This window comes from Dermacentor andersoni, chromosome 3 (assembly GCF_023375885.2).
Source record: "Dermacentor andersoni chromosome 3, qqDerAnde1_hic_scaffold, whole genome shotgun sequence".
Lineage (NCBI taxonomy): Eukaryota > Metazoa > Arthropoda > Arachnida > Ixodida > Ixodidae > Dermacentor > Dermacentor andersoni.
In genome coordinates this window covers 56,560,677-56,632,765 of record NC_092816.1, presented here as the reverse complement: position 1 = coordinate 56,632,765, position 72,089 = coordinate 56,560,677, and the positions used below count along the sequence as shown (strand labels likewise).

The 72,089-nt window shown below is 48.7% G+C and overlaps 1 protein-coding gene across 3 annotated transcripts; it reads left to right on the top strand.

Annotated features, from left to right (window-relative positions):
- Positions 1–18,965: 18,965 nt before the first annotated feature.
- Positions 18,966–71,296, top strand: LOC126547702 (uncharacterized). 3 transcript variants are annotated; one of them, XM_055063241.2, is made up of 5 exons: positions 18,966–19,051; positions 62,018–62,434; positions 65,149–65,319; positions 68,496–68,750; positions 69,820–71,296. In XM_055063241.2, the coding sequence occupies exons 2-5, from the start codon at positions 62,063–62,065 to the stop codon at positions 69,922–69,924; spliced, it is 903 nt and encodes a 300-aa protein (XP_054919216.1). In that variant the 5' UTR covers positions 18,966–19,051; positions 62,018–62,062; the 3' UTR covers positions 69,925–71,296. The 3 variants fall into 3 exon arrangements, with proteins under 3 accessions (XP_054919216.1, XP_054919225.1, XP_054919224.1); XM_055063250.2 differs by lacking the exon at positions 18,966–19,051 and adding an exon at positions 49,520–49,617; XM_055063249.2 differs by lacking the exon at positions 18,966–19,051 and adding an exon at positions 49,748–50,501.
- Positions 71,297–72,089: the final 793 nt, after the last annotated feature.

Here is a 72,089-nt window from a genome sequence, read left to right as displayed (position 1 = left end):
CAATTTGAAGTTTGGGTACAGGCTAGTTGGCATTCCATGGTATCAATTGTCACTTACAGTGCATACATAGACGAGGGACAAAAAAGGATGACGAAGACAAGCGCTTGTCTTCGTCGTCCTTTTTTGTCCCTCGTCTATGTATGCACTGTAAGTGACGACTGACAATTTGCACAGGAACCACTCATGATGCCAGTGAGAGGCTGAAACCGGTGTGGAGGTTCGCGCCTATCGGACTCCTGCGTTGCCCCCGCTGGCTTCGAGTTTTACGCTTGTCGGCGCAGATTATCTCCTGTTTGGCAGCTATGCTAGTAACGCTATGTTAAGTGCTTCCGTAACCCAGGCGTTCCAAGAATGCAAGGTGCCCAGCATCACGTTGTGGGCCCACTCACGGCGCGCCTCTCCCGCATTTCGGATCATGTTTAACCAGCAGCACCGCGTCGATCAAGAGACTGTGTGTTGCGAAAGCTCTGTAAAGTGAATCATCGGGGACATTATTGCTGCCCACCTGGTCGTCATCGCTACCTGTGGGCACCACGATTCGTCGACTCTCGTCTACAGAATGCGTTCTGGCCCGTTGCCCGGACTCCACCCGCAGTGAACAGGAAAGCTTTCCGATAATTACTCCGAAAATTTCGTCCTGTTGCAGCTCCCCGCAGCCCGCACCCGGCCACCACGACGGAATGTGTTGTCGCCAGGGGTGTGCGAATACTCGAACATCACCGAATCGGGAAGTGAACGTTCGAATAGTTCGTTTGGCGAATCTAATAAGTATTATTCGATTTTTCCAGTATTCGCGATGTGGAGACCCGCGCAGTGCCACGTCCACAGCTGACAACAGCTGCTTATAAACGCTCCATTGGTCCCTAGTTCCCTAGGTGAGAGAACCGTGCGACGTCATCGTCAACGCAGTCGACCCGCCGGTTGTCCATTATCTTGAGTCTTGAAAGGCGCGCCGGTTCCCCGAGCTGACCCCCGCAGCGCGGCGGCCGGTTGCCGATTGTCTTGCGCCTCTAAATTCCAGAGCTGCCTTTCTCCTGTAGTCGCCACGAGTGTCAGCAGGCTGTGACGAATCCTGGGGCCCACGTACCGCAAAGCACCCTTTTGTTAGGGAAACTCTTCTTGCCACTGAAGTAGCACCATGAAGACCCGGCAAATCAACCAACAATACACGGGGCGCCAAACGTGGCCAGCCCTGCTGCCGTAGTCTCCAGTTCTTCGAAGGAAGTTCATGGTCGGTTAGCGCTGTCGTCCTCGCTGGTTCTCTGAAGGTCGTTACCACCGCGGATCGATCGGAGCACCTGCAGCGGGCTGAGATAACTTGCATGTTGCCACCTCGGCAGGCCATTCCTAACAGGGTGCGCAGGGTTCTTCACTAGGGGGAGCCAAGTTTCACCGCAGCGCCCCCCTCTCCACTTGCGGGGTGGTCAGAATACGTAAAATGCCAGTTTTATTTTTTCTTAAACAGGTTTCTGTTCATGAGGATCACTAACTGCACATCACTAATTATGTCGCCGCCATTTTGGTTGCCCCAGGTCGTAATATATAGCGAGTTTGACGTTCCCCGTCTTTGAACAGCAGATATACTGTTGAAAAAGAGCCTTTGTAGGAAGCACTGGTCGAGTACGAGAGAAAACAAGCTTAGCAATGGATCCAAAAATGAAAATGAAGCGATGACTTGCTTCTTACAACGATCTGCCTTTGATCCCCGGCTTTCCGGGGGTGAAGGGGGGAAGTAAAGTTTTTGGAAAGCAATATGGGGGAGTCCTCAGCCGCCATTATCGTCACAAACGTGCATGGCCATAACCGTGCACTTTAAACAATGACGGGAAAGGTCCGACTGAGTAAAGTTATGGGGCAGACTTTAGATCATTAGGGGCGGGGCGAGTGTACTGGTTGGAGGACGATCCCACCGCTGGCAACCAGTTGTAGGATTTGCGGTCGGGCACGAAATAGGTGGTAGCTGGCCCATGCCGTCGTCCAACTCACCCACGCTTGGGACGTGGTTGTATGGAGGAACTTGCTCTCCCCGAGGACTAGGAGTACGGGATTTATTTGCAATATTTACATTACGACAGGAGGTACATTTCAACAGTCTAGCGTGACTCCCAAAATGGAGCACGAAAGACGAATCACCAAGCACACGAGCAGCCGAAAACTGCTGCTTAAAAACTCTGTCCTCCCTAGATACCCAGGTGAGGGAAAACTGCTGTGCAACCTTCGTCCAATCGGACCGCCCACAGTCGTTGGAGGCGTAGTCGACCCGCCTTTGAGGGGGAGGGTTCACACACATCTGCACTTTGGATTCCTAGAACACACCGAGTTGAGCGGGTCCTCGTAGACATCTTGTCACGCTCGCCCCAGCAGGCGCCTCTTGATTTCAGAGCTGACTTCTCAGGTAGCCGCCATGACTGTCAGCAGACTGTGACGAATTCTGGGGCCCGTAAAAACGCACCTCAAAACACCCTTTTCCAGGAGCTTCCTTACTGCAAGTAGACCGTGAAGGCGACAGCCAACCAACTAACAATACACCGTCCGTCAAACGTGGCTTTCCTTGTCGCCGTCGGTTCTCCGAAGGAGGTGCATGGTCGGTTAACGTTGCTGGCGTCGCCGGTTCTCCGAGGAGGCGCATTGTTGGCTTTACAAAAAGACTCGTCGCAGCGAGGCGGGAAGGGTTCGATTCTCCGAAGATCGCCACCCCCGCAGGTCTTCGAAACAGCTGCAGCGGGCTGGGAAAGGTTTGCAGATCAGTAACCCTGCAAGCCGATGGTAACAGGAGGCGGCCGCCCTCTCCGCACTCCCTGTGCGCACACCCATGTCCAGTACGACAGAACGTCACTACCCAGGGAGCACAAGTAGCCTACAAGCAAGCTTGATAAAGCTTGGGCAGGTTAGAAGCAGCTAGATCTATATGTCAAGCTACGTTTTAGACATATTCGAGATGGCTAGCACTTGATGTCTCTAAGCTATACTCACTAGCCATTGTGAAGACAATCACTTAGTCAATATCTCGAAGGCAGTGCGAGAGAGGATCCAGGCTAGCCTCAACGGTTTCAGAACTTCGCTTTGGCCTAGTTGGTGTTTACTGCATATCATGCGTTCCCGTCTTTATTTGCGGTCAATATGATGTGCAGTAGCCTCAATGAATTCGAGGGGGAAGTGGGGGCTCGCCAGTACATAGAGTGAAATGGGGAGAGGGCGACACGGTAAATTTTGTATGTGCGGATGTTGCCGGCGGGCTTTGGAAAAGGAAGTTGAGGGGATATCTGCGTTGATGGGGCATATGAACCCTCCTGTAGCATAATTAGCACCATAAATGGAACGCGTGGAAATCGATTCTTCATAGATTTCCTGCGCACGGCTTGAAGCGCGCACAGATCAGTTCAGTATACGTAGAGGACAAGATAGAACCGGACCTTCTCGAGGAGCGATAGCTAAGCGCTCTGACTAGCTCAGAACTACACGACCAATTATGGGCTATCCAGCGGGCCCGGGCAGCGGTGGAAAGGCTATGCCTCACCGCACACAATGCCCGGGTGGCCTGAGCCCGGGCTGGCAACCTCGCAGGTCCTTTTTCCATTAAAGTTTTTTTCCGTCCGTCCGTTGAAGCGCGCGCTTTCGCCGGTTCAAATCTGGCGCCACAGTGATAGCATGCTGCGACAAGCAGCCCTCAAAGGGGGTGCGCAATTTAAGAGGAAGCTTTAGCTCGGGCCCAACTCCGACGCGGCCCATTCAAATACATGTAAAAACGCAAAAACGTTTTTCTGAGATAACCCCTGAACCAATTTTAATGAAATTTGTTGCATTTGAGAGAGAAAGTTAAATTCTAGTGACTGTTGGAAGCGGAATTTTGATTTAGGGCTTGAAGTTTGTTAAAAGGATTTTCAGATATTTGACCGTTTGAAAAAAACAGAAGCACGAAGTTTACAAACTAATAGCTCTACATTGAGAACAGATATCGCGATTCTGTAAACGGCATCCATTCGACCATTCAAAGCGGACAAATTTGATATGTCAGTTTACATCTTACGTGAATTTGTTACGTTGTTTACGAGGGTTCTGCAAAAGTTGTAATTACGTATTACTCCATTTTTCGAGGTTCATGTGTAACATACCAATTTTGTCCGCTTTAGACGTGCTATCAGGTACAATTCACAGAATTGCGATATCATTTTTTCTTGCTGAGTTACGGAGTTGTAAACTTGATAGTTTCGTTTTCTGAAAATTTGCAATTTTTGCCAAATTTTTATAAAAATTTGACGACCTAAATCGAAAATTCGAAACCAACAGTCACTAGATTTTAAGCTTTTCTTTTAAACGCAGCAAACCCCGTCAAATTTGGTGCAGTCGTTGCCGAGAAAAACGAATTCTCATTTTACATGTATTTAGATAGGAGCACCCGAGCTAAAGCTTCCTCTTAAAGTGCACATGAAGAGCAATTACAAGATTTCAAATATGCTGTTCGAAAGAAACATAGCTGTGCATTAAATTGTTTTAAAATGAAAATATCTAAGCACGAGAAAGATTAAACAGCTTTATTCTAGCACAGCGCAGGTGGCGCCACATGCAACAGTGCCGCTTCGCGCTCTTTTTTGCCGATTTTGAAACTTTCGGCAGCGGTGATGGCTGTTCGTTCGTGCTGTTCGCCTGCTTACCGCACGGCAGCGACAAAACCGCTTTCTTGAGGTAAGTGATTTTATATATGATTGAAGGGTTCCTACTTTTCTCGAAATCATGTTACACGATTTGAACGACACCAACGTGAGTATAACGATTCGGATTGTGGTATTCGTGCAGTTATTGACAGAGCCTGTTTCAGATTGCAAGTTTTTTAAAGGTTTGTTGGCAGCATTTTCCCCCCTTTTGTCTCTTTGCAACTCGAATATGGTAAAGGCTTTCAGGCTACGACGGGACCTGTGTAATTCCGTTACCGACTCGATATGCGGTTGCGATACTATATTCATCACTATTCACTGTAATTGAGCATGATCGCGGAAATAACACTCGCAGGGTGCGACCATGTACACAGACGAAAAACAAGCAAAACCACAAAAATATCGCGTAAAGGTCGCCTCAACGCCGTTCGTTGACCTTCCAAATCGGGAAAAATGCTGCCAATCGCCCCACATTTAGCTCATGGAAGTGTGACCACACCGCCACTAGGCATGAGGGCAATGCAAATAATACGAACGGCAGGCAGCAAACAAGTGCGGTCACCAAAGGCAATGGCCGGCAGCAGATGAGGCCTCTTTTGCACAATGATGACAGTAAAGTGCAGAAGATTGTGATGCTGTTTCAAGGGAAGCCACAAGGGAGTAAAACAAAATAAATAGCTCATAAGCACACATATGCAACATTTAATTAAAATTGTGCATTGAAAGTGCTACGAAAAAATCTGACGGTCGCTGCGTGCTATTTTGAGTGCAAAAAAGTTATCAGTTTTACATATGAGCTAAATGAAAATTGCAATTTCTAGGTTAAGAAATTTAGTACTATTCCTGTGGGAAATGTAAAAAAGCCTATCCAGAAATCATGGTGAACCTTAAATTAATTTTGCGCGTATTGTTTTGGTCGAATGCTTATAAATTATTTGTAAAAAATGTGTTTAGGTAATATACCTTAACCGTCAATTGGCCTTCATTCTACTTTCACTGAATAATTTTGGTGCTGCACTAGCCCACGTGACTGTCAAGACAGTTGTGTCGCTTGCAGCGTTGTCGCAGAGTTGTGCGAAGTCTGCTTCCATTTTTTAACGCGACAGCGTTAAGGGCCCCATGTCGGAGAATATCCGGCGTCGGCGCGGTCGTCCGTGGGCGAAAATTTTCCGATATTACTAGGTATATGCATGTGCCATGCGTTGCTGTATGACATGCGGCATATGCGGGTTATATCGCCGCACCATTCTTTCGCTAAGGTTGCTCATACCTTGTCTTACATATTTGACAAAATTATTCCTCGTTACAGTGAGAATGACAGCCCACAAACAAATGTCACGAAACAAAGCACCGACAGCGCATGTCTTTTATGTTAAATCTTCTCAGACTGAATTATTAAAAGTGCGAGGCAATAACAGAAACCTGAAAATTACGTTGTTGTTTTTTGGCGCGGCCGTTCACCGTCTTTCTCATCGGCCTGCGCAAGAGGCCGCGTTTCTACCAGCAGGGCCGGTATGGAGGGGCGCTCTCTCTCTCTCTCTCTCCCTGCTACCAGAAAACTCGCCTTCGTGCATAGCGTTCGGCGCCAGCGTTTCCTAGTGAAGTAGTAGTAGAAACTTTATTTTACTTCGCCTCCCATCTTGCCTAACATACACTCTCCGCACGCTTGCACTCCGTCCTGCTACCATTAGCACTGCGTGTAACCGTTTAGAGTGCCGTTTACCTGAAGTGATAGTGGCATTTAAGAGGAAGCTTTAGGCTCAGCCCCAGATCCGAAGCGGCCGATTCAAATACATGTAAAACGCAGAAACGCTTTTCTTAGTTAGCCTCTGCACCGATTTTAATTAAATCTGTTGCACTTGAGAGAGACAAATCCTAGTGACTGTTGGAAGCGGAGTTTCGATTTAAGTCTTGGATTTTGTTAAAAGAATTTTCAAAAGTTCGCAAGTACGAAAAAAAAAATGGAAGCACGATGTTCACAAATTAATAGCTCTGCATCAAGAATAGATGTCGCTGTTCTGTAAACGGCATTTAATTATATCATTCAAAGCGGACAAATTCGATATGTCAACTTATATCTTACGTAAATTCGTTACGTTGTGTACAAGGGGTCTGCAAAAGCTGTGTTTTCATATTACTAACTTTTTAGTCATATCATTTTTTTTTAGATTCATGTGTAACATTGATTTTGTCCGCTTAAGATGCACTATTATATGCAACTTACAGAATTGTGATATCGTACTTCAATGCTGAATTAGAGTTGTAAACTTGATAGTTTCGTTTTCTGGAAACTTGCAATTCTTGTCAATATTTAATAACAAATTGACTATATCTAAATCAAAAATTTGAAAAACATAGTCATTAGATTTAAAAATGTTTTTTATATGCAACAAACCTCGCTAAATTTGGTGCAGTCGTTGCCGAGAAAAACGAATTATTCTTTTACATATATTAAGATAGGATCACCCGAGCTAAAGCATCCTCTTAATGGCTGTATTTCCTTGTGGGAATGGCACATGTGGCTTTTGCATATCCTCCTGAGACCCCGCTATGGGGATTTGTCCAATATATTGGACATTCAGAAGTGAGACAGTACTCCTGTGACAAGGCTTTCATTCTCCTAAAACCGCGCTGTCCAACTAATTGGACGCCTGCTTGCGCCATCTATGCAGCATTTATGAAAATACATCGTTCAAATTCCCACCGAAACAGTTCCACAATGGCGGCATTCAGCAGCGCGGCGTTTTACGGCAGCTGCCGGAGAAGTAAGCACTATTTCTCGTATTTCTACCCGCTTTCAGGGCATATCTTTGATTTTATAATAAAGTTAATACAACAGCGTACGCGCAGAATACGAAATTTAAACTGTTCGCGCGCTTACTTTTTTTTACGCTTCCTTTGATTTCGCATGTCCATTACGTTGGACGCTAGGACTCAACCTTGTTATTTTGTCCGCGTGTTTGCGATGGCCTTGTTATGAACAGCAGGCGAGTACTGTTGGCATTTAGCGGCTTGTCCATGAAATCGCGTCTCTTTCTTTCTTTGGGGGACCGGCCTCGCGTGTCTGATGAATTAAGCCGATAACTTTTCTTTTTTAAGTCTACGGCTAGGACCCGCAAGGCAGCTGTGGCAGGCGGTCTCGTAAGAGAAAAAAACATAACAATATCCCTCAATCAAATATTGTGCTCATGTACAACGTCAAGATGGGTGGTGTCGACAAGGCAGACCGAATGATAAGTTACTACACGATAAAGCACGCGTTAACAAGTGGACAATCAGAGCCATCTTTCACCTCTTCGACATTGCCCTCAGCAACTCCTGGGTGCAATACACGCGGGACATACGCTCCCTAAAGAAATAGCGGGAAGAAATACTCTGTTCTCAGTTCCGCCAATCTGTTACTGAGACTCTCGTGGCTCAAAGGAAGCAGGATGAAACGGAGAGTGAGAACGAAGCCGAGTGGCATCCGCCATCAAAGCAGGCTCGACTGTCTCCTCGAGAACCCCAAGAAAAGAGCACTACCCACTGCTCAATGCAGGCAGACACTGCAAACGCTGCCCGTTGCAGACTACAGGGCTGCGACATGAAAACAAAGTTCTTTTGCACCAAATGGCGCTTCTTAGTCGGCATCACCAAGGAAAAAAAGGTGTTTGAAATTACCCACAGGAAGTGAACACAAGAGAAAAATTTTTCTTGAGCAGAGGAATGCTCTTTTTAATGTAGTTCATTCACTACTTTCTCTTTCCAGTTATTAAAATATTTTTGCACGCGACTTTGAGCGCACTATCTGCGGTACGTCATTACGTGCGCGCTGGGTGAAAAAAGACCGGGTAGCATTCCGGTGTCCAATATATTGGACATCGCGCTATGCTGAAACTATCAGGGCTATTGAAGAAACATTTAATACTTTTCACCTTCAAAACCCTGCTGACTTATTCTGAAAGTTTGGGAAAAATCTGTGCACCTAAATACATCCTGGGTCTCAGGAGGATATGGATCCATGCATTTTCACACATAAGGTGCACATGCTGTGCAATGTACTCATGCCCTGTGGAACAAAGGAAATATAATTGTACATTTATTACAACATCTGAGATAGACATGCTCATTAAGTGCACTACTACAGCCTTCATGCATAATATAGTATGCTAATACCGAACCGCTATTTTCACAAAACAATGGTTCTTAAAAATTCTTAAAAATAAAGAGGCATAATGAAAAGTTGCTTTTTCTGCCATACATGGGTAGTCGCAGACGGACTTTCTGTGAAAACCTTCAGTAATGTTTCATTAGCAATTTTGGTACACATTAAAGTTGTTGAGTGTTGATGCAATTTGATCATTAGAAAGGCTTGTACGTGCTTAGGGAAAAACTGTTGTTTTGCAGTTTAAAAGGAAGTTGTGGGAGAACAATATATAGGGCACAAATACACTTCTTTGTTAATGTTGAAGTAACTATTTCGCTGCTGGTGCTATGTATTCACAAGAAAATATATTTTGTTGCACTGTATTTATTACTTCCTGAAATTATTATCAGTTTAGTATTTAGTACACAGTGGCTGAAATGAAGTGCTTGACAACAGCTCATCTGGTTGGGAATTATCTTGGCACAAGAAATACACTGACCAAAGTCTAAGTGAAAATTTTACTGTCGTTGTTGCCTTGCTTGTGCGTTTGTAGTGTCACGTAAACTAAGAATTCCGCCTTTCAGGATCGTAAACGAGGTAGAGGTAACTATAACAGCTGCGAAGCTGAAACAAGCCTGAAGATTGACTGTCTACACCGCACCTACGGGAGTGCTTCCCGAGATGGCTACTAGCCGTAAGTGGAGGGAGCATTAGCTGAGCTACCAGCTGGCTTGTAGAGGTCTAGGTCTAGAGTACAGCTTACAAAAGAAGGCACTCGCAGAGTGTAAAGGGGTGCGGGTTAGTAAATGCCATGATTGGTTGATTGATTGGTGACAATGATTTCTTCTTCTACTAGTTACTAGTTCTACTAATAGTTTTCTCCTATATTGGCAGAACACACACACACACACAGACACACACACACAGACACACAGACACACACGCACGCACGCACGCACGCACGCACGCACGCACGCACGCACACACACACACACACACACACACACACACACACACACACACACACACACACACGCACACGCACACGCACACACACACACACACACACACACACACACACACACACACACACACACACACACACACACACACACACACACACACACACACACACACACACACACACACACACACACACACACACACACACACACACACACACACACACACACACACACACACACACACAGAGGTTGTTTCAGCTAGCTTTAGCTAGAAATTAAAAAAATATGCGGATGCACTCTAAGACGACGCGACCAAATGCATGTTGCTCACTTTTGTATGCAGTGTGCCACGCTATTTATCGTGTTTTGCATAATTAGATAATTAGCCAAGATTAATTAACCAACTTCTGAAGCAACGAAGCTAGGAAAAAAATTCCAGTTAGAAAGTTGCAGAGCGGTTTGCAAAACGTCCGAATAAGCAGTTTCTGTCTTTCTATCCATTAAGTGTTCGTGTATTTCAGCTTACTGCGTATGCCCGCGAAATAAAAAAGAAAGCGCCACGTGACATGCCCGCTTGCGCGCCGTGATTGCACTGCTCCCAAGCGTTCCGCGCACAAACGAAGTATATAGCCGGGTGTGCTGCCGTTGCGCCTGCTTCCGATTTACGCTCGAGCCGCCCATCGCCGCAAGCCGCACCGCACGCTTGCGGTCGCGCGAAAGACTGTACGTATCGAGCACTTGTGCACAAATTACCATTTACACTGTGTGCGCAGTGTATACCTTACACATTGTAAATCGAAATGTGTGCACAAGTGTTTGATACGTGCAATCTTTCGCGCGACCGCAAGCGTGCGGTGCGGCTTGCGGCGATGGGCGGCTCGAGCGTAAATCGGCCCTTATCGCTATCATGACCCGCCGCGAGGGAAGCTCATCGGTGGCGTAAATCGCACAGCCAACGCCTTCGTCACTGCCCTGTCGCCTTTCAAGCGGTAGCACGCTCCACTAGATGCTATGTTCGATTTGTACGCGGACAGTTTGGGAGCGCTACAATCACGATGCGCAAGCGGGTATGTCACGTGGTATTTTTTTTTTTTTTTTGTATTTCCCGGGCGCCCGCAGTAAGCCGAAAAACACTAATACTTAATAGATAGAAAGTTAGAAACGGTCTAATCGGACGTTTTGCAAAGCGCTCTGCAACTTTCTAACTGGAATGTTTTGCCTAAGTTCGTTGCTTCAGAAGTTGGCTAATTAACCTTGACCAATTATGTAATTAAGCAAAAAAAAAAAAAAAAAAAGACAGCGTGACACACTAGCTACAAAAGTGAGCAACATGCATTTGGTCGCGTCGACTTAGAGCACATCGGCATATTTTTAAACTCTCGCTAAAGATAGCTATATATATATATATATATATATATATATATATATATATATATATATATATATATATATATTATATATATATATATATAAACGAGAAGAAAGGGAGTTAACAAACATTCAAACCAAGGACAACATAGGGGAAATTACTTGCACTTACTAATCGAATTAAAAAAAGAAGATAAATTAATGGAAATGAAAGTGGATGAAAAACAACTTGCCGCAGGTGGGGAACGATCACACGTCTTCCCATTACGCGTGCGATGCTCTACCGATTGAGCCACCGCGGCGCCGTTTTCCGATCCACTTCCTTGAGTATTTATGTCTTCTAGTAGAACCCTGGGAGCGTTAGCCAGCGCCACCACTCACAAGTCTTGGCGACAGATGTCGAACATCCTTTCTGCCGCAGGCGTCACGAGTAGGCGATCTTTTTGGGTGCAGGCAAACAAAATTAGATATAAACAAAACAAAAGATATACGAGAGCGGTATATGCAAGCTATACAAGTCTGCTAGAGCCACCCTTCAAAGCATGTGGCGGGGACGTAAAACATATCAAGTTAAAATGGCAGTCTCCCCGGAAAACCTACGGGCGCGATTGTCAGCCGCGCTGCTCGGCTCAGAACTCCAAGACCAGCTTTGGGCAGTCCAGCGAGCCATGGAGGCCGTACGGGAGCCACAGCTCCCAGTGGCCATCTAGGCGGCCCCAGGCCGGGGCTTCCCAGTCGCCGGATTCCAACTAAAGTTATGTCGCTCACTCGCGATGCCGCCACCAGCGCATCTCGTGATTTCGTGAAACCTAAGCTTACAGCTTTGCCCTTTTCCTGCGAGCGCGCAGGACTAATTTCGCCCATGGACGCGTCTGGGAGGAACGCGGAAGGGATGGCGAGAGCCGTGCGGGCGCTGAGCCGTGGAGCTCGCGAACATCGTCGCCGCCGTCCCGAATGTCTGGGCACGACGCGACGGAACAGAGAGCGCCTGGCCAACGTCGAAACTACAAAGCTGGCACGTATAATGCACATGCGGTGCAGAGCACCTATAGCCCAGACGGTGCGGTGCCTGCCGGGCCGCCAGCGGCAGAGAACGATTCCGCTCAACGAAGTGCACCTAATTCGCCTTGCACGAGGCGACTGGATGAATATGCCGTTGAGCTCCTTTAGTGCCCGCGGGACAGGCCTACAGGTGTTGAGAGAACTGTGAATAATCACTTGTATGTGGCAGCTGCTAATTTGCCTCCGCGTGGCTGTGTTAGCTGTAATACTGTGGGAGAACGAGAAGTTGGGCGAGTTTGGACGACTTTGAACCAGTTAAGCTTTTAACAGCGAGTAAGCGGGAAGAGGCGAGCCGAGGTGTGGCCTATTTCGTCCGTAGTAAATTTCCGGAACGCTGAGCTCGACGAGCGAACGACTTGTTTTGCATTTTATCGTTTCCGCGTGGTTAAGGTTAATGTTCAGTTAGTGACACTGTATCCAAAAATTGGGAAGCGAGCTTTCTTAACTAACTTACTTAAGCGTAGGTTTACGGTGTGACACCGTAGCTTATTTGATCACGCTTGAGCTGTTGCACTCGCGTTGTTTCGAAAGCGGGCGAAATTTTGAGGTATAGTTACACCTACGCAGATGGAATAGTTAACCAATGAGATTCAACAGTTTGTAAAAATGACCCAGTCGTTGTTGATGCGTTCAGACTTGTGCAAACTCCCGTTAACATGTAGCTGCTTAAGCCAAAGCTTCGAATATACCGAACAATGTGCAAGAGCTTGGTTGGTCTGCCGTAGTAGTTGACGTGCAAAAAGATTCCGCTTAACACGAACTGCCCATTCGGTTAAGCCGAACATCTGCAGCCGTCACGAACTTGGCTCTGCGGCCTTCTCGCCTCAGCAAGAAGCAAATGTTGTTTCTCTCGACATGAGCAACCATGTCGGTGCCAACAATGATGTCAAAACTTGAGAGGTCATCTAGGTGCCTTAAAGGGAGACTATAAAGATAAATACTCAATCACTTTTAGCAGCAGTGGCCAAGTGGGTAGGACGCCCGGCTCGGCTACAGGAGGTGTGTGGCTCGATACGCACCATCGCACAGCCACTAGTTCATCAGACCGGTACAAGCAGAACCTCGGCCAGGCGTCAGGCCTTCCAGGAGGGCGTTTCGTTCGTTCAGACCGCTGTGCTTGCTGTGCAAGAAGCAATCACTTTTGATTTGTAAATTGTTCCTACAGAGCTCCATTTTCGTAGTACTAGACGTATTATGAAAAAATAAATGAAGGTGCCATTTTTAATGCGATTAGCATTCTCGGGGTACTTCATGCACTTTCTGGGTGCTATCTATCTATCTATCTATCTATCTATCTATCTATGCCATTAACCGTTTTTCCGGAGATTGGGTCTCTGCGTATGTGGCACTGCGTAACTACGTGCCGCTCTTCAACAAACCTCTTCGACGCCGACATGGCCAATTGAAGCTGGTGGACTGGTTATGCGCCGCTCTTCAGTGAATATCTTTCACTCCAACTCGGAACCCTGTGTATGTCCCACTCCGTCTGTGCTGCTCTTCAACGAACCTCTTCGGTACCAACTTGGATTAGTGGGTGTGTTCCAGTGGTGATGTCCCGCTCTTCTATACGAACGTCTTTGCCGCCAACCAATGTAACTATAGGTAATCGCAACTGGGAATGTGCTGCTCCATAATGAAAAAAAACGTATCCCTTTAATTTCTCCGATGTTCGGTGGAATCGAACCCGCAACAAGCGCGCACTTCACGGCGGCGCCGATAGGCAGCGCAGCGTGCGCCGCGGGAGAGGAGGAGCCCGGCTGCATTTTGACCAGCCGATTTCGCGACGCGGAAATTTCGACCAGTCGAATGTACCGACAGAAAACCTTTAGAAGTTTATTCCGTGCCGGACCGAATCGAATCCACTTCACACGCGGTTTCCTGAAGGACAGTGGCCGCCCGAGGCGTTAGCAAGCTGCGCCACCGATGTACTGGGTACGTGCCGCTCTTCGATGAACCTCTTGCCAAACTGGGTCACTGAGTATATGTACCTTTGGGTGTGTAGCCAGAGGGGGAACAACTCTCATCGTTTGCGCGCGGCACGCCACGCATCTGGAAGGCCATGTGCAGACTTCTCGGCAGCGCTACTAGATGGCGCAGCGTGTCCGGAAAGAAGCGCGAGAGAAGAGCCCAGCTGCCGCACGATGCCTTTCTCAGCACATGCGCCGGCGCGACGTGTATTCTTGAGCACAGGCGCTGGCTTCGCGGCGCCGCCACTATATGGCGCATAGCTGTTCATAGGGAATAGACTTGGCTCCCCTTAAGAAGCCGGAGTTGCGCCAAGGTACGCCATCTTGGGCTCCGAAGTTATGCGGCGAAGCCACTCCCCGTACGCGTAGGAACCGTGCTCGCGCGGCAATGCCATGGATCAGCGCTTTTTTTTTTCACTTTCTTATCGTTCTTTATTTGCGAGTCCAAGTTGATCTGTCACCTCAGTATTGCGAGCCTGGATTTTACGCTTACGCGCCTTATAATCTAATGCGCATGGTGACAACGCCTGTCAGCCTTTCCAATTTTTATGCAAAGCGTCGAATAAGAAGATTAGTTATGATTCTTATTAGGCATGCTTTGTAACCACGACTCGGGACAGCTGAAAGACGTGAATGCGCGTATTCAAGAAACAGGGCTATCGCGTCCAATATTCCTCGTGTTTAAAGTAAGGACGCTAAATACGATTCAGATGAATGAAGCGAGGAATTGCATGTACTCATACATTGTTTGCATTGACCCCTGCAATACTGCATTGATTCTAACGATGACAACATATAATTGTCGTACTTTACGGACAAATTTCGCCGTGTTATGGGCCTCATATGTAGCAGACACCCGTGCTGACTAAGACTGCGTGCGTTGCGTGTTTATTACACGAGTAAAGTTCACTTGGCTACATCGCACTCTGAAACTTCTGCACAGCCGTGTTTAGATATTAAAAAAAAAGTTTTTCTTGTAGACCTTATCATACTTCAAGAGTTGTGAGTGCGTCGTGTGACATTGATTGCGTAATTTAACCGAGATAACACCTGCGAGCACGCATCTTCCGACTATCAGCATCGAGTAACAAGCAACAAGAATTTAAAAATTGACAGAGACACATAAGTCTGTTTACATGTGGCAATACGAAAGCACTATATCGTTTGTATAGACCTCGGAGCTTCATGAGCTCATTTTTTAGGCTCATGACGTAGAGCCACCTCCATCCCATTGAATGCACCGTCACGTGCCTAATGACGCATGCAGTAGGCCGCACCTGTAGTCAGCCAGATTTCTGCGACGTGACGTGTGCAATGACGCACGCACTAGGCACACTTTAATGGCGTTTTTCACTGGTCGATCTGGAGCGGCCGCCGAAATGTTCGAGCGAGCGCTCGGGTTTCGCAAATCCGAATCGGCCAGCGGAGCGCAAAAACGCTCCGCGGGGGATCACACAGGAAGTCTGCGTACACGTCACACAAACCGGTTCCGGAAACCACGCCCGACTTCCGCTCTGTACTTTCCCACGGCAACCAAAGTCGCCGTCCCCCGTGCGTAATTTGACTGCTGCAGTCGCAGAGTACGTCGTTTCCATGTCGCGCCCGCAAGGATTGTGCATGGGAAACGTGCATAGAAGGTTCGTACAGCACCTGCGTCACCTCGTAATCGCTGTCGTCCGAGCTCCCATCGCTAAACGCGAGCTCTGCAGCAGCACCGAGCGCAGCCATTTTTCGAAGCAATACGATGTTGTGCGTACCAACCGGGTACCGATTTCGCTTGAAGACGGAAGTGACGCGAGCTATTTCCGCCCGAATTCGCGTCTCGGTGACGGAGCAAGTGAGAGCGATGTGGCGCGGAGCGAGTTGATCCGAAACGACCAGCGGAAAGCGCGAACCCGCTCCAGATCGACCAGTGAAATTTGGATTCGTTGCCACGGAACAAGAAATCCTGCTCCGAATCAACCAGTGAAAAACGCCATTAGTCAACCAGAACCGTGGAGCCGCCACGGAGTATGCCACTGTTGGCTCCGTTGTGCTTAAAGGTGTTAGGCTTTGCTGCACCTGTGGTTCCACTCGGTTAGTTATTAATGGTAATTTCTCCGAACCAGTTTCTGTTTGCTCTGCAGTGAAACAGGGCTGCCCGATGTCCCCACTACTATTCGCCCTTTACCTGGAACCGCTATGCTTAAGCGTAATTCAATCGAGTTACATCCATGGCTCCAATATACTGGGCAATGAAGTAAAGGTGTTCGCCTATGCAGATGGTCTAGCGTTCTTCTGCACGGATAAGCCCAGTATTAAAGAGGTAGTACCGACAACAGAGGAATTTGGCAGCGTATCAGGAGCACGAATGAGCTCGTCGAAAAGTTTAGGCTTATGGTTTGGCTCATGGTGCTTTACTCCAGAAGAGTTTGCAGGCATTAAGTGGTCTGATGTTCCACCAAAGCAGCTTGGCGTGCCGCTAGATATATAAACGAAGCGTGCACTATTGGAAAGAACATGTTTCGGCCCTGAAAAGTTACGCCCAGAAATTCGTTCCACACGGACTTTCTATTTTTGGAAAAGTGGAACCCTGCAATAAGTTTTCGGCAATAAAAATTTACTTTTTATTGCAAGTTATTCATTGTGCCAGGCTCTACATTCAACGGTTTCACCGAATCTTTGCAACCTTCGTATGGTATTCCGCTTTTGAGCCCACGAGGCGAGACAATATCTTTAGGCCAGCTATAGTAAGGTAGGCCTGGGCTTAGTGCTCTTTATGCGCGCCAAATAGTGTCTCGTTCCTTCTTTTTTCGCGATACTTCGCATACTATGATTCGCTATAATTTGACAACCATCTGCGACTGACGCGGGCTCGAGTAGCGCAGAGCAGCCTCGGCCGCCACCAGTAGCGGCGGTCATTTCCATAGAGTTTCTCACTATAACACCTAGAGGGTAATCTGCGCCACCGTCTATGGGAGTTTCTTAAGGGGGCACCGTGCCGTCATGGGAATGACGGTATATGTGTCTGCGAGGCTCGTGTTGGCTGGTGTTGTAAGAGGCTTCGTCTAAAACGTGGATATGGCTACGCAAATAACGCGTTCTCAAAGTAAAATCTTCATAAAATGTTTCCATTCACGCATATTACATCTTTACTTACCTACAATGCATGACCAAGCGAAGAAAAGCAAGAACAGACGACCAACTGTTTCAAAGCGAGCGCGAACCTTGTCGTCTGTCCTCCAACTTTAGCGGCCCGCTGATACTTTTTACGTAACATATAGTCGTACGTGCAATAACAAGTTCTCATAGTTAAACAAAACATGTTTTCGCGTAATAATAAAGCTAAAACAGCTTTTCACGGGTTGTTCTAGTAGAAAATGAATCATTGTGACAGACGGAACGGTACTTGCCAAGCGCGTCTTCAAGGTGTCCTGTCTCTACGAGAACGATGCCAATCCGAATCCACAATATACCGGCATTCCCATGCACACCACAGCGCAGCAGCGCCAGATTTCCCTCTAGGTAATGTAGTGAGAAACTCTATGGTCATTTCTTTACCACTAGTGTCTCGCACTAGAGGTAAAAAATCAAGCAGCGCGGAAATACGTCTCCATCTACATGCTCTTTACATGAGAAGAAAAACGAAATAAGAGAAAGAAAAGCGGAAGTTCGTCCACGTCAGAGGGAAACGAACAATTTCGAACGAAGATGTATGACCAGTACTGCCGTTTCTCGCAACAAGGACGTAAGAGCTCTTCCGTTCGACGATCTCTTGTGACGGGGCACGCTTTTGCGCCGCTTGGAAAATTGCTAGTGAAGCCACCCCTTTCCCCAGACGAGGGCCGCGTAAGCCCCCGCTCGAAGAACTTAATCCCTGTGCATGCACCCGCTACAGCAGAGGATCCTCGTGGGCTTTAGAACAAAGCCGCAGGCATCGTGCGCGTTTCGTTCTCTCCATAGTTAGAAGGGATTTATGATTGTTGACCTCGGCACAAGTGCTCCTCGAGGGAACTCGGGCGAACTGCATGGGGAGACAATGCATGGGTAGCAGCGATCTATATGCGAAGAGGACACGTAGAAAAAGAAAAGAAGTCTCGTTTTTTGTTTTCCCCCTCTCTATATTGTCATAAACATCCGTGCCGTCTGACGTCGCGGTGATATGAAGCTCGATTCTTCTTCGTTTGTTTCTTTGAACTTTTTCTTCCGCCATTAAAAGCAGGAGCGGTTGCACACTCGACCTATGCGAAGAAAATCTGTAAAGAAAGTGAGAGCGCAGTTCACCGCGCCGTGGCCTACAGCGTCTTCTTGCGTTTCGGAAAAGCGTTTCGCCGCTCAAAGTACGACCAAGAATTCCGAGCAAATCGAGCAGACGGGGCCCGTTCGAACGCTGTGTGACGTACTCGTTCGGTCGTTGATTTCATTCTGTTTTGTCTCTCTTGAGGACGCGACATCATAAGCCGTCCGTTCTTCGGTTCAAACTCTTCGCCGCACTGCTTCTCTCTAGAAGGCGTGCCCTTGCGCCTCGCGCAGCAAATCGTCTGTCTCCATTCGCAATGACGTCATGTTCTCAATGAGCCGCAATGTGGAGGATGGAATATGGGAGGATGCGGGGGGGGGGGGGGCGTTGAATCTCCAGAAGTTTTCGCTGGTCGGCCCCGGGGCGACTGCGCTTTGGCGTCACAAAATAAGCGCGGTGACGTCACGTCCGGTAAGACGCTAAGGAGAGAAGAAGGAGCGCGATTCGTCCTTTCACTGTGTAGATGAAAACAGAACAAAAGAAAGGAAAAAAGCATTAAGCGAGTGCGTAAGGCTCGCGTCTGAGCGCCTTGATAAAAGAAGTGGTGCCGACAGAGGCAGCCTGTTGAGCAGGACCGGACGTGGATCAGACCGGACGGACTGAGCAACCATCGGGCATCGGCCACGGCGAAGGTGAGTGCTTTGTCTTACTCGCTGTTGGATGCGAAAAGCCGGTTTAGCAAGGGAGTTTCGGAAACATGAGATACGTGCCAACGTGACAAATCATAGATTTAAAGATCAATACTTATACTTAGCGAATCATGACTTATATACATTGCTGGAGTCCAGTATTTCAAACAACCGGATTCGACAAGAGTCTGCCGCGAGGAATGACATCGAACTGCACTAAATAAGTGTGGCCTGCGCCGTGTACCATTTACTTCCTCGACTATACATTCCAGTTTGTTCCATTTGTGATTAGCTGAACTTTATTTTTTTTTTGGGGGGGGGGGGGATTATGTTTCTGTGTCATGGTTTGTAGTTCGCGACCGCTAGGGACGCGGCTGTTTCATGTGTACGGGCTATAGTTTGACGGAGTAGCTTATGTATTAGCCGCTGCTGCTTGTAAGCAAGGAAAACGATGGAGCATATTTCATTGAGTGTCGTTCCCTTTTGCCACAAGTGGACGAGAGAAGCACGGATGCTCAAGCGCCTGAATTTAAGAAAGCTGCAAATGGTGAAATTTATATGCAGGGGCATAAAAAGAAAGGCAAGGAGATGGCTGGTCGATTGTGAAGAAGGGCGACAAAACTGACCTGTCAGTGTGCGAAGCAAATTTCGATCGCATCAGTTTTTTTCTTTTATGGCACGGAGACACCTGTTACCTCAATACAAAGGAACAGGTACCCATCAATGCGGAGCTCACAAGACTGATGAATATCGTAAGGGCCTCCTTAAATCCATGGACTCTAAAGCGAAACATCAAATCAGTTTAGACTAATAAAACATTGTTTGAGAACACTGCAGGCAGTCATATCAAAATGACAGTTTGATTATTAGATGAGAAAATCAAGGTAGAAGTATCAGTATTTGAATTTCGCGCCGAAACCCCGACGCCGGTACGTCAGTGAGACGTCAGGAATGCCAAAATATGTTTTCGCATTTTGGCCGCGTTGGCTGAGTAAAGGTTCCCGAAACTTGCCATATTTAATATTTGGCTCCTTTAGAACACAATGTAGTCAATCTGTACCGCTATATAATTAAGTAGGCCCTAGAAGGTGCCATCAAAATCCATGACGTCACAGCGACCAGGAGCGGGAACTTCAAGGAGGCGTCGCCACTCGTCTTTCGTCCTTGCGCTTTTTCTAGCTTACCAAGCGTCTTATTGTAGTAAGAGTGGTGTTTTTGGTGTCCTAGAGAGGTAATTTACTGATGCAGAAGAAATCATTTTTCTCTTTAGTGTCCCTTTAAAATTGCTCCCGTAACACCAGACAAAGTGCTGAGCACTCCTCGGGTAAAGCGTCGTGCGGACCTCGAAATTTATTGCCATTCTCCATACGTTACGAGAGCCTACCTCTTTCATCCAAAGCGGTAATCGAACTGATAACGCCCAAGTGCTGTGCGTTTCGCGGGGGCAATGTGGTCGGCATGAACGCTATCCCGCATTCCACAAAGGTTGAACAGGCTATGATTTTCTTGTAGGTATGGATAGAGGGCTGACCGCACTGCCTGTGACCACTGCTACGACGGGGAAACGATCGCTCATATTCCGTGTACCTGAGAGAGAGAGTGCTCAGAGACAGCCATTCTCCTCTGTGTGGGACGACTATAGACCCTGTCAGAACATATGATCCTCCCTCGTTAACGTCACCCACCGCATCATCAGAATACCGCACTAGCGCTACCAAGCTTTCCGCGATAAAACTGCTTGTGTGAACGCCGATGACACTTATTGAATAAAAGGATGCGTAATGCAGATCAACTTGATCCGTCAACGTTGTACCGCGGGGTTTGTAACACCAGCCGATCCTGCAGCCAGTGTAATCAAAAGGCCTATCCAACCAAAAGGCGAAGGTGGGCCTATCTTGATAACAGTGCACAGCGCGGGCCGATCCGAGAGGCCTTCCAACCAAAGGCAGTAAAAGAGAACAGTCACGTTCTCCACATGTAGAACGTGATATCCCGTGTGAGCATTCGAAGTTTTCTAGCGGCGTATGTCCTGGAGAACGGTATAGACTCGCCTTTGCCGCTTTGAAGAGCCGACCGAGCAGCGTTATCGGCGTGTTCCTTACCTATGAAGCCGCAGTGACTTGGAAGCCATTGAAATGTCACGTGGTGTCCTTTCAGAGCCAAATTACGGATTAGTTCTCTAATCTCAAACACCAGTTGTTCGTGTGGTCCACGCCGCAGAGCTGATAGCAAAGACTGCAGTGCTGACTACGAGTCACCGAATATCGACCAACCTCGAGGTTGTTCTTGGCTGACGAGACGAAGTGCAGCGCGAAGAGCTGCAAGTTCCGCAGCTGCCGATGTCGTTGGGTGACACGTCTTGAAGCTGATGGTGGTGGCTACCCGCTGGGAAAATCACGGCTCCAGAGGCACACCGGAGAGTTGCTGATCCATCAGTATAAAATGTACGTGGTTGGCTTACCTCTCGTGCAAAACGAGTAGAGATAGTTGTTTAAGAGCAGGTGAAGACAGCTCAGATATTCAGGAACACCGAATTAGAAAAAAAAGAAAGTCGGTGTTCCTGAAATCGCAGTAGTGGTCTTAGCAAAATTTCACATCTCGTCGTGCACAGTGCGCATCTCTTGCTCCAGTGTTAGTCTTTCATTGCGATAGCAATCACGTGGACACTCCAGGCCCATTACTGGGGGTGGGGGGGGGGGGGGGCATTCTACTCTGGCGGCTTCGCGTATGGCACAGCCGCGCGAGGCCTTATCTTGAAAGCGATCTGCGATGGGGAAAGTCCGCCGATTGATGATAGCTTCGTGCGCGCTGTATTCTCGCCGCTTAGTTCGCGGTTGAAGCGAGAGGCAGCACGAAGGTCAATTTTGCTCGCTGCTGCTGCCGCGCTTCGTCACTCCGGCGTCTTGACAGGGAATTTACGCCGTCATCGAGGCGAGATGTGTTAATGTTTGCTTGTGCGCGCGTGGCGCCATGCTTGTTAATTGAGTTGACGAATGTGTACGAGTTTACACGGCCGTTAAAGCTACTCTTCTTACTTCGTATAGCTGTTTACTAATTTGCTATCGCAATGGATGCTTCGCCTTTCGGGCGAAACTGCGGCTTCTTTTTTTTTCTTGGTATTCACAATGCAAGCGGAGCGTCTTCGGAAGGCATAAGGATAGAGTGATTGTATTTTACGTCCCAGAGCAACGCTCACTCTGTGAGAAACGCCGTAGAGGAGGTCTCCGGAATAATTTTGACCGCACAAGGTGTATTAAAGCGCGCCCAAGTTTACGTACGCGAGCGATTTCGCATTTTGCCCACATCGAAAGACGGCCTCCGAGCTGCTACGTGCTCTCCTGCTGCTGCGTTTTGTTTTGGCATATGTCTCCGCCTGGACGATAAGCCGGCCGTGCGAACGCGGTGTATCACTCCAGAAAGAGCTCGCACTCCGGATAGCCTTACCGCGGTTGCGGAGTGGCGGCCAGTGATTGTCTAGGCGTGTTTTACTATGAAGCGCACCCGAGAATTCGCAGGGAATGTATATATCGCTGTCTTCTCGGTGAGCCAATCACGGTGTACGAAGCGACGGGTCATGGAGCCGATGGACCTTCCGATCCTCGTTTACACGATTGACTGCCCGTGAATCAAGCGTCCTATACCGCTTTATGGACGAGCGTTATCTGCAGGCAACACATCAGAAGAATACTTCTTTTTTTCTCGCCCATTTTTGTCTTTGAGTACAGAGATGTTGACGAAGTGTCTTTAACCGGTGCTAAATGACGGGCAGCGAGCGTCACTCGTTGGATTAGAGCCGGAACAGACACAGGACGAGGAAGAAGTGTGGCGCGCGACTCACTTTCGTTTGGAAATTGTATTTCTTGATTTTAAATTCCTTTATCTGCAAATTAACTATAGCTTTCTTCTCATTCATACAATCTTTTTCTTCTACCACGCTCTAATATTCAAAGTTTTACCTTGCTTTTGCAAACATTTTTTTAAAAACACTTGTAAGATTACCCTGTTGACCAATCTGCCGTAGTGGGTATGAGCAATTGCTGGAAAACAATAACCAAAAGAGCATGGTCAGAGGAGAAAGACCGACGCAATGATAACGCAGGCTGCAGTGGTACCGCAAAGTTAATGCAGATGAAATACAGTGTGCACCTCTATTTCGCATATGTTGAAAACTCTCCGTGCAAGTTCTAAGCGATGCCGTACGCGGTTTCGGATGAAGCTCGTTTTCAGTGCCATGCCTGGTGTTGCCCACATATTGCTGAAAAAGCTTCCGCAAAATACGTTTATTTTCGTTGAATGTCCTTATTCAAGTTGAACGTTATCGATAAAAATAAACGTTTTCCTCGGATATTTTTATGTATATGTAAATATATTCATGTATATCCCCCTTTAGAGATATAGGCACTCGAGCAGCATTAATCAGTTATCAAACAGCTTCGGGTTAGGAGACGCGAGCTTCACCCAAGCGTTCGGGGAAGCAACATCCACTGTGAGCCCTTCGTGCCCTTTGGTGCTCGCTTTGGCTTCTTGTGTAAGATCGGAGCCTTGCGTTCCACAATGATTGGATGCGTTTTGCGTCCCCTAATAGAAAGCTGTCTATTAGAACAACGGGTTATGCGCACTTCTTCGGTCGACTTGACTGCTCAAATTTCCGCAGTTGCTTTAGGATAAACAAGCTTGCTTCTCTACTGGCGAGAGCTGTAATTGTCACTCCATGTTGGAACGACTAAAGACGTTAAGAAGTTACTCCTTTAATGGACGCTATGTGTTAAATGTTGTATAACTGTAGCGGGACTAAAGTAAGAACAGAGAGACCGACGTATGTGCGGGATACCCGATAAGACGCTATACCTACTTTGTTTCTTTGAAGCAGTCCGCAGGTCGAGCTAACCCCATGCACAGGAGCTTTGTAAGCGTCACAACTAACAGCGGTGCGCAAGAAAACCAGATTACCCAAAATAGACAACTATCAATAAAGTAGGGTTCCCTCTCTGTCAAGTGGAGAGAAGGCGCACTCACTTGTACACTTGCGGACCAATTTACTTTGATCGACCCCTTTAGCAAAGCGTTAGCATTCCGTAGGTACACGGACACCACCGACAGCGCATGCGCAGGGTATTCCGCGCCTTCGAAATCGAGGGCAAAGGGTAACGCCATGCTAAAATACGAAAATTCGATGCTTGTGGGCAATTTCTCCTTCGTGTTGCTTTCTTCATTTTGCATTGATAGAGAGAGAGAGAGAGAGAGAGAGAGGAGGGAGGAAAGACAGGGAGGGTAACCAGACTGAATCCAGTTCGCTACCCTACGCGCTATACAGGTCGGTATGTCATGCTCTCATGGCGTTTTGCGAGCTAGTGCAGAAGAAACTGTTCCGCAACCTCCGCCATTTGTTCTTTATTGAGAAACCATTACGTGTTTACGTAATGAAGTTGCGATTACGTGTTTTGAGCAAGCGATGAAGATAGGAAGAGAACGACCACAAATAAAACGCGCTGTCACCAGTCGCCATCCTTATTTTCGGCCCTTCGAGGCCGCGGTCGGGGCCACGGGGTGGCGCGGGAGGGGCGCTTTATAAATGGGCGAGGAATCTAATCGGCGCGCCGTTGCCGCCCGTGGCCCGAACGAGAATATGGAGGCGCGCCAGACGAAAGAGAACACGCCAAGACACGAAATGCGGGAGAGGGCCGAGGAGTGTTCGTCCTCATCCCAGCCAGCGGCTCTCGTCTTGCGACCGTAATAGGGCGCGGGAGGAACCGGGGGAGGTGTCGTCGGGCGCCTCGATAAGATCCACGCACGATCTGCCACGCACCTTACGCGCGCGCTCGCAGTCGAACCACGCAGCAGCTGCGTACGCCGCACGGCCCAGTCAGCGGCCGCTAACTGCTCTTCCACGGGAATGTCGCGTGTTCCCCTCGGATCTTGCTCCCCCGCGAGAGACAAGAAACAGGAAGAGAGCGCGGCACGTGCTGCGAAGTGGATTCCGCCGCTAGGCGGCGCGGGCTTCTGTAAGGTCCTTAGATGAAACCAAGTTTTGAGTTGCTGCGCGCGCGGGGAAAATTGCGCCTCTCGGATGTGTCGGTCCTTCGGATCATTATTAAATCGCGCGCTAGTAGTTCTTCCTCTGTGTGTGCGTGTCTTCCTTGCGATGCCCTCCTTCTCACGGAAAGAGAAGTGCTCGGCAAGTCGCGCGGCGGAGGGATTTAACGTTGGGCCGGTAGCGAAAGGGTGGACGGCTGTCGGCTGGCCGGCACGGCAGAGATTGGCGAACTGCTGTGAACTCGATCTTCACGGTATCGTGGCCGCTTTTATCGAACGAATTTGGAAAGAGAGTGAGCCGGCCTGTTGGCGCGGCTGCGGTCAGCCGCGAACGGTCGTATCAGCGTTGGACGAGGCGACGAAGCATCTGCGTGAGGCTTCAACGAAAAGCAGGGTGTCGTCGCTGCTGAAATGTTGGCATGCGGAGGTCGGCACGTGGCCTCGGGGGCCCGCTATTGTCAGGAACTGTGGCGAGGTTGAGAGAGAAAAAAAGAGAGGAGAAAACGAGGTACCTCACGCACTCTCGAAATAGCTTTTTTCTTGAATTCAGAGTCACTCAAAACTTGGATTCATCTAAGGACCTTACAGAAGCCCGCGCCGCCTAGCGGCGGAATCCACTTCGCAGCACGTGCCGCGCTCTCTTCCTGTTTCTTACACCGCACTAGAGCCACCGCGTTGTCACATGTTTTCCACTTTAGGATCCGGAGAACGTGCGAGGAATCGGCACGCCAAGAATCAAGGAAACAAGAAATAAATAGGAGAGGGCATTACCTAACAAAATTTAAGCCAGAATGAGTCGGCGGAACACGCGATCACGTAACGCCAAGCTTTAGAGCGCAGCTCCTAGGCGCCCGTTCCTGCGTTGAATGTCGGTGACCCTCGTAACCGAACGAACGATCACGGTGAATGATGAAAGAGCCAACGCGGAGCGCAGTGGGTGAGAATGATGGCGATAGCGAAGAGAGCGCGAGGAGGAAAGCGGAGGAGGAGGGTATTGCGAAAGCTTGAGAAGAAAAGCGTAGTGCCGCGCAAGACGGGCTCAGCGGTGATGATGGCTACGAGATGACGCCAGAGCAGCGCGCGTCAGACATGGAAACAACGCGCTGCATGAGCGGAGGTCTGTCTGCGGCGGCTGCCGCGAATCACGCCTAGGCGTCACCCACGCGCTGCCTCTCGCGATCTCCCGATTAGCGAGGCAGTCGCGCCACACTTCGCTCCGTTTGCAGCGTGCCGCACGAGACAGATGGTCCGTGCCAGCCAATATATCGCGAAATGAAAACACGTGTCGAGCTGCGCTCAAATTTCGCATTAAGGAGTATCGTAATCGGTGCTTTTTTTTTACTTCTTCCATCGCAGCGCTAAGCGCGCTCAGCGCATGCTGTTCCGAAAAGACAACAAGCGCGGCAGTAACGTACGGCTGTCTCACTCGCCCGTTGCCTCGAAGAAAATAAACGTATACGTTGAAATAAACGACCGAAGTTGCACGAGCGTATCGGTATAAATATGATGGCAAAGCACCAGCACGAGCGCACGTCTATTAAGACGTACCGGAAACCAAGCTCCATTGGGCCGAGTCCTTCGAGCGCAGGGTCACCTGTTGCGCCAACTTTTTTGAGATAGAAAAAGGGGAATGGCTTCACGGAGAATTGGCTTGCGAAGGCCGGCTGCGTGACGTAATGCTCCCTTCTAGTTTATTTCTAGTTTACTTACTGCCTCCATGGGTATTGCCATATGCATTGCTTTTGCTTGCTTCCGGCAACTGCCATTGGAGGGCGCCACGATACAAGCAAAATTGAATGTCTCGATTCGAGCATTGCCGTGAGCATGGCCGTGAAAGAGGAAGTGGTACTGGTCACCCTTGGCAAAGTGGTAGGCACAGAGAATTTGAACACATCTGCCGTCGTGGGTACAGAGTAGGCAGGGCACGAAAAGAAAACGTGGAATATGTGTTTTGAATAAAACAGTAATTATAAAAAGCATAACTCATTGGTTTAGGGAAGATTAACATGACCTAAACTCCATCTCACAAGTAGTTTGTTGCACTCTAGATGATGCAGGATTCCTTAGCCGAATGAAGCCCGAATGCACCTCGAAATGTGTTCATCCGCGCCGAGTCATCTGTTCACCGCCACAGTAATTTGCTTCATGCGATGTGCATGCGCAAAGGTCGTAACATGTCACGTATCGCTGTCACGTATTGCTCTAACGTATCATGTACAAAGCGAAAATAAAGCTATATAATCCCGTCAATATGCAGATGGTAACGCCCGGAACTGTACAAGATTCCCCTGCGCAAGGATATTGCCTGTGTACGCTTCGTTCTTCCGGCAGTGCTGCAAACGACTTGTGAGATGGAGCAGGAGCGTATTCAATCGTTTCGAATACACCTAATCTAGAAAATGGTACCCGAGCACCTCTTGCTAGAAATTGAATTGTCGCATCTAGCCGCTGATTCGAGATACATGTCATGGGACTACCGGTGGCAACAGGAAACCTAGAAATATTAGACAGTGCCGCCTACACCTCCGAAGCTAGTTTACCCCTAAGTGAGATGTAAAAATTCCATAGATTTTTCTAGAATTTTCGCGAAATGTGGCTGTTCAGTTTGTCAATGTCATTGATGTAAATTTTATAGTGTGAATATATTTCTAATCTCACTTGACAACAATCAAATAACGAAGTCGGCAGACTCAGGCTGAAATGAGGTATCAGTGAAACAAAATTCTTATTTTTGTGCTAACAACACAGCCTTCCGCGTGAGGTCAGTTTCACGGAAGACGACGTCAGCACGCACATACTTTCGTGTTGTCCAAAGTTGTTTTGCATCAAGAGCTAAGTGCCAAGATTACACGGAGCCTTATTCAAATTGTAAAGAAGATGGGCGTGTAAGGGTTGTAGAGGTCGATCCCACCGCTGGCATCCGTTGTCAGGGTTCTCGGACGTAGGGAGGAACTTGGGGGGACAGGACTAGGCGAGCAGGATTTATTTACATATATTTGCATTAGAACAAAGAGGTACATTCGAAAGTCTAGCGTGACTCCCAAATGGAGCACGCAAGACGAAACATACAGCATACGAGCACGAAGCTCCAAACACACTGCTTGTCGAGCACGATCACAGAGCACACTAGCACACTGACGAGCACAGCCTAGCAGCCGACGATCAGCTGCTTATAAACACTCCGTTTTCCCTAGATCCCTAGATGAGGGAAAAAGCAGTTCACCGCCAATTCGTAGCGTCCAACGTCATCGAAGTTGACCCGCCTTTTTGGAGAAGGAGGGCTCACACACACACGTACGCACTTTGGATTCCCAGAACCCGAGTTGAGCGCGTCCTCGTTGCCAGGTGGTCACGCCTGACCCCAGCCGGCGCCGCTAAATTCCAGAGCTGCCTTTCTCCTGTAGTCGCCACGAGTGTCAGCAGACTGCGCCGAATCCTGGGGCCCGAGGAAAACGCACCGCAAAGCACCCTTTTGTTAGGGAAGCTCTTCTTGCTGCAGAGAGACCATGAAAACCCGGCAAATCAACCAACAATACACGGGGCGGCAAACGTGGCCAGCCCTGCTGCCGTCGCCGATTCTCTGAACGAGGTGCATGGTGGATTAACGCTGCCGTAGTCTCTGAAGGAAGTTCATGGTCGGTCAGCGCTGTCGTCCTCGCCGGTTCTCTGAAGGGCGCCACCACCGCGGGTCGATCGAAGCACGTGCAGTGGGCTGAAATAGCTTTGCAGAGCAGTACCCCTGCAGACCGATCGTAACAGGCGTCAGGCCTCCCTTACAGAACGTAACAGTGTAGAGACAACGTGCCACTTCACGAACCAACGTAACATATGTGAAAAATCTTTTTGTTTGTTATTGCAAGCAGTGTACTGACGTAGCACCGCCAAACTCACGTATGCATGGCAGCGAAGATACGCGGCTAATTTTTGTCTTTACTCCGAAACGAACCTAGCCCAAACAAATGACCACTAGTCCAAGGTTGCTTTGCCTATGGGTGGTTCCCGGCATAGAGCTTCATACAATAATTACTAGAGGGAACTCTGGTGCTGCGATCGTTCAGCCGTCATGGGAATGATGGCAAGTGTAGCAGAATCGACATTTGGGCAAGTTGGTACTGTTTGAACATCTTTAAGGGGCAACGCAAGGCGACAAGGACAGAAGGCAGGAAACAAAGGACAGCGCTAAACTCACAACTAACTTTATTAGAAGGCACACGCAAAGTTAAGTACTACAACCTGTGTCCACGTGCTCTTCCATCGATGGCGCCCTTTTCAGTGCACAAGCAAACAGCAATACACCCTAATCTAATGCTACACTATGAAGCGGTTTAAAAATGCAAATTTGCGGTCATGCAAATTTAATGAAAGCGTGCTTACACAACGCCATCCTTTTTTTTTTTTTCTGACATGGTAAGCCTCAATAATCTCCCTCGAAATCTGATTGCTACGTATGGAAAGTATTGTGGTGTCTTCATAGGTTGGAGTAAAGCCATGCTCAGAGCAATGAAGCGCGACATGTGAGCAGGCATTACCTGCTAGCGAGCGCCTATGCTCTGACAGTCTAATGTTCAGGCATCGAACTGTTTGGCCGATGTAGACGTGACCGCAGGAAAATGTGAGCTCGTAAAGAATACCCACGCCACAGCGCACAGGCGGGGACGTGTGCTTAACACTGCAGCCTTTCCCAGCAAGAGTGGAGACAACCTGTGCCAACTTCCTATCAATCTTACTGCAAATTTTGATCGTCTTGTTAGGGGCAGAAAAAGGAACCTTTACACCAAACCTGCTTGCCTGCTACATTCCTGAGGCTGTGTGATAGTTTATGTGCATATGAAATTACAGCTACTTTTCTTTTCTTCTTGTCGGCAGGCTTTGGATTATTCGTTCTTGGGGGCGCTCCTAATTTTTTTACACGCATAACAAGCTTCTGCACGGTCATGCGAATGGCATCCTCCCGAAGACCTGCCGCTCTCAAACGCTCCAGTTGTTTTAAAATACTCTGAGAAGTCTGGTGAAAACAAGACTTCGAAAGTGCGGAAAGTAGAACAGAAAAAGCAATACCATTCTTTACCACCATCGGTTGTGCGGAGTTAAAATTTAAAACTGTTTCTTCTGACATGGTATGGCATATACATAAATATATGCGGAACCTCACGGCGACGCCGACGGCAAAAGTTAGCTTGGAGTGTCGATATAATGGTTATCGCATCAAAACAAGATGACGATTTAGCAACGCGGAAGCATTGTATGCCCCCATCACGCTAAAAACCATCGTAGTCGGCGGCGGGACCGGATGATGGCACGAAAAGTGGCCGATGGCGCAAAGAGTAACAAGACGTAAAAAAAATGCTCGTATTGAGATCAACTTTCTCAGGAAGGTTCCTGTAAACAAGTTAAATATTGTAGGCATTTGAAAAGGAAATTTGGTACATGTCGGTCTAGGTGGGAATCGAACCCGGGCCTCCAGGTTGCGAGACGAGCGCGCTTCCCCGATGCCACTGCGGCTCTATGGGTGTGGTTGAGTGCCGGTGCGTGCGTCATTGCACACGTCACGTCGCAACGATCTGGCTGACTAAAGGTATGGCCTACTGCGTGCGTCATTGGGCACGTGACGGTGCAGCCAATGGGGAGGAGGAGGTGGCCCCACGTCATGCGTATCTAAAATGAGTGTATAAAATAAAAAAAAAAGCATTACCGTCCACTTGAACGACGCCGAACGGTCCTTCGAGTTATGAACTCACTCCTCGCGGTTATTGTGACTCGGTGGTCGAAGACGAGAGACGGGACTCTTGAAGCACACGAAGAGGAGACGAAAAGCTTTGTACAATATTTACATATAGCAGGTAATAGCATACAAGTAGCGGAGCCGAAGAGCACGCCAGACCGACGGGCTGGCTGGTGGCGACTCTCCAAATAACAATGGGCCGGTCGGCAGGACGAGGCAGGACCGGTTCTGACGTCAACCGCGTCGTTTCCTCTTTCGTCGAAGGAGAAGCGCAAGCTGCATAAAGCTGGTCTCCACGGCAAGGTTAAGCAGTTCTGTGGATTTCTGAAGGCTGCCGGCGGATTCGTCGTAGTGCTCTGCCCCCGAACTACTCAGTTCGACCCACGGAAAGGGTTCGGCTGTTTCCTGGAACTCTGCCGGTTGTCACCAAGGGCAACCACTTCAGAAGAACGAGGTGTAGGCACCCAGTGTGTCACAACACGGGCAAGCGAGCGCGTTGAGACGCTGGCGTGTTTTGATTTGGCTTTACCGAGCTGCAGTTAGAACGCAAGCGTGAGCTTAAGCGGACAAGAAACGATTACGACGCTCTCTGTAACGCGAAATTTGAGCGCAGCTCTATTTGTGTTTTCATTTTTTCTTTACAGTGGAGCTGTTAGAACCTCGCTGGGTTTATCTTGACGTGCGCAGCTTCACCGAGCCGGGGGAGAGAGAGCTGAGCGAGAGTGAAAGCAGAGTATAAAAATAGGTTCGAGCAGCATAGCGACGCGGCGAGGCTGTGTGGAGCCTAGCGGGGGAGAAGGAGCGGCGCACACGCGAGCAAGGAACGCGTCCCGGGTTGTTCCGCGTTCCACACATTATTCACAGTATTTACAATAAGTATTGTGAATACGATTGGGGCTAGAACACTACACTGTGGTACGCCTGATGTGACTGATGTTATTCTTGAGACAGCATCTCGTATTTGTACATACTGTGAGCGGTTACTCAAGTAGTCTTTAATCCAGTGAACTATGGGGCCATCTCCAAGTGTTATCTCTAATTTCTTTATTAGTTGTTTATGTGAAACGCGGTCGAATGCTTTAGAAAAATCTAAAAAAAAGTATGATCAATTTGTTTGTGATTATCAATGGGCTGGGCTGCATCATGTAATTAATTTTAAAAGTTGAGTAATTGTTGAAAAACCCTTATGGAAACCTTGCTACGCAGGAGACAAGATATGTTGTTCTTCCAGATATATAGTTATTCAGGGAAAACACGGCGAAGGCGGGAGATCAAAATTCAATATGAGAACAAGGTGAAAGCAGGAGCCAACGTTTCGACAAGTGGACTTGTCTTCTTCAAGGCGACATATGCTTTCCTCGCCACTAGGTGGAGTTCGTCTGTCAATCACGTGTCAACGCCCGTGTGTCAGCCGGCGTGTCAACGGTGTGCACAGTAGCCCTCTATTGCCCGTTTCAATGGTGGTCGTAGGCTATCGTGTCTCTGAAGGAGATAATAGAAGGAGCAGCAGAAACCGGTCCATGTCAATAAAGAAAAGAAAAAGAAAACAATATTCTGAAGTGGAATAAACAAATAAATAAAGAAAAAAAAAACGGACAGTAGAAACAGAACAAAAAAACCAAAAGAAAGAAGAAAAATGAACGCTAAGAAACGTATAGCTTAAACGAGAAGAGAGGGGGTTAACCGAGGGTCCCGATTTTTATTAGTCATATCATGAGAAGCCAACAAACACCGACACCAAGGACAACATAGGGGAAATTACTTGTGTTTAATAAATGAAATAAAGAAACGATAAATTAATGGAAATTAAAGCGGATGAAAAAACAACTTGCCGCAGGTGGGAACCGAACCCACAACCTTCGTATCGCTTCGTGGGTTCGGTTCCCACCTGCGGCAAGTTGTTTTTTCATCCACCTTAATTTCCATTAATTTATCGTTTCTTTATTTCATTTATTAAACACAAGTAATTTCCCCTATGTTGTCCTTGGTGTCAGTGTTTGTTGGCTTCTCATGTTGCCTATAGCTTGAAATTTAGCATAGCGAAGATATTTTAAAGCTCCCTTTGAAACGTTTATGCCTATTGGTTGCAATACCTTGAACTTATGGATAAGGTATCATTCTCTGTATTTTCTTTCTCGTTCAGAACGGAAATTTGACTATAAAATGCAGAGTTTCAGTTAATCAAAGTTATGACCTGCTTGGTTGAAGTGCTCGGCGACGGCATTGGAAAGCTTCTTTAGCTGTGTCGGCGCGATGTCCGTTTAATCTGACGTTCATTGAAACAGGACAATGAATGAACGCGATCGCCGAAGCAGCTACGCTTGTACATACGCTTAATCGCGCTCAATATGAATGGAAACACGCTTTAATTGAAATGCATGATCGCCAGTACGTCTCAGCTGGCTGCAGTAAAGGGCACCGCGCGCGTTCGGCGTGAACGCGGATGGCGTCGGCAGTAGCTCTTGTCTCCCCTCAGTGCGTTGCCTCGTTGGTGCTGCCGCAAGTTCCCGCAGTGAGTGTGCAAAATTATCAGAACATCTATATTCCGTTTCAGACAGATGACACGCAATGATTGACAGCAGCAAGACGTCACGGCTCACGTCACAATTGACGTCATGGCGTTCGTCGCGGTTCAAATTGACCAATCGTGTGCGGCTCGGTGGAACGGACCGCCTCCGTTCTATTTTGGAACACGTACAAGATCGCACCCCAGGTGCAACGCTGTGTAAGCCATGGAAGAAGTTCGGTGACGAATATGTATCACCCCGCGCGTTCCATCGGTGCTTCGCTGCGCGCTAACGGCGTTCGCTCGCGCGAGCGTGCACGTGAGGCTGCCGCCACGGGCTGCCAATAAAAAGACACGAAAAGAAACGCAACGAAAAAAAAAAATTGATCTAAAACAACGCAACAGACGGTCGTATACCACAGTTTGTTTGTTTCTAAGAATTAGCACTTTCTTCATTCAATACTGAGCTTATATAAAGAACAATTTCGCACAATTTCGATCAAGAACATCGAACCATTTGTAAGGGCGGACGCAGCCATTGCAGAAAGTCTCTCTAGCTTCCACAGCGTTGCACCTGCGGAGTATAGACACGAGGTGTATTCGTATGCAGCGTCTGCAGACTTCAGCGTTTCCCACATCGTGTTTTCGTACGCTCCCTGCGTCTTCCTTTGTGGCAGCCACAAAGACACCCAGCAACCCATTGGCTTTTTTAAAGCGAAAGCTTTACTACGCCAGCCAGCGAGCAATTTCGCCTCGTCGCGCCGTATGCCGTATGCAGGCAGCCGTAAGCCGTGCATCATATGCCGTGGACGACGAATGACCTTGAGCCGCCGCCGCCGCTCGCTCTACCAGATGTGCTCCGCTTGGGTAGAGGGAGAGGAGGTGTCGCCTCTCGGGGGTATATATATATGCGCTTCGCCTCAGTGTATTTAGTCGTTATGGAGAGCACGAAAGAGACGCAAAAACGACAGAACGAAGCGAGGAAGAGACAACGCGCTCAAGAGACGCCAGTAGAACGCGCCGCACGACTCGAGAAACGTCGTAACGAAGCTGCGGTTAGAAGAAGTCGTGCCACGTACCGGAGTGACTCTTCAGTTGCGGAAGAGACCGCTTTTGCCGCTCTTGCTTTCGCAACTCAACTAGGGTTAACGAGAGCTAAACCACAGCCAATTTTCTTTCCTGGCGGTTCTTCAAGAGCCTCTAGCCCTGCCGTAGCGACGGCTGCAACTTGAACTTCGTCCATTCTCGTGGCGAACAAGGTATACAACGCTGCGCAAGTGTGACAAGCCCCAGACTTCGTCACAACGCGACCTCTCCACCGTCGGTACAGTGACAGAGGCGCCGACACGAAAAAAAAAAAACGCTGTCGCCGGCAGACCGAAATCGGTGTCTTGTTTCAGCAGTGTTAAATGTGTCTGCTGAAGTTTTGTGTGTTTAAGAAAAAGTTTATTTCAACAAGAAACGATACGATGACGGCACAATCATATGGCACAATGCCACAATGACGATAACTTATACAAAGTACGAAGCATTATATAAATAGTACGCTTTGAAAGAAGGGTCAGAGTCCACACTCCCGAACATATAACCACACATAGTAACGGAGAATCAGACGTTCTAATGCGTTTTCTGGAGAGAGAGAGAGAGAGAATAAACTTTATTCAAGAACCCCGGTCCGGGTTCGCCCGCTTTGTTCTAGTTTTCTGCCAAGCCGAGCGTCGTGGAGCCAATAAACACGGAAGGGCTACTACATGCCACTTTCTATAACCTGCATAGGCTCTCGAAGTACTTACGCAGATAATTTTACAATATTTTTTAAAGTCTTAACATTTTCCAAAAATAACTTATGTCGTACAATGCAGTCGTACACTTAGCACAAACCTTTTGTCTAATTTACGCTTGAAAAAACATGTGGCATCCATCGCTAATGCAAAATAAAATAAAGGTAGGCCACCCGCTACAGGCAAACACTGTCGAATCATTAGGTTTTCATTTTTTTTCCGTTGGGCCGTACATAGCGCTTATTTGTTTCTTTTATTGAATGAACGAATGAATGAAAAACTTTATTTTCACGAAGGAGGTATCCCGGCGAAGGTGGAGCCCTCAGTCCAGGGCCCCTGTAGCCTTTGCCATCTTGCTAGCTCTGTCGATCAGCTTGAGTCGTTCTTCAGGCTTCGAGCAGGACAGCGCAGCCTCCCACTGCTCCGGTGTTGGTGATTTGTGCACTGGCGCTACCTTTGGTTTTTGGCAGGCCTATGTAACGTGGTAAAGCGTTGCGTGTTCCCCGCATAGCGGGTATTTATTGTCATATGTTGCTGGATAGATTTTGCTGAGTAGACTCAGATGGGGGGATGTACGCGTGTTAGTCTGCAGTTGTCTCCAGGCAACCGACTGCTCTCTGCTAAGGTCTTCGTGGGGGGGGGGGGGGGGGGGGGGGGCATCCTTAGGGCTCTTTGGTTTTCTAAAATTGCTCCATAGCGTTCGGTTCCCCGTCGTGGTGCGCCCCCCCGGTTGGCGTTGTTACGATCTGCCTGCAGGCGTACCGACCTGCAATATTTTCCTGGCCCACTGCGACGACTCGCTTTGTAAAGACAACAATGCGCCGCCTCAACAGCCCAACGGCGCCGGCATATCTAGCCACTTTCGGCGGACCGAGTATTGTTAGTCAGTTCGCTGTCGCATTCATGGTTTGCTTGGAGCAAGAGAACTCCTGGAAAAGGATGTTTTGCGGTACTTTCACACGAGCCCCAGAAGTCGTCACAGTCAATAGACAGACGCGGCGGCCACTGACTGCGGTGTCAGCTCTGGGATCAAGTGGTGCCTGCTCTGGTCAAGACCCCTGTCTACAAGAACCCTCTCACCTCGGTGTGTTCAGTGAAACCAAAGTGCGGTAGTGAGTGTGAGAACCCTCCCCCTCAAAGGCGGGTCGACTACGATGACTTTGGACGCTCCCATTGGTCGAAGGTAGAACGGCCGTTATTCCTCACCTAGGGATCTAGGGAGAACAAAGTGTTTTTAAGCGGCGGTTTTGCGGCGTCTCAGTGTGCCTTCTCTTTCAGTCATGCTAGACTGATGAAATGTAAGTTCTCCACCCTTCATTTAGATATTATAAATAAATCCCATGTTCCTCGTTCTAGATGAGAACAAGTCCCTCCCTTCAACAACGTCCTTAGCGTGGATGAGTCGGACGACGGCATGGGCCAGCTGCCATCTATTTCAGGCCCGACCCCAACTCTTACAGCGTATGCTCGGGCGTTGGCGTCGGCACGCTGGTTCCCTGTCACAGTTTCATGTCCTGGTGTCCACGTAATGAAGCATCTCGAAAAGGTGATTTTTCTCGTCTTGAGTATGCGGATGGCCGCGGTGGATATGCGTCCACTGCTGTGCCTTCTGCACGCTTCTTGCGAGTCCGTAAGTATTGCTGTAGTGGCCTCTTCGCCCTGGTGGGTGATGGCGAGTGCGATCGCCGCTTCGTCAGCCTCGAGGATGTTGTTGCCTTTGATCGACGCGCAATTGATTTCTCTAAGCTGGTGATCAACAACGTGACTACCGCCCCGGATCGTTCTTTGTACGTGGTCGCTTCGACATATAACACGTCTTTTCTCCCCGCGAAATATCTTTTGTGTGCTTCTGATCTTGCCTTTCTTCTGACCTTGTGTATTTGAGGGTGCATGTTTGTCGGTATCGGGCTGATCTCAATGATCTATCGAATCTCTTTAGGTATGCTTTCCGTGCTGTTAATTTCTCTGCAAGCATCCCTCATACCCAGTATCTTCAGCGTTTTCCTGCTGGTTGGGGTCAGCATGAGTCTCATTTTCTGCGCGAGAAGGTGAGCTTCGATGTGTTCTTGCACTGTGTTGTTTATGCCCAATTTAAGGAATTTCTTGATTCACCCGCTTTGTAGGCATTAATCGGACGAAAACTGTGGGCCAATTTCGTAGGCAGGGTAGCCTAACACAGCGGCTTAATTAATGCGGGCCGATCCCACAGGCTAGGCAGTCTAACACAGCGCGTCAAAGCGCTGGCTGTCACGGTGGAAAAATGCGAGCAACTGGCACGTGACGCACAGCCCAGCGGGGGCATTCTGTAAGAGTCCACTTAGTGGACTGTCCATTTCGGCCGTTGCTGATTGGCTAGGAACGCTCCTTCCCTCCTCTCTCTTACAGCTGCATCCAATCAGAAGCGGCCGAAATGGACAGTCCACTAGGTGGACTCTTACACCATGCAGCCCTCCCCCCAGGTTTTTCAACGTGTTATTCTGTCACGAGGGAAGCATGCCCGTGATCGTGCGCGAGCGGTTAGAGCATTTGGCTACACGCTGTGCTGGAAGCGGTAGGATCGATCCCACCGTGGGTCATCGTGCAATTCTTTATAGCAATTCAGGCAGACTTCACCAACGTTGGAGATCTCTGACTCGAGACGTGTTGAGCGTATTCGAGAACGCCACAGCGTGCACGTAATCGCAAGTTGGCTGAACATACGAGGCACAGAAAGGTTACTTTGATAATTGAGAGTGCAAGGTTCGTCTGCGACGTGGGCGTGTGCTGATGTTGAGACGTCACAATCATCACATTCAAAGTATGCGGTCGCATACTTCGAAAGCTAGCGGTACTAAGTTGCGGGCGACTTTTGTTACATATTAAAAAAATTTTTTTTTAGTGTAGCTGCGAGAGCAGTTAGCAAATATACGGATACTCCAGGTGCATTCCCATAGGGACCACCGCCACCGCGCTGTGCTATATCGACGGTTCGTGCGGGGCACGCGCGTGCAGGCTAGAAGGGTAGTTGTTAAGGGCGCGTTGGTACTGCATTTCTGAATGAACAGGACAGAGAAACGGGAAGAGTCAGAACGCGTGCGCTGCGTTAAGCGCATGTGTTCTGTCGCTTTCTTGTTTCCTGATGAGAATTACTCACGGACTGAACTACGCGAACAATGAATACATTGAAAAAAAAAAAAGAAGTCAACGTGGACAAGGAATTGTGCGTGAGGGCGTGACACACGAAGAAAAAAAAGAAGAAACAAATAAAAACGGAACCAATCGTTTGGATTCACGTATCCCAGATGAGACCAATACCACGAAACCAGGAGCTTAGGGGAGATGAGTCTCTGGGGACCTCGAAGGCCGGGAAGAAAAAAAAAAAAAAAAAAAAAAAAAAAAAAAAAAACAAGGCTGCAGTTTCATTCAAGGGAGACGCATTGATAAGTCATAGCAAGGTTTCAGGTTGCGCTTTTAGACGGTGTTCTAATTATAAGCGGGTGCGACATGGTGAGACACAGCACGCAAGGCAGGAGAACCAGCGCCCGGGCAACCATCAAGCGTCTCACGATGCTGCGTGAGGAGCGCCGCCACTGGAATAGGCAGGCGTTTCGTGGTGCATGACGGGACGCTATCGTCGTTAGTCAACGGCCGGTGAAAAGGAATGCCTAAACTCCACTGGAGTTATCTAAGTACGCGTAAGCCAAATTTCAAGTTGATCCACCCAAAATTTCGGTTGGCTCAACCCTAAATTTACCTTTTCCCACCCCCAATTTTGACTTGGCCCACCCCTAGTTTTCAATTTGACCCGCCCCGAAATTTCAAGTCGTCCCATCCAATTTTGTAAATTTAAGTTGGCACACGTTCAAATTTCAAGTTGGCCCACCCCGAAATTTAATTTGGCCCGCCCCCAAACTTCGATTTGACCCAACCCCAAACTTAAAGCTGATCTAGCCCCTAACTTCAGTTGGCCCACCTTTATTATAAGTTTCCTATGCATTTTCTAAGGAGCACTACTATGTATCGCTATGGGCATTTTCTCTTTTTTTATTTGTTTAAATTGTTTCCTATCGCTTATAAAGCTGTTCATCACATACATTTACACTACTCTAACGATTACGTGTCTTGACTTTGCAAATTACGCATTTTTGTCCAGAAACAAGGCATTATTAGACTTTTCGCGTGACGGGGCTGATGTATACGACAAATAATGCTATACGCATGAAAAAAGATCAATCTTGCTGCGGTAAGTCACTGCTGACAGAATATTGGTTGCGTCCTTGTGTAGTCTAGAGTTTTCTTTAAGAGCTAGGCTAAGGTTTGCTGGAAAATCCTGCACGTAGATATCGCTCTCGAGCGCTGGATTCGATAAGGGTGGCCACTGGATGTGACGCTGAGGCCCTACTGGCTCCACTTATTGCATGCAGAACTCGTAAACTTGTGAGAACGACGAACTGGGCCAATCGGTAGGCATTCACGGCCAATGCGATATACCTACAGCACGAACCAACAGTGGCGGGAAGAAGGCCTAAAGATCTCAACAGAGAGAAGACCTACTATGCTGCCGACACCTGAAGCGTACCAAGCCACCACGTGCGGCCCTTTACGCTCGCAGTTTTTTTTTTTTTTTATCTGGCGTAGAGATAGGCTACGCTCGCAGTTTTTTTTTTATCTGGCATAGAGATAGGCGTACATGGAGTACGGTCGAGCGTATCTTCTCCCAGTGTTCCACGCAGCCGCCGCAATCTAGGTATCCGCCCCTTTAGTTGCTAATGGATGAATCAGCAACGAAACGGCTCGCCGCTGCAGAGTTGCGATTGGGAATCCCAGCTGTCGGTTTCGTGACGTGCTCCGTGACGTCACGGCATGACGTTGTTTAGGAGAGTGCGAGAAGCAGTAGTGGTCTCTTGCTGGCGGTGTTGGGCTTAAACCTGAAACCCTGCCCCGACAGTTGCTCTCCCTTACCGACGCTCGATCTCCAGTGTCGGATTGGTGTTGGCACCACGTGCTTGTAAATGAGGCGTCCCACAAGAAATAATTGGAGCACGTATGGCTTAGAGAAGTGCTTCCCTGAACTTTCTTTCCGCGCGAAGCATGTGGCGTTTGCTTCCCCGTGAGATGACACATTTTTGCTTCCTCTTAAACGCCCCATGGGCAGATGAAACAAGTGAAACTCAGAGGAAAGTGAAGCGTCCACGAGGAAATGAAACTATCCGCGTCTCCCATTTATTTGCAGTCTACGCAGAGTGGAGAAAGAGCGTGCTAATGCGCAGGCGGAAGGAGTTTACAACTAATAGCACTGTCCATCTTCTGTTTAAAAAAAAGTAATTGGCTGGGGCTTAGCTAAGGTTAAGCCTGGATATCTCGAAGCGAAAAGGTTCGGTGATGCTTATGGTTTAGCTTATGGTTATGCTTTATTATTTAGCCTATGGTTATGCTTACGGTTTAGCTTATGGTTATGCTTTAGGATTTAGCCTATGGATATGCTTACGGTTTAACTTATGGATATGCTTATGGTTTAACTTATGGATATACTTACGGTTTAGCTTATGGTTATGCTTTATGATTTAGCCTATGGTTATGCTTACGGTTTAACTTATGGATATGCTTTGTTTAGCTTATGGTTATGCTATACGTGTGCCTTGTGTAGTTATGCAAATTGCTTATCAATTATATATACCATAAATTATGCAGGATTATTAAACTTCTTTATTCATCATTGTTGGGCACATTGTCTTGCGATTTCTGTACAGCCATAAACACAGCTCTCTGTATCAGTAGTATCGCTCTCTTCTCCTTCCATGTTGAATGCGCACGCCTATTCTCTGGCAAGCGGTTATATAGTCGGCCTCCGGGATAAGCACGCGCTTGCGGCGAACGTCAAACGATGACGCATAGCGCGCGGCAGTGGCCACCTGCGCCGACTCCGAACACGCTTACGGAGCCAATTCCGACATATGCCGGCTCGTGCGAAGCGCGGTGTTGACTAGCGTAGTGAAGCTTTCCGCTTCAAAACTGGTGTGAAGTTATGGCGTAAACGTTACTCTGCGTTATACGTCATTCGAATAGATCACAAGTGTGGTGGTCTGGGGGTGTTGGTACATATTGACTTCGTGTACGTAGGACACGACAAACGAGCACAACAAGCAAACAAGGAAGGAAGGGTCAACCAAGCGCCTACGTTAAAGAGGACAGTTAATGTCGACGTACATTGCGGTTCAAATGATTCTAAATGTTGATTATATCTTTTTATTCAGTGTTTTCTGTCTCTTTTGCGTGCTCATCATTCACTGATGTCGTATTTTATTCGTATTTCATTTCACGCGCAATTGCGTCGACTTCGTCTTCTTCAGAGTCAACACTTGGTGGACCCTTTCTTTTTTTTTTCCACGGAAAGAAGAAATGGACCGCTGTGCCGTCTACAGGGTAGTGTGGCTAAATTTTTACTGTATTGCCGCGAATTACACATATACCGTTAGTTTTTCCTAACTTACAATTATTTCTCATTTCCTGTGGGCAACGCAGCAAAGCCGCCTTCTAGACGTCATTGCCTCGCCCAAGCCACGCTTATAGTCCAAGCAAACTCGCTCCATTTCCCAAAAGCTTGCCGCACGGCGGCTTTGCCTCAACATGTCTTTATCTACGGCCGTGTATTATTTACAGGTGTTTAGTGCCATGCGGTTAATTTTCGACTATATTAGCTCTAATTACGCCTATACTGGTAATTTTACCTTCTATGCGACTAATTCTCGCTTCTTGATTTGCGGACACCAACATTTTTTTTTTTTTTTTTACAATTTGCGATTCGCTACGGCGCTCTAGAGGCGGCCGTTCTTTTTTTAATTTTTTGCGGTATACCCAGATCCGAGATACGCCAAACCAGTGTGAAGTCAGTTAAGAAGACCTTGTCTGCAATAGAGAGACGAAGACGCACTCAGCGCTGCATAGATAACTTCTCTGCGTGTTTGTTTTAGCCAGTAATACGTATATATATATATATATATATATATATATATATATATATATATATATTTGTTTCTCACGTTACGTTTTACCGCCTTCAATTTGAAGGTCAGCTAGTCGGGGGCGGAGGCTCAAAACGACAAACATTTTGTGGGTATCGCAGCTGAGCCTTTTTGGCTAAGATACGCTTTAGTTTGGGCGGCAAATTAACCAGGCACCTGTACGTTCGTGTACCTGCGCGCCCAACGTCTCGTCAGCGTCTCAGTGGTCTTGGCTTCGTCGTTCACGAGCCTGCGGGGCATCCCGCCTGCCGCTCATCCAGGGGGCTTCAGCCAATCTCCGGGCCTCCCGGTAGACCTGTGAGGATGGCGCCGAGACCTCTGCTCAACCCGCCCCCTTCTAAGTGCAATTGTTTATATGCGAAAAGTGTGCGAATTCTTCATCAGCTAGCTTCGCTGTCCTGGATTTCTCGAATCGGCACATGCCTGTAAAGGTTTTACCGCAAGGTCGTTTTATCTCGAGGTGTGCGGCAGACTTTCGGATGCAGCGGAAGTTACGTCATCACCTGACAATGCGGCACGATAACCCACTTAATGCCGAACGGGTAGGGATTATTTCTCATCCTTCACGACAAGTGAATGATGTAGACATTGCCAATGCTCTATCTTACCTCGGCAGCCATGTTCGGGGGTTATCTCGGTGGTCTTCTTGAGATTGTTTCTTGATATCGATGAATTAAGGTCTAGCCTATGGTACCTAGGCAACTCGCCATGTCACTGTAACGGTGCGTACGTGGCGCCATCTGTAACCGCTGCAAAAAAGTAATAATATAAAAAAAAATCCGCAGCAAGTCGTTTTGTGGCAGATTGTTGTGGCAAAGTGATGTGCATTGTGAGTCCAGCGGCGCAAGTCTGGCGGCCAGTTGAGATGAAGGCTCAGAGGGCGCCGATGACGTCGACTGGTTTATTGCAGGCGTAGGGCATGTTCGTAGAAGGTGGTGCATAATTACTTTGTTTAGCGCAAAACAACGGACACAGGAGAGACGACAAGACAAGGCGACAAAGTAATTATGGATTCGCACCAACTAGCCCGCCAACATGTTGTGCTGAAGGTGGCGCATGTCTGCCTCTCTCACTGAGTCAGGGCCTAATGGACAGCCCAAAGAGAAGACGATAGTACACCTCGACTCCGCGTAGATGAAAGGTGTGATATCGGCAGTCTTGCGAACCCTCCCGAAGGATACCTCGTCTTTGCGGTTGAGGCTGCCCGAAAGGTCGGAACTTCGCGGAGGTAGGTAGGGCGGCTCGCGTTTTTTTTTTTTTTTTATGTCCATGGCAGGGCTTGCTTCTTACGGTTATCTCCGATTACCTCGCTCTTTCATTGGGCTACAAAATCATTTGCCGGCGAATTTTCCGATTTCTTCCTTTGGCACCTGTTGTTCTAAAGGACGGGTGATCTGCTCTACGCCATTACGTGACTGAACCAACTTCACTTCTTCTTCTTCTTACTCTTAATCGCGTTTGCTTTTTAATCCATGCTGCCCTGTTCCCGTAGATTAACGGCACACCTACCATTTCGTGCTCCATCTCATGTTGTGTGGTCTTTATTTTCTTAAGTTTCTTTGTTATCTTAAAAGCCCAGTCCAATGTGTTAATACTGATAGAATACGCTGATTGTGCACCTATATTGAGGATAACGGTGAGCTGCCCTTCACCTGCATGTAATCGCTCCTACCGATTTATAATAATGCGTTCGTATTGTACAGGTCACTACACGGGTCTAAAAACGCGTTATAAGACGGTCCTGTTCCAGAGACATGGAATTTAAAAAGGATCGAGGGAGTCGATAATGATAGCGCGTGGATGATATGTGTTCCCACAAGGCTTTCAGGTGGCTTCTAATGCGAGCCGATCCCTGAGGTACTGAGTCAAAGGCATGGACGGGTCGAACCTGATTTGATCCTGATCCACTGTCTACCAATCACACATTGGTTTTCCCTCGCAAGCTGTAACCTCTTGTCTCAGTTTTTTTCTTTTCGCGTGCTATTACCTGAATCTAAACATAGGCCTTGCCAGTTAGTCATCAATCCTATCTTGCGTCTTCTCCAACATTTCTGAATCGGATAACGTCATCTGCAAATGGCATGTTGTTGCCGCGAAGTCATAGTTAATTGTCTCTGTCGATTCTCCGCTGGCTCAGTACCTCTCTTACCAAGTCGTCCGCTGTAAAAAAGCATTGTTCTAATTGTTCGCTGCGTGCATTTTTTTTTTTTGCGCGTTTTGTGGCGTGTGGCCGGTTTTAGAAATTGCAACTGGCAGCACGATGGTGTACTACCAGTGAGATCCATAAGGAAGAAATAATTCAGACTGAGTCTCCTGCTCATTGCTTTGCCAGAAGTAATTTCTTCCTGGTTGCCAGTCTCCGCAGCCTTGGATACGACAAAAGATTGCGCCTTTCTCCGACAAAACATGTCAACTTCCGCGTGCAATTTCTCGGCGAGATGCGGTTCAAGTACTACCGGCTTTCGTGCGTGCTTCAGTTCAGCTTTTGATAAGTCCGAGTTTTACAGTCTCAACCGTCAAGAGCAGTTCCACTGAAAAACAGACTCCTCCTGTCCGGGTCCGCCTGATTGGCGCGGACGCGTGCCCCGTTGTAACGTTTAACACTAGTAAATCCCGAGAAAGAGTGCGGAAAAGTACTAGCTCATTTGAAGTAGGTGAGATTGCTCTCAACCAGCCTGTCTTCGCTTACACATTCTTCCGCCTGAAATCAGGTTTATTTTGGGTCATCTTAGTTCTTCCACGGGCCATGGAAAGCGAATTACCAAAATACTGAGAGCTGAATGGAGATGACAAGCCCGTATCTTCAAGGACTGCTTGTACGCAAGGTTGAACTTTGACGGCTACAGCCCAAGTGCAGTGAACAGACAGAGAGACTTCTTTCCCATCCTGGCACAGATGACGGAATTCTACGGGAAACGTGTACTGACTCTGCTCCGGAGCCTCCGTCCTCCCAACAGTCTCGTCACAAGGAACAGCGTACACAACTATCACAACGTGGATCTCCCGGACGATGTGCGTGAAGTTTTACAGCTCAGGCCAAAATTCGCCGTGGAACCTAACAAGGACGGCCCTGGTCTCCTGACTCTTGTCAGGGAAGTCGCGAGACGTGAACCGGGAAGTGAACATGACGGCTGTGTCTCGCGTGGCGTTGATGTGCTCAACCGTAATGTTGGTCAGCGCTGTGTCCGCGTACTTTGTGCGCCTCCTTTGTCTTCGACTGTTCTCACGCTGTGGCCTTCCACTATGTTCATCCAACAAGCCCAACTAGTTACTCTACTCAACTTCGTTCTCCCGTTAGAGGCAGCTTACGTACCGAGCGAAGAGAGACACGCAGAAGCATACTTTGCGCTCATATATCGGCTGACAAAGTATATGCGTGGTATTGTCTGTGATACTACCGCACAGATTAACATCAACGACCACGTATATGTTGTCAGGCTTCGGAGCCTCATGGGTAGAGAGGATCTGGTGTAGTTCGATGGATCTTATCTTAAACCATGCCCCGGGCAAAGTACTTAAATTCTGAAATTCATGACACTGTGCATGGTATTCCTATCCTATCCTATTCCTTCTTAGAGCTCACCTCAGTTCAGCCTCTAATGCTTCCCTCATGCGAATCAACTGGCTCGAAACGACTGCACCAAGATGAAACTAAGCTTGGTGCAGTTTCAGACAAAGCTATACTAAGTTTCCCGAAATCACCATCAGTTTCATGACTCGCGGCTACTTCTTTTATAGAGAGTTACGATACTCTTTAAAAAAATTATGGGGTTTAGAGGTCCAAACCACGATCTGATTATGAGGCGCGCCGTAGTGGGGGACTCCGCAAATTTGGACCCCCTGGGGTTCTTAACGTGCACCTAAATGCAAGTACACGGGTGTTTTCGCATTCCGCCCCCATCGAAATGCGGCCGCCGTGGCCGGGACTCTATCTCGCGACCTCGTGCTTAGCAGCTCATCACCATAGCCACTAAGCAACCATGGCGGGTTATGTTACTCTTGAGCTGCATATGCTACTGTAAACACCGATATTTACAAGGCAACTCCCTCGGACAGCAGGATGCCCAAGAAAGTGTCGTCAGCTTTGTACGCAATTTCTGAATACTAATCATCGTTAATTCCGGGTTCATCCTGCGTTCAAATGAACGCAGAATGCCAAGAAATTAACAACGCAACTATGTAATCTATTTACTACTAATGCAACTATTTACTATGTAATCCGGAATAAGGATTTCTTTTGCACTGGCTGGCACTCTGAGCTTTCGATTCTGAGAGGCAGAAATTTGTGTCAACGTATAGCATCAGGAATGTCCATCAAGTTTCACGCGGCGCAGATTAACATCTTATAGAAGGAAAAACAAATCCGCCTATCTTTATTCGCATAGCACATATCGACATTTTTATCCGAGCATAGATCCCCGAGTAAGTGACGCTAAGAGCGCCTGCGTTCCCGTGACACTCACGTCTCGGCGTCACACTGATCGGGAGCTTTAGAGATAAGAGAGCGAAGGGGGGGGGGAGGGGGGGGGGGGCTATGAGGGATATCGCGGCCGCATTGCGAGGCTCGCAGTAAACAGTGATGCGGCGTCTCTTTATCTCCGTATCTACTCCCTGCGGTGCGGTATCCTTGCCTAACCGCTGCAGCCCCACGAAACGGCAGTCAAGGACAAACGCACTCACTGTAAACGTAGAAGATTTATCGCCACGCTTCTCATCTCGGTGAGCTTCTTGCTGCAACGTCTCGACAATGCTACGCGGAAGATGATCAAAAGGAAGGGCTATCCCGGGGAATCCGATCTCGAAGTGGCCCCGAGGAACCTCGGTTTGCCTCAGCCGTTATCGCCAACGTTCGGAAATCTGACAGCTGGAGCCGGGATTTCCGTTCTAGAAAAAGAACAAGGAACATGAAACTCTCGGGCTTCCACTGTTCCCGTGAATGATATAATCGCTTGTGCGAGCTGTGTACTGTATTGGAGCGCTTGCTGCTCCACGAGGCGGAGCAACGTTTTCGTTGATTTCAAGCCTACAGTCTCTGGTCGCGGAGAAAGAAGCGTCCTTGAAGAACAATCCACGTGGCCTGCTTCTACTTCTTAACGTTGGTTGGAAACGCAATGGCGGTAGAACGGGCTCGTGTTTTCATGAGCCCGCACTTTTCTTGCGTAGTGAAACAAACATGATGCCGATTGAAGCCAGGTGCAGCTGAAGATGAGAGTAAAGAAAGACTCGCGCGTCCGGCGGTACACGTGATGGGGTTGTCGGTGTTTAAAGGGACACTAAAGTGAAAAATGATTTCTTCTGCGTCAGTAAATTACCTTTCTACAACACCAAAAACACCATTCTTACAAAAGTAAGACGTTTGGTGAGCCAGAAAAAGCGCAGGAACGAAATACGGGTGGCGACGCCTACTTCAAGTTCCCGCACCTGGTGGCTGTGACGTCATGGATTTTCATGGCATCTTCTAGGGCCTACTAATTATATATAGCGGTACAAATTGACTACATTGTGCTCTAAAGGAACCAAATATTAAACATGGCAAGTTTCGGGAATCTTTACTCAGCCAACGCGGCCCAAACGCGAAAACATACTTTGGAATCCCTGACGTCACGCTGACGTAACGGTGCTGGGGTTTCGGCGCGAAATTCAAATACTGATCCTTGGAGCTTCATTTTCTCATCTAACAATCAAAATATTTTTTTTTATATGACTGCCTGCAGGGTTCTCAAACAATGCTTCATTAGTCTAAACTGATTTATTGTTTCGCTTTAGTGTCCCTTTGAGACAGACGGCTTTTGTCGCTGTAATAAATTCTTTTTCTTTTATAATACCAAAGATCACTAGTATAGTAGGTCGGAATGGTGTAAAATACCCCATAGGGTTGAACACTTAAACATTGGCAGCCGACGAAGGCTTACTAGTCCTGTAGAATAGGAGCGTACGGTGCTTTAAAGCATGTACGCTCCTGTAAGCACGCAAGAGTGATGCTGGCTTTAATGAGAAGTTGTGGACGTTAGCCGGGTTGCCGGCTTCACGTGCCACTTCAGGTGTTAGCCATGAAATATGATACACACGAATGCGCAGACGGCCCAGTCGATTGCAGGTCATTGCAAGGAAAGTTGACAGCACGTGTGACGGATTCACCGGCTCAGAGTTTCAATAGTAGCACGAGGTGGACAAGGGTGACTCGCAAGGCTAATCACTTTTGCTTCATCATTTTCCATGGTATGTCTGAATAGCTGGAAATGTGGATATATGTGGCGATCCACAGCTGCGATGCACCGGTTTCGACGAATATCTTTCGTTCCGATAAGGCTTTCTAGGCTTTTTATGCAGCTCCCAAATAAAAACTGCCCACGAAAGAATGGCGTGCTCCAGTAACGAACGTAGCTGTTTTCTTTCATGGGGTGCGAAACGACTCACGTAACTGCATGTAAACATCATCGCAGGTGCTGCCGAGGTAATTATTGCCTGCAGCCTTCTCAGGCATCATTCATTCGAAGACAGTCAAAACAAGGCGTCTCGCGCTTGTTTGCATTCCTCGTAGCAGATGCGGAAGACAGGAATTGAGCCGGGGGCCACTGTGCAGCGAGAGAGGAACGCGCTCGCGTGGCGCGCAGCGCGTCAAATTTCGTGTTTTGACTTCCTCCTCGCGCGAGTAGATAACAGCCGACCAGCTGCGGGTAGCCATGGGACCGAACGAAACACCTACAAGAGGCCAGCAACAAACGACATCAAACCACAACTCCAGATTTGTTCAGAGGAAGAAGTCGCGCCGCCAGGAGGAGGGAAACGTGGCGGCGGCGGCGGCGCCGCCGCTCATGATGAAGTGGACCGGCGTAATCCATCACGTTGGCCGACATTCCCGCCCTCAGCCAAGAAGGACCAGAGCCGCCAGTCTTCAGCGGGGAGTACACGAGGGCCCCGACGCCGTCGCCTCGTCATGGCGCCGCTTCGTCTCTGCAGCAGACGACAGCGCTCGGCGTCGCCGCCACCGCCGTCTGCGACGTCCGGAATGGCAGACGACAGACGGACGGCGACCGTATGCGCTACGTAGTACTACGTTCCCGCCACGCGCCGATGGCCACGCCGCGGCAGCAAGAGCAGACGATTCCGGGGTACACTGCTACTTGAGCGATCGAGTCGTCCTCGTTAGGCCTAGCTGCTTTTCCCTTCCCGAAGAGCTGCGATCGGGAACGGAAACGTCGCGGCATGTTTCGACCAAGATGGGAAGGGCACGAGTTCGCGGCTGCAACGGGCTCGAGGGAAAGGAGGGTACAAGCGGAACCCAACGGTGCCTTCGCTGTTGTCCCTCTTTTCCTTTTCTTTCACGCACGCTCTCTTCTGAGTCGAACTTGGCCGTCCGTGTAACGTACGCTATACTTCTACGCACACACATACACACACTTAAGCACGTACGCATGCCATCACAGCAGAGTCTGCTGTGCGGCAGTTTGTGTGGTGTGTAGAGACCTGCGGTGGGACCACCTCCGTACGTTGCGGCGGCATCTTCAAGGGGAGGAAAAAAGAAGGTAGGTATATGAGGCCCTTCGCTATGTTGCCGCGCGCGACGTTTCGCCCGGCCATATGCCTCGCGAGGGTGGATAAGTCGCTCGTCGCGGCTCGCTGGCACCTAGTAGTGTTTTTTCCGCTCCACTTGGCTCGGGTTACGGTGCTCGCGGCAGATATCTCTCGCGTCGGCGCCTGCGGGACTGCGGCTGGCGCGAGAGCGCCGCGAACAGACGACGCCGCGGCGTTTGGCGCCGCCGCCACCGCGGCCGCGCAGAAAGCTGGCGGCTGTCTGGACCGTTGCTGCGCGCGGACTGCTTCCAAGGGACGCTCTCGCGAACTGCACCCCTCTTCCACCACCCTCCGCCCCTCGAAGAAGTGGACAAACCCCCACCAGACACCAATCGTGTGTGCGCCGTTTCTCCTTGACACCCGGAAAAAAACCGACCGACCCACAGCGCGGAAAGTTCCCCGTGTTTTTGCGGCACCCGGGCCTCGTCCGTCCTCGGCCCTCCCCCCCGCCCCCCTCTCTTCATTCATAATATCCACCGCTCCCAGGCTTTTGTATACCAGGCCGAAATCCGATACCAGGCGCCGAAGACATTTTCGTGCCCTAATTTCCAATAACCTTGCGACCTTTTGCCTACTCCTTTATGATTTCGCGCGAAACCCTTACGCTGACCCCGTCTCAAGAAGTGAACATTCCTAGAAGATCAAGAAGGGGGTGCGCGTACTCACCCTAGTATTACCGCGTACACGAGGGAAAAAGTGCCGAGTGGGCAAGGCTGTAATCGCGGTTGGCTTTCTTTTGAAGCCGTACTATGAATAGCGACAGTGGACTTCAATGGCTCCTCGTTCTCGCTGCGTCCTGACGTGCTGGCGAGCAAGTCACTGACACCGTTTTCTGGTGAGTCGTCTCTGGCTTCTATTTCCATATTTTTGTTGTTGCTCGTAAGCTGTCCGCCGGCGGATGAATGACCGAATAGAGCGCTGTAAACTTTCTTTTTTTAAGGTTTTGCAACTAAAACAGAAAGAGATATGCATAGCGAGCTATGTGCGTGCACGCTTCTGACAGCTGTAAACGCAAGCAACGCACGCGTGAGGCTTCGGAATCGGTTGCTTAATCGCGAAGTTCTCGGAACTCGCTGTAGGTCATGCGGCCGCGCGATGTCTATGATGCAATGAACTGGAAGCGTTCTTCTCTGGCGATATTACGAGCGAATTGAGGTACATTTCCAAAGACAAGTAAAGAGACGCAGCTCCGAATTTGGAATCCGTGACAGTTTTAGTTCTTTCGCGCTGCTCAGACTATACAGTATGTGCTACGTTGTGCTAAGCAAGCAACCTGTCACGCTGTGTCAATCAGACAATGTTAAACTCTAGGGAAGCAGTGTAGAGGAGCTGTGCACAGAAGCCGTTGCCTCAGACGTATGCTTACTTTTTCATTCCTTCGTGGTTGATGGCACATCTCCTTCGAATGACACAACAGTGATGAGCCAATCTTCGTGGCATCATGACACAGCATGGATGCCGCAGGTTCCCTTCCTGGGAAAACGTTGAGAAAATCGTTATCGAATAAAACCGGGCTTTGCTAAATTGTCTGATTTATGACTGCGCTCGCCAGTCACAGCTATGGCATGACAACGGTCATGTTCATCGACTGGTAAGGCTTCTGTCAGTGATGACAGCACGATTCAGAAAAAAAAATGACGAAGGAATAATAGCATCGATGGAATGACGAAGGCAGTGTGAGTGCGACGGCATGACGAAAGAGGAACGACGTCTCTGAAATGGCGACAACGGGGAAAACGACAGCGTGACCGCGACGACGTGACGACAATAGCACGACGACGACTGTGTGACGAAGGTGGCGCGACGAGGGTGGCGTGACGAGAGTCGGATGACCAAGTTAGGATGAGGACGATGGAACGGCCACGACGGCATCACGACGTGACAACGAATGCGTGACGACGACCGTACGATGACGACGCAATGGCGAAGATGGCGTGGACGACGGTAGGAGGACAATGGGATCACAACAAGTGTACGACGACAATGTCGTGACGACGGTTGTATCACGAAGACTGTGTGACGGACGATGGCATGACAAGAGTCCAATGACAAGAGTCCGATGTCGAGAGTCCGATGTCGAGAGTCCGATGACTAGAGTCCGCTGATGAGAGTCCGATGTCGAGAGTCCGATGTCGAGAGTCCGCTGACGAAGCTGAAGTGACGACGTTGGAACGGCCACGACGGCATCGCGACGGTGGTATGACAAGGAATGCACGAGGACTGCAAGACGACGATGGGGTGACGACGAAGGCACGACGAGAGTCCGATGAGAAAGCTGGAATGATCACGATGCAACGACCACGACGTCGTCATGCATGACCACGAGCACATACCTTGTGGCCCAATATGATGGACAATTTGCGCCAGCCATTGGGCCGGCGTAGAAGACGACGACGGTACCACGATCTGCATACCCAGGTATCCAAGTTGGCAGAAAGCTTGGGCCACTAGGTAGGCGTAAGAAGCTATATATGATAGATAGATGGACCGATAAGGCTCAAAACGCCTGAAACGGGCGAAGATTGCTCATCGCATTGACGAAAGAAACCACCAATATCACAGTAGAAAGACATTAGGAATACACGAATATCATTTAGATATTGCGCGGAGAGAGAGAAAATTATTTGCAGAAGTGCAGAGAGGTCGGCCTGTCCTGTACCTTGCTGTGGCCTGCTACCCAACACTGGGCACGAGGGACGAGGAGGAAAAGAGCTGATGAATGATGATGATGATTTGAGCAATACAAATTCGTAACGTTGTGGCATCTCCAAAGCCGTGCGTCCAGCCCAGTGGCTATGGAAAAAGGCTATACCGGCACTTGTAGTCAAGACTGCGCTGTTTGCATTAGGCCGAGGACTCAAAAGAAACTCGTCTGATGGCGGCGAACTCTTATGGACGTTTGCGATGGAAGTGACCTGTTTCTGTCGTTCTTACGCGTACGCTGGAGAAACGCAAAATATGTGATCACGTGTTTAAACGCTGAAACGAGGAAGCCGGAAAACAATCTAAATAAGAACACTAAGAACTGTAAAAAAACGCTAACCTACATGTAGAAAGCTAGCCGAAGTTTACTAGAACATATAAGCGAAGTGGTTAGCAGCGGTCGAACAAGAGATATGATGCCACGGCCTTCTGACAAGGGGACTGGTCGAAGCGTCAGCGAGTGCTCGTGTCGAAAACGTTGGCTCGTGCCTGTGTCGCTCGAGTTTTAATACCGCACGCCGCTGTGCTCGTCGGACACGGCCGTACGGATTGAACCACTGTCGGTCGTGTATGCATAGGGTACAGTGCACTGTACTGTAATTGGATTTCAATCGCGAATGCAGTATTAAACTTTTTCTAGGCACGCTCCATCGGCAGGATCGGGGTCACTGAAGTGACTTAAAAATAAACCTTAATAGTACTGTAGTGAAGGTTTTCCCGCCATTTTTTTTCGCCCTTCTTTCTTCACCAGCCGGGAAAAAAATAAACGGCCAGAAGCACCCGGTTATTGTGATTTCAGGATATTTATATTGGCTGACTTTGGTCAGTGGTTCAGAGCCGACGTTACAGACAAACGACATTTCATTGATTCTTTTTGTTTGTTATGGACATGTAAACTGTTCTTTTCCTGTTCAATTTCATGCCCCGCCGACTGCACCAGGAAAGAATGTTTTGAACTTCAGAGTTAAGTATTAATTGATCCTCGCTGCAAGCAATCTCGTTAAATAACATACAATCGTCAGCCAATAGTCTAAGTTGAACAGGTTGAGAAATTTCGTTAACAATGTCGCTTATCTATATTAGAAATAGTAAAGGTTCTAGCACACTAGCTTGAGGCACTCCAGAGCTTACTGAAAGTTTGTTAAAGATTAATTATCAATTGGAACAAACTGCTTGCGATGAAACAGATAAGCTGCCATCCAGTTAATAATATAGCCTGGAAGGTCAGTGGACTGCAGTTTTTCTATAATTTTACTGGGACGAACAAGGTCAAACGCGTTCTTAAAGTTTAAAAATATTACGTCAATTTTACTTGACTTGTCAAGGGCACTAGAAAAGTTGTGAATAATTGTCGTTAATTGTGTCACAGCAGAGAAGCCTTTGCGAAAGTCGTGCTGGTTTCTTAAATAAGAAATAATTTTGTTATTTCATAAGCTGCAATATGTTGGCTGCCCTAGGCAGCCTCGAGCCTTTCCTGCAGGACGGCGTCCTGCGGTGGGGCGTGGAGGTGATGGAACACTACCGCGAGTAGATTTGTCTGTCGCCTCCCACCCCCGCAGGTCCTGCAGGATTTTAATCCTGTCAAATAATGTCATTCATTCATTCATTCATTCATTCATTCATTCATTCATTCATTCATTCATTCATTCATTCATTCATTCACTCGATTAGCTTGCAACATGATGAAATTAACGATATCGAACGATAAGTGGGGTTGTGTGGCCTTTTTTCGGGATGGGAACAACACGCGCAGTTAGCCAGTCTGTAGGAAACGTAGCCGAGGATAACGAGGAACGAAATACAACAAGAAAAGGGGCTAACGCTTCAGCATACCTGCGCCGTGCGCTCTGCATCATATCCATCCTTTGCATACAATTTACCATCTGTTTTTCTCACCTTAAATGGGTCCCGAACCACCCTTCGGTCTTGTTGAAAGAAATCCGCGGATAGCATACGTTGCTGTGAACATGTTAGATACGGGACCTTTTCCTGAGCCTACTTCGAGTTCACCAGACCACATCGAATCGCGTCACACTCAATTAAGGAGCGCAGAAGCACATCTATCACGTTCCCGAGGCGCAGCACGTCCAAACAAGTTGGCGTCCCCCACCTCGTGCGCCGCATGTGGGGCTGTTGTCCCACTGCTTGACTCTTCCCGAAAGTGTAGCGGGAGCCTGGCACTGTTCCAGGTAACGTGGGTCCCGAGCAAAGCTGCTTTGCGGCTCTGAAAGGTCGCTCGAGAACAAACCACCTGCCCCCGCTGTGCGCTTGCAAGCCGCAAGGCAAGACGGCTGTAATGCACCGTGAAGTCCTGGCAGCAACCCCCCCCCCCCATCCGCCTTTGTGACGGCAGTTGCAGACCAGGAAGGCAATACCGCAGAGAAGTACTCCCTCGGACAGGTGGAGACAATGGAGCGACCTTCTGCGCCGGGTGTGACTTACATTCGCACGGGCGCCTACCATTGGCCGAAAATGACGCCACCTGAGCGGGCTCGCCGATTGGCCGAACGTGACGTGACTTCGAGACACCGAAGGGGTTAAAAGCCAGAGATCGGGAGCAGCAAGAGCGCATTCCTTCATTCATCTCTTTCGAGCTTCTTGCCACGGGCCGCAGCGTCCGAGTTGCTGCCGGCCCGTAATGACTTTATGACTGTTAATTTCTTTGTGCTCTCACTGTAAATAATGTAAATAAACCTCCAGTTTTCCTCTCAAAGTCCTCCTTAACCTCGGCCAACTCCCGCACCCAACGGCAAGGTCCAAAATCTGGGGGACAGCAATTGGGATTGTCCTCCAGATCCAACAATGTTATCCCAAGTTTTGCAGCTGTGCGCGGCGCGCGAAGTTACGTTTTTTCTCAAACGCTCTCTTTTCAACAGAAGCCTTCTCCTCAGTGCCCTTCTTCCCGCTGTTTCAGTGTATATTTACAACCCCTATATCCCAACCCCAGTGTAGGGTAGCAGATCGGAGACTAATATCTGGTTAAGCTCTCTGCCTTTCCGCTTCATCTCTCTTTCTTTCTCTCTCTCTCTCTCTCATATACGCAGTTTAATAAACAGGTTCAAGTAAGCGAAAACCTGCTTTCGAATTTCGATAATAATTACGTACTTCCGGAAGGAGCCGACTGTCGTCTGCTCACGATCGGCCGCGGCCGCCCCATATAGGTATTAAACCTTGGCCACCCTGCTTATCGGTCTCGTAGCCGTCGGGTCTCGCTAATTTCGGCTAGCTTTTTATCACTCGACTAGCCTCGAACCTCGCGAAACCACGGTCTGCTAGCGCAGATACCGCGGCCGCCACGGCGTGCATGCCATCTCGATTCCGCTGACTTGCGCTCACTGTGGCTAGCTGAGGGCAACCGCGTTTGGCTTTGGCTTAGCTTTGGCGCGTCGTATACGCGCCAAAATCGTAAGTAGTGGCGTCTGCGTGAACATCCAAAATCAAAATTTGAACTGCGCGCCATGGTGACGTTCGGCAGGCTCCGCTCCGCCGTAGCCTTGGCAGTTCAAGTCATTGAAGAAGTAGGGGAAGCACCGCGCAGGGGACGTTTGATTGCCAAATAACTGCGCTTCTGCTGAGCGCATTGAAGTACTTTTTGCGGCAAAGTATTTCTAAGTCTATTTTGACTTCAAATGCATGTCTAGACTTCAATAAAAGTGGTTCAGGGCCCGAAGCTTTCAGGTTGCTGTATGTATAGGCTCCTTCCTCAAAGGGCGCAATTCTATTTCACTCGATGATAGAATGCCATCACGTGGTCAAAACCGGCTCCGCTGTGCTGCGGAGAAGCTGACTCGTCAGAGGCGATGCCCGAACTTCGCACGGTGCGGCCGATCAAGCGCTGTTGAAATTACCACTCGCTGCTTGCTTTCTTCCTGCGTGGTCATACAGAAAAGCTTCTTCCTCGGTGCCAGTGGCCATGAGTGTTTTATCTTGCGGAACTGGTCATGGTTAAGTGGGGAAGTCGCCGTAGTGCGTGCGATGCGCCGACAGCTGTGGAATGGCGTATGCGTCATGCGCGCACGGGATCTATGCTGGAATCGTTAGTAACGACATGTTGTTGCAGGACCCTCAATGAGAGCGCGCATTTGTTTCACAGAATACACCCGGATCAGATGAGTTTTCATACCGAAACCCGAGAAGCTTCAGCGTAGCGCCCTTTCTCTTGTGACGTCAGTTGAAGGGTACCGTAGTCGCGCCGCGCGCGGGCTCGCAGCACGTAGGTTGCGTGACGCGGTCGGTCGAGCTGACCTGCTCGAGTTAAAAAAAAAGAATATATATATATATATATATATATATATATATATATATATATATATATATATCGAGTCTTCATATTTGTAACACAGTATAAACACGCTGATCAAACGGGCTTACAAGACGGCGCTGGGTTTCATGGAGACCACGAGTACGGCTCGGCTCTTGCAGCTCGGCGTCCGTAACACCCTAGAAGAAATAGCCGAGGCGCAGCTCACCGCGCAATTCGAGCGCCTCTCTACCACCAAGACGGGCCGCAGTATACTGACGTCCCTGGGTTACAACCCCCAAGCTCCCAGCCGGCAGCCGTTCGAGATCACAGATGAGGCGCGGGCCCACATTTACGTGGACCGCATCCCGAAGAGCATGCACCCAGAGTACAACCAAGAACGGCGGCAGGCGCGGGCCAAGGCCCTCACCGAACAACACGCCCAAGACCCGCACGCCCGGTACGTGGACGCCGCGGAATACAAGCGGGAAGGCTTCGCGGCAGTGGTCGTTGCGGCGGCTACCGGCACCAAGACAACGGCAGCGAGCGTGTGGGGCACGAACGCCACAGACGCTGAGGAGGTTGCCATCGCTCTGGCGATCACCGAGGCCGAGTGTCGCACCGTGCTCAGCGACTCGAGGAATGCCGTGCGCAACTTTGCCAAGGGGCGAATATGCGCGCCGGCGGCCGCCATCATCGGCAAGCTCCAACTTCAAGACCGCGGCAGCACCGTCCGTATCAAATGGTTCCCGGCGCACGCCGGCGAGTGTGCATCCTCACCGAACCGCAACGAGACGGGCCATTCGGCGGGGCTTCAGGCCAGGGCTTCAGGTCAGGCCAGGGCTTCACCTGGAGACTCGATAGCTCCTTTGCAACACCTCCGACACCTCCCGTGAGTTCCAGTGAAATGGAGCTCGCGTGAGTGTCTAAGTTTAAGTACGCCTGAATCACATACGCTCTAAATTCGTTGATGACTTCACGTGATTTCCAGTGAACCTAACAGTGTATACAAAAGTGGCATCCGCTAGAAGCAGGGGTCACGAACGAGGACATGTGAACGGTAAACTCGTGTAAAAAAAGAAAAGGCCATGTTTCGCAAAAGTAAGGTGTCGGGACATATAGTGATTTGTGTGAAATATGAGTGTTAGGCGGCTGTGGCTTATAATCTGACTGACACTAAGTTAGCTCGTTACACCTGCATACAAGTTACTCTGCGGCTAGAATTCATAGGTCGGCATAAACACTCGAGAGTATGCCCACTCGTACGCTTACATTTTGGCAGGCGTATTTGGGATTGCAAGGCCACGAGAGAAGAGCAATAAAAATGGGAACGTGTACCGGTGAGTGAGGCGACGTGAGTAGGAACGCATGAATGACTGTCAGCGAGTGTGAGTGGATGCGAGTGTGAGAGCGAGTGAGTGCCTCCGTAGAACGGGCATCAGTCAATTGACTCAGACTCACTCAGACTCACACCGAGCTTGAGTGAGTCCGGTTGAGTCTGAGAAACGAATAGATTGTCACGGGAGATGCGAGGGCGCCTTGTGGACAATCTAAAATAATCGTGAAGTTGTCGCAGTGGGCACGGCGATGGACACTTCGGTCTCATACCCGGGAATTTTAGACATTGCCCTTGCGGCCGTCTCTCGAACTTCACCGCGATGCACCTACGTAACTCAATGGGCAGAATTTTTAAATGGGTTATTTCAAAAGGCTGGCCGAATTTCGACAACTTTCAATTAGCAATGTCGTGAGGGTACGTTGTTCTAATAACATGTGCATTTGTGGCAATTTGCTGCTGCATTATACCAGTGATTGAGACTAAAATACTGCTTTAACGCAGCAAAGACATTACCACGAAGAGCCGTCAATACGGGTGTTAATAAAAGGACATGTCCTCTCCACGTTACTCACTGAAAGTTGTTGAAATTCGGGAGGCCTCCCGAAAAGTCATTTTTTTTTTAAATGCTGCCCATTGAGTTACGTTGGTGCACTGCGGTGAAGTTCTTCAGATAGCCGAAGGGGCATCGTCCGAATTTCCTCGACACGATAACCCAGCAGCGCAAGTATATAGGCGAGGCCTCCTACGTGCCGACAAGTGTGTTGAAAGCGTCTTTGCGAATGCGAAATCATTTATTCAGGCGTACGAATATGAACGGACAGGTAGGGCGCACTCTTAGTAGCCGCTAGTGTAAGGAGTAACGAGGTTGCGCCACGCCGAAGAGGTCATGTGATCCGCCCGCAGCCGGCGGTGGCGGAGAAAATTGAGTCTCAGTTCAGCAGCTCGCACAAGCCGGCCGAGTTTATCCGTTGTCTTATTGTGGAGCGCCTATCGGAGTACGTCACCAGCACCACCTCACGCATCTGCATACGCAGTCGATTGTCGCCGGTTCAATATCGGCCAGATAGGAAATTTAGTGAAACAACGAAGCCCATAAGCAGCTGTACGATGCGGCTGATATTGTACACGGGGCAGGCCCCGTGCCTTCATCCACGCTTGGCGGTCACTCCCAAATGAACAATAAAGAGAAGCGATAAATCGACTTTGAATGAGGAAGTATGCCTTGAGAACTCTGTTGTCGTTTATTTAGTGGAAAAATTATCGGTTACCGTTAGATAACGTGAAGATCAAAGTATGTCACCTCGAATCCTGCGCGCCAGCCGAGGTGCCAGGGCGTAAGGTGTACGTCACGGATTAGAATATATTTTCGAGTGTTTGGGCAGTTACACTACGGAAGAGCCAATAGTGAAACGTTTCTCAGGTTGAATCTGATAATTCAACCTAATCTGTGTTCTTTATTTACAGAATGACCTTTAGACCGGAGCCATGACCCGAACGGATATTGTCCAAATTCATGCCGTCACGGGCAGATAGAGTGGGAACCGTAGACTCCCGTATATACTTTCTATGGTGGGAAGTTCAAGACGGCTTCACCACTATAGTTCATCCTTATGGCGACTTTTCTCGCTTAGCGATTCTTGATGTTTTCAATGTTCCACAAGTGCATAGCGTGCAGCCAAATGACCCGGTCTTCATTTAAGGTTAATGAAGTACGCTTAAATTTCGCGTGTACTTAGACTGCTCCTGAACAGCGATGTTTCTCCAGTAGTAATATACAATATAGGTATGTAACGGTGGTGCCAGGTTTTAACGACGCATAACATTCCTTAATGACTCACTGCTGCCGGCAGTACAGGATAAATAATGCGGCCATACGAAAGGAAGCGTGGTTGGGCATGCACGCATGCACAAGAGATAAATGGGGCCGTATACACCCCCCCCCCCCCCCCATCACGAAAATAAAGTTTTCACTGCTAAAAAACTTTTTTTAAGAACTTTACCGCTATGGTTAATCTCGCTGCCTTTCCTTCTCTCCCTTCTCTCCCTCTCTCCCCCCCTCTCTCTTTTACCGCTAGAACTGTTCGTAAAGGATGACAGCCAATCTGGATGATGAACGTTTGAGCCGCGAAGGCGGCTGGCCAATGGCAAATGGCGCTTACGTACTAAACGCTGTTCTACAGCAGCTGCGCGTATGTACCCCTTGGTTATTAGCCCTGTAGAACGCGTCGCTGTAAAAACCAAACTTTTCTACTTAAATATCCGACTCGTCATTTCATAGCGCTCTGGCATGCAGTGCCGTATGCAACCGAATTCATTAAGGAAAACTTTCAAGGATGCGTAAAAATAGACTAAACGAGCATTAAGCTCTTGGGACCATTGGGAGTATCTTGGGACCATTGCGGTTTAACCTGTACATTATTGATATCATTAGCGTGGATACTAATGTTCGTTTCATAATATACGCCGATGATACTAGTTTGTTCTTATCTTACGATAGCAGTAGCAAGTTAAGGACAAATGCAAATGTGCTTCTGGAAGAAATACATATATGGTCCGATAAAAAACTTTTGTCTGTTAATGCAGTACTTTTTCGCCCCAAAAATAAAACAAGGCGGTGATTTCGGTGAGTTAATTTATAACAGAGACCAGATTGAGTTAGTAGGGTCATTCAGATCACTTGGCGTAACATTCACCGAAAACATGCTGTGGGACGACCACATAGACTATGTAGCATTAAAGGCATTAAAGGCATAGGATTTATAACGCGTTTGAAAAATTATCTCCCACAAAAGGTGAAACTCTCTTTATATCACGCATTATTTCGCTCATATCTAAACTACTGCTCATTAGTACGGGGTACTGCTACACAAACCTGTCTGAAAAAACTAGGAACTCTCGAAAAACGGGCCCTCATTTTTGTTCATAACCTGCCAAATAGATACTCAAGAAAACACTTATTTTTCAAGCACAAGATTATTAACGTTTTCAGCCTTTATGCTTATAGAATACTACGCACCTACAAAGTAGAACAAAGAAGATGCATAAGTAATATATCTGACTTAGCCCCGATTGAATTATTTCGTTGCACTTATCCACGCCGTCATAAACCACACTGGATATTACCAAAAGTAAGAACAAACTATGGGCGCCAAATGGCAGCATTTCAGCTTCCATCCTTACTTAACAAATTAATTGATAAAAATATAGACTTAGGAAGCATTAGCTGCTCTAACCTTCGCAACTACTTTCTCCTTAATGCGTCCCTTTGATTGTCCAACATTTAGGCATCTGTGAACGTTTCTGTTTCTCATTGTTTTATAAGCGTATTTTTGGTTGCTGTTATTGTTATTTCGCTGTCTCATAAGCGTTTTTGCTTTCAGTTGCTGTATTTGTCTTTCTTTTCAATCAGTTTATTTCTTTCCCCACACGCTGGTGATTGTGTATTTTGCATAAATGTTTTTGTACTAATGCTTTGTTTGACTTTGTATTTGCTGCCGTGACAGAAGTGCCGTCGCAAGCCACTGCTCACCTGCTGTATGAGGGTGGGAACTTAGTCAAGCGTCAATCGTTTTTGTTCCCATCCCCTCCATCAATGTAATGGTGATGGAAATAAATCGTTATTATTATAGCGGGCCCAGTAGCGCTAATCGGCCTTCGTGTTACTGCCTAATAAGACCACTAGTGCTCGCAGTATACTGGTTAGCCGGCCCGCCGCGCAGGCGCAGTGGCTGTGGCGTTCTGTTGCCGAGCACGAGGACACGGGTTCGATTGCCGGCCGCGACGGCCGCACTTCGACGGGGGACGAAATGCAGGAAAAGCTCGCGTGCTTCATTTAGGTGCACGTCAAAGAACACCAGGCAGTCAAAGTTAATCCGGACGCCTCTCCACCAAGGCGCGTCTCATAGCCCGAGTGTCGCTTAAGTTTGAGAACTCCACGAATAAATCAGTAGTTCAAGAGTGTGCTGCCTTATGAGCGACCGTTGAAGCGCTGTCGGAGGGCTGGCGAGACGAGCAGGTCGACACAAGGGACGCTGATCGCTGGATACGTTTTGCGTTTTTGTTTGCGCAGAAAAAGAAAGAAGCCAGCGGTGCGACCACTCTCTCGAGGCGTTGAATGCGCGGACGTCTCGTCATCTGCCCGACCATGCTACTCCGTCTGCTGAGCGCTGCCTCCCTGCTAGCAGCCGCGGCTGTTGCGAGTCCGCGACCGCCGGAGGAGGACGCCTTCCGGGCCAACGCCATCGAGGTGGACCGCAAGTCCGCCTCGCCGCCGCTGCTCGCCAAGAAGAACGACGTCGGCTCCTCGGCGGCGACGTCGTCCGAGTCGTGCTCCCTGGACGCCACCCTGGCGTCGATGACCATGGGCGACTTGGAGAGGCTCATCGAACGCTTCGCCAAGCTTCAGGGCATGACCGTGTCTGGAGTCGTCAAGCAGCTCTACTCGGCGCTCTACTCGTCCATCAAGCGAAAGGTCGCCAGTGAAGAGGTATGCCGTTGCGGAAAACTCCACAACGGGGTTAGCTGGCTAAAAAAAACACTTACATTTGTGTGCAAATACTATATTGAGAGACCGGACCGAAGCGACTACACAAAGCCAACTCGGTGTCCCGCGTTTGTGTAATTGCTTCAGTCTGATGTTCCAGCATTTTGTTTTTACTGGCGTACAAATTTAAGCAGGTAATATTGGTAATACGCGCGTGCGTAGAGAGAAAGAGATGAAAGAAAGGAAAGGCAATGGTAATCAGACGCACTTCCGGTTTACTACCCTGCACTGGGGAAAAGGTGATGTACAGGAATGAAAAGCGAGAAAGAAGGGGAGGGGAACAGTGGAAACACATGAACACAGAGCCTTTGAGCGGTCCAAAAGACCTCTGGGCTTGAGGTACCGTAGAGGCGCTCGCGCTGTTTTCTGCGCCAATGATGTCCGACGGCCATACCCCAAGTGTCCTCGCTTCCGAGAATGTAGAAAGTTGAATTATAAAGCGGTATGCTGACGATCTTACCGTATTACCCGCCGCGGTCGCTTGGCGGCTATAGGTGTGCTGCTAAGCTCGAGATCGCGGGACCAAGCTCTGGCCGCGGCGGCCGCATTTCTATGGGGGCGAAATGTGCCCGTCTCCCGTGCATTGGGGGCACGTTAAAGAGCCCCTGGCGGTCAAAATTAATCCGGAGTCCGCCGCTACTGTGTGCCTCAAAATCAAATCGTGGTTTTTGGTAGGTCAAACCCCATAATACGATCAAATTTTACCGTATTCTCGTATCCCGATATTCACAAATGACATTCAAAGTCAAAAGCTCTTCCTCGACTATGTGATGATGATGATTGATAATGGTAATTGTCATTCCGCTCGTGATGCGAAAGCGTCAAATGGCCCTTTGAGCGAGAAAGCCGGCGTATGTCGTCTGTAGCTGCGAAACGGCATCTAACTTCGCATTGCCATGGGCTGCAACGCCGCGTCACGAGCGCGCTTCGAAGGAGCAGAGCGGGGGAAAGGGCACACCTGCTGCTGCTTTAGTGCGCCAGGTCTTGCGCGAGGGGAGAGGGCTTCGCCGCGACGCCACGTCACCGTCGCTCTCGCTCTCGGCACGAGCGCTCCTCGACGGAAAAGAGCCACCACCTCCTAGATAGCAGGCTTGTGCACTGTGCTTTATGACATCATGCTACTTGGGCCGAAGCTTCCACTGTAAAACCCGACGTGACGAAAGCGGTGACGCTAAAATCGCCGCAGTTTACTCGGCAGCATCCCCATTATATTCTATGGCAGTCGGGAAAGGCAGCATGCCGTCATGGATCGAAGTGCACAAGACTTATGGTATCTAGGAGGCGTTGGCAGGGCGGGCGAAAGGGTTAACCTGCTGCCGCATTAGCGTGTCAGGTGTCGCGTGAGGAAGAGAGCATCGCCGAGTCAGTGGCATGCGGCGTTGGCACCGCAGGCTGTTGTTGCTTGCTGGCTCGGGCAGCTCGTGCCGCTATGGTACATTACTCGCAGCGCAAATTCGAAGGACCGCTCAGCACCGTTCCATCGGACATTAATGCCTTCGCATTCACAACTGATTAGAAGTGTTTAGGTGTCCTCGAATTTTTTCCATGATACTCTTTTAGTCGGGAGGGGCGGGGGGGGGGGGTAGCGGAGGACGACAAATTGTCACCTTACCTGCATGATATTATTAGGTTGTGCAAGAGCTATTCTAACCTAGCATTCTGCCTCTCTCTAGCTTGTAATGTTACCCATGCCTGTAAAAGAAATTAATTTGTTGGCAAGGAAAAGAGGCCGTAAGTTCTGGGCCTCGCTTGCTGCTTTCTTTAGCGCCGTCATCAGTGAAGGCTGCAAAGTATCTCTCTGGCCTTGGCGTCAGTCAACTGTATGGTCAGCCACCCCGCGGCACTAGGTTCAGAGGGGATGGATGCAAAGGCTGGAAGATGGTGCGGTGTGCGCGAAGCAGTGTCATACACGTTGAGGAATTCTTCCCATACATCTCTGCCTGACTCCGTGCTATCTCCGTCCACGGGAGCACTGGCTTCGAAACTTCCGATAACAACCGTGTGTACCGACAATAACCAGAGCTCTCAAGATATTGCCCATCATTTAAAAGTTCCACTACTAAGCATAGGTGTGCAAACAGTGATTTTTGGGACTGAATCGAATACGAATCGAATAGCTTTCGAATAATGAATAGCCGTTACCGCAATTGAACCATGTTTAAATCTCAGTATTCTTAAAGTTAGCAAGCTGCTGTCATTCATAGTACGTTATGAGGCGTTATTAAAAGCACGAATGTAGCATTTTGAGCAAACAAGTAGTCTCTTCCCATGCCCAGGGCTCTTCAGAGAGCGCGAATGATCGCTGTACAGCCTGTAAAAGAATGACTACCTAAGGGACATAGCCTGCTTCCATTACGCAAGTTTTCTTGTTTTATGTCTATACTGTGCCGGCGGGAGTGAACGTTTAACGTACTTTTTGCTCCAATTTTACGTTTATTTGGGCGCAGGTGACGTTCCGAATTACTCGAAAAGTATTCGAAAAAGAGTCGCATTTACGAATAGTGACTATTCGATTTGAAGACAGAACCGAACAGGACACTATTCGAATCGTTATTCGAGGGTTTCCAACATACGCCCACTTCTACTGCTCAAATAGTACAATACCGACTGTTCTTCACCGCCGGGTATGTTTTCTTCTTCTCTTCTTTCCATCGCAGGGCCTGTCCCCGATGGCGCTGGAGGCGATCCAGGAGCTGTGCCTAGGGGGCGCTGGCCCCGCCTACCAGCTGGTGCCTCCGCACGGTCCCATCTTCTCGGGCCTGAGCAGCGCCTTCATGCCGAACACGGAGTTCGCGCCCCTGCCGCCCATTAGGAATCTCCGACCGCCGGTCAGTATGTCGTGCGTGCATTCGCCTTTGTATGACTGGTCAGTATGTCGTGCGTGCATTCGCCTTTGTACGAATGCGTCAGCGGCCTATAGAACAAAGATAATTACATTATCGATCGATCGATGGATTGATTGATTGATTGATTGATTGATTGATTGATTGATTGATTGATAGTGTTGAGAGAGAGAGAGAGAGTTCAATAACTAATCCTTATGAAATTTTCCTCGTAGCACGCCTAGCGTGCTACTCCAGATAGGTATGATGAAAATTGAAGCGGTAATTATGCGCAGCCGCCACTACAAGCCGACAGCATACACTGAAAAACACCGCAGCACGCAACATCAAAACTAAATATCTTGTCTCCTTGAGACCAGTGTCTCAAAGGGAGGTTAAAAGTTTAGAGCGTTTCACACCCCAAATCAACACGCGGTTCTTGAGGGAAGGTCGTAGTTGAGTGCTTCGGTTGAATTATTCCCCCCGCCGCCGTGGTGGGTCGCCCTGCTATGGCGTCCTGCAGATAAGTACGAGGCCGCGGTTTTGATTTGCGGCCACATTCCAGTGGGAGCGGCGTGCAAAAGCGGCCGCGCTCACGTACCGTGCTTTAGGGTCAAGGTAAAAAAGAAAAAAAGAAAAGGAAATTCAGGTGGTAGAAATTAACCCGGGACTCTCCACTATGACATCTCTCACGGCCCACTGTCTAAGGTTTCGCGACTTGAACCCGATAAATTCTGACCGCTTAGGATTCTTTAATGTACAGTCGCGATCAATTTCAAGGTGATCGCTCGAGCGGCGACCAAAACTAGGAGCAGCGCCACGTTACATCACCGTCGGTCGAGAGGGAAACATCAGATAGCTCCCCTCTCTCTCTTTTGGTGTTCCCTGAAAAGCTGTCACTCCCGTCACCGTTCATGGCATAACCTGCGAATTCATTTCGATTGCGTTATGAGCTTTTGCACAGAGGCGTCATTGTTAGCCAAGATATGCACGAGGAAGCGACGCACATAGATCATTGCCATGAAAGGGAAACAAACACGAAAATGTGGCGAGTTGGTCTTGGGGGTGATGGTTGCAGCCTGGAAGAGCATAATAGGGGAAGAAGGCAGCGCAATCTTTATCTTCGCAGTTCCGAAATCGGCAGCTATGCTGCTTGGAAGGTCCGCCAGTCGATGCTCGCGCGATCACCTTCAAATTGATCGCGACTGTACAATCAAAAGCACGGTCCACAGGAGCGTTTTCTTACGAAAGATCTTGGCAATCTCGACTAGTACACGTACCGTTGGAGGGGTGTCCAGCGCCTATATGTTCTGGAAAGAGCATGCGGCAGTAGATACAATTTGTACTTTCTTGCGCTTACAAGGCGATCTGAGCGGTGTTCTTGGGACATTTATCTCGACTTTTGACTGATAGCAAGCTCCTCTAACATTTCACCGCGCGTTATTATCTCGGTACTCTGCTCGTACAAACGACACGTGCGGGTCATTTTGAAATCAGCTGCCCTGCCGCATTCTGTGCGACGAAATTCTAGAAGACCTCCTGGTGGTTAACTGATCGACGATGGCGCAACATCCCTGTTTCTCAAAACGAAGCCCTTGGGCCCCTTATAAGAAGCGTTGGCGCACAGCCCAGAAACATGTTCCTACAGTGTGTTCGTTTTTTGGGGGGCTTTGGCACTTGGGGGGGGGGGGGGGGGAGGGGGCACGCCGCAGGTATATCTTCTCGCCACCACCGCCGCCATGGGTAAACTATACGGATCGTGACGTCATGAAGATCCGCTGTCACTTTCCGTGCGCTGACAAAAGAGGACCTTGCAGAAAGCAGTTTTTTTTTTTTTTGCGCACGCCTTTTAATCTTGCGCGCCGACAAAATTCACGCCAGTGGAGTTCGCTAGCGCCAATTTTATCGGCATGCAAGGTTAATCGACGTGCGCAAAGAATGTTCTTCGTCAAGGACAGAAGTGTCGACGCGGTCATCTGGCTCTTCTTGTTTGTAGTACGCGTGTTTGTTTACAAAAACGCCAACTCGTTTGTCTATTGGATCGCTAATATTGACGAGCTACGGGGCGGGATGTCGCTAAGGTGGGGTTGCATCGTTTTGCTCCTGGAAGAAGAAGGAAATAAACTCTATTAAAAAAGAATGGTCCGGCAGTTTTGGTTGTGGTGGCAAAAATATTTTCTTTCGACTGGCTCTATTGGGCTTGTATTTTCTCAAATGACATGCTTTTGGGGAAAGTTCTCGAAATCTATTTCGTGAATATTTATCGTTCGAGGCGGTGAATTGGAGAAGAGGAAGCGGATTTTCGTTGCAATTCGCCCGTTGTTTTAGTGCCATTTCGTCAAGGACACACATGTGTTTGACACTCTTCAGTACACTTTGCTTACAGGAAGTTGGCGAAGCAACTACAAAGTTTACATTTGTTTCTCAAATTTAGAGCTCCGACACATCCTGGCGGTTTCTTTTACTCAGTTACTTCCTGTGAGCCAATCTTGCCTGAAAATCCATAGAACAATCCTCTTGCGTCCTCGTACATCGGGACCTCTTAATATGTACGTGGCAATTTCCGCATATATATGTTACATATTCTCATTGTAAGTTATTTAAAGCCAAACTGTCAGTTACCCGCAACTATGGCGCGTGTACTTTTTATAAACCAGATTACCCTCCATTTCGGTGTGCTTGTGATTCGCATTCTCTTTTTGTACACTTCCGATTATTATTAATACCACGCCAATCTTATTGGCCTTGTATCATCATTTATTTTATTGTGATTATAGTTTATCAGTTTCCGCCTTTGTTTCGACTTATTAAAAATTTGTTACATCTGAGGCAGGGGTAATTGGAGATCGCGGGGAGAGGCCTTCGTCTTTTGCAGCGGACATCAAATAGGCTGCTGCTGATGATGATAATGATGACATCTGCATGCGTTACTGCCCCCCCCCCCCCTTTCCCATGTGATACCCTACTGCGAGAGGGCCTTTCATCCTGCAGAAGACATAAAATAGGCTGCTGCTGCTGCTGATGATGATGATGATGATGATGACAATGATGATGACATCTGCATGCGTTACTGTCCCCCACCCTCTGTAATTCCCTCCTGCAAGGGGGCCTTTAGGGGCATTCTGAGTAATAAAAACATAACGATGTTCCACGCCCCTCGTGCGTGGTCTCTCTCCTCGCAGCCCGGCGCGAAGCTGGTGGTGCGGAGCGACGGCGAAGACCTGGACGCCAGCATCACCGTCTCGCCCAAGATGTCCCTGGTGGAAGCGCTGAGGCGCGCCGACTACAAGCTGGCCGAGGACACCGGCCGGGGAAGCGGCGTCCTCCACCTGGGATTCTCGGCCACGCGGGCCTGCTACATCGTCGAGTCCGTCGCGGGGCTCAGGGCGTCGCCCGAGCGCGCCTGGAAGATCGCCATCTCGGACCGCTTTGGAAAGGTGAGGAGGAGGAAGGAACCCTGGTGGTGAAACCATTCGACGTGGGGGTTACGGCATGACCTCCGAAATCACGGCTAGCAAATCTTTTTTTTTTTTTTTGCTCTACACCAGCCATTTTTCTCGGAGGTCGTGGCAGTGGTGAGGCGAACACGAGAAAGAAAGAGATGTACAAATCAGAGAAAGGCAGGGAGGTTAACCTGAGTTAAATCCTCCGGTTTCCTACCTCGCACTAAGGGAAGGTTGCAACAGAGGTAGCAGGCTCATACTTTTCTAGAACTTGCTTCACCAATCGGACAACACGGGAAGAACGGGCTGTGCTGTCCTATTTTTATCCTGAACATTAAAAGGAAAAGGGAGCGTGCGACCGTTTCATTTAGAAGTCAAAGTATGTAAGCGCGTGTGCCTATAGAATACCTGCTGCGCGATGTAGTAGCTGTGGTTTTAGTGGGGCTCGGGAGTGATACCTTTTCTTTTGTTTGTTTGTTTGTTTGTTTGTTTGTGTGTGTGTGTGTGTGTGTGTGTGTGTGTGTGTGTGTGTGTGTGTGTGTGTGTGTGTGTGTGTGTGTGTGTGTGTGTGTGTGTGTGTGTGTGTGTGTGTGTGTGTGTGTGTGTGTGTGTCCTAGATTCATTTCCCATCACATTTTTGATGGAAAGCATTGTTTGCCACGTTGAGCTTGGCAGTTTTCTTGCATTTGCAGAAACACCAAAGTATATGCTATGGGCGTGCATGCGCATACGAAAGATATGGTGAACGTATCTTACATTTAAGCATTTCGGCGTCGGCTCGCATATTGACGTCCCCAAGTACTCGCCAGGGCTCTCGACCACTGATGTGCTGAGCGAACAAAGAGAGAAATGTTTCAGTTTATATATTTCAGTTTCAGTTCACTCAAGCTTTGAGACCTGTATCCGGAACTTAGAGGCAGATGCCGTGATACGCTTTTGTTTGCATTGCAGCACGCTGTTCGAAGTTCTAATCTATAGAGAACAGCGTGTGTACCGCCGTGCCAAAGAGAGAGGTGGAAACGTTCCTAATTCTCACCGCCTCGCGCTCATTCTGTGTGCGCAGTTGGTGTACGAAGACATCTGCCTGCCGGGTACGGACGACTTGGTGGTTCAGCCGAGGATGAAGATCGTCCTGACCTACGTCGAAGCCAAGCGGAAAGCGCAGTGAACCCGCTTCGCAACGCACTGCCTATATGGGCTGCTAGCCCTCCTGCTCGGGGAATCTTCGCCACATCCCCCACCATTACACTCCGTGTTAACTTATTTCCTGTCTCCAGCCTCGCTCTCTGCTTCCCACTACAACTACCTCCCGTCAGAAAAGACGGCGCCGTCTGCCTGTCTGTTCGTTTCGGCCAGCCAACGGAGGGGGCAGCGTACCCGTGGTCACAGTTACTTTCTCCCTGACCGTACGTTACTGCGGCGGTCGAGCGTCGTAGACCTCACGTTACAATCCGCATAGTTTGGAAGGTTGCTGAAGAAGATGCAATGAAAGCACTGATGAGAAGGCGAACACCAAGGACGATTCTTCGACATTCTCTGCCAGGAACGTACATCTGGCTGTGAGAGTAGACGATCTTGCTCGTCAAGCTATCGAAGGCTTATCTCGCACAGCCCTTGACGCAATACCCTATCTTAGCGCGATCAATATGCAAGGATGTTACCTTCATAATGCGGAACCGCCTGTCGAGGAAGCACGGCTGCGAGCTCACGTCAAGCAGTACCTTATTAGAATGGGATAGACTGCAGATTTCACCCCTTCAAAGAGACGGCAGGTATACAAATACAGGAAAGTTGACATAGCTACTTTGCTTGAGGGGAGGGGCCCAGGGGGAGTAGAAAGAAAGGAGAGAAGCACGAAGAAGTTCAAACGAGCGTACAATGCAAGAGTAGCACGCAGCATTCTCAAAGCATACCACACAGGTCCTCGGTACTCGGAAAGCGGAGTCCTGCGTTTACAGTTTTTCTTTTTTTTGCGTAGGGCAGTCATCCGCTGTCACAACTTAGGGGCTCAGGGTCAGTGCTTCCCAAACGGACTGCTTGAATGCCTTCGTAACGTAACGTCTTCGTAACGTAACGCCTCCGTAACGCCTTCGGGCCTTGAAGGTACAATAAATGAAATGAAATGAAATGCCAAATGTGCTGCAATGGGATGGCAGAGGCGGGTCGAGGCAAGGTCACGCTCCTGCAAATCTCAGTCAGTTCGAGGGTGTCCTTGTAAGCATTACCTAGCTTCCCATGAAAGTGGGATCAAATAAGTTGAGCAGGCTGGAGGTTGAGCACTCTGAGGTTGGAACAGTGACCACGCTGCTTTAAGTCCCTCTCGTTGGCTGGCTCCCGAGTCGGTTATGTACAAACTTTTGGCGACGTCCTTGGTCGCGTCGTTGAAGCGTGTATTCATTATAGGTTGTGACGTCAAGCTAGGCACGCTGGCCCAGCTGTCGAAGCAACTGTGCCGACAGCAAACACTGTACCGGGCAGCAGCACCGGAGATTGCGAAAGAGAACCCAATAAAGGAAAAAAAAAGGAGCGAGAAAGAAAAAGAGTGGTAAATGTGAGGAACACTGACATTTTTTCATTTGGCAGGGGCGCCAACGCCAGTCCCATTTTCGAGTTGTTTTTCAAATATGACTATAGCGACCTTGGGCTGAATCTTTCCACAGTGACCAACAGTACCACAACAACAGTGCCCATAGACGAGGGGCCGAATGGACAAAGCTTTACAAAGCCTAAGTGGACTTTGCCAGTGGCCGGTCGCCTTCGCCAATAATACGTCTAGTTTCAGGATTGGCTGGAGAACAATTATATCACGAACAAGTCTAGCGCAACAACGTTTTTCAGATGAATTCACGAAGAATACCTACACTATAATCGTTCGTAAGAGAAAGAAAGTAATATGAGCCAGTCCTGATGCTAGACATATAATTACTAAAGACAGTTGGCCAATGAAATAGGGCACTTGCCAACGAAAAGTCTTCTGAATTCGGTTCCATAACCTTCTACTCTCGCGCTCACTTTTAGAGCAAGCGCACTTACTCTCGACCCATTCGGCATCTGTCGGCGCGGCGACTGTTACGTTGATGACGTAACAGCCGATGACAAAGTCGTGGCTAGCGAACAGTAGTGGCAAGCCTGCGTGACGAACAGGGGTCGAACCGACCACGCTTTCTTTGTTCTTAATTGTGGTCGCTGTCATTGGCCGGCCGCCGTAGCTAATGACGTGTCCAACGTCGCCATTGGCTGTCATCGGTCCTTATCAAGAGCTTTAGCGTAAAAAATTAAAAATTAAATTATGGGGTTTTACGTGCCAAAACCACTTTCTGATTATGAGGCACG

Coding starts and splice junctions, on each gene's coding strand:
- LOC126547702 (XM_055063241.2), top strand. CDS start 62,063: ATGCGCGGACGTCTCGTCATCTGCCCGACCATGCTACTCCGTCTGCTG. Junction 62,435..65,148: donor GAAAGGTCGCCAGTGAAGAG/GTATGCCGTTGC, acceptor TTTCCATCGCAG/GGCCTGTCCCCGATGGCGCT. Junction 68,751..69,819: donor TCTCGGACCGCTTTGGAAAG/GTGAGGAGGAGG, acceptor CTGTGTGCGCAG/TTGGTGTACGAAGACATCTG.